The 67,918-nt window shown below is 40.1% G+C and overlaps 2 protein-coding genes across 2 annotated transcripts; both read left to right on the forward strand.

The window, feature by feature from the left end:
• The first annotated feature begins 18,752 nt into the window (after positions 1 to 18,752).
• LOC146639292 (adhesion G protein-coupled receptor G2-like) lies at positions 18,753 to 31,415 on the forward strand. Its single transcript, XM_085351160.1, has 14 exons — positions 18,753 to 18,891; positions 22,040 to 22,115; positions 22,310 to 22,451; positions 22,722 to 22,841; positions 23,555 to 23,596; positions 24,167 to 24,250; positions 24,372 to 24,417; positions 24,728 to 24,822; positions 27,039 to 27,157; positions 27,499 to 27,767; positions 27,844 to 27,940; positions 28,218 to 28,344; positions 28,516 to 28,672; positions 31,321 to 31,415. The coding sequence occupies exons 1-14, from the start codon at positions 18,753 to 18,755 to the stop codon at positions 31,413 to 31,415; spliced, it is 1,608 nt and encodes a 535-aa protein (XP_085207286.1).
• A 2,786-nt stretch (positions 31,416 to 34,201) lies between these two features.
• LOC146639293 (adhesion G protein-coupled receptor G5-like) lies at positions 34,202 to 56,211 on the forward strand. The gene is made up of 13 exons (XM_085351161.1): positions 34,202 to 34,327; positions 37,951 to 38,000; positions 49,482 to 49,626; positions 49,808 to 49,924; positions 51,959 to 52,084; positions 52,237 to 52,282; positions 52,452 to 52,546; positions 53,396 to 53,511; positions 53,820 to 54,088; positions 54,169 to 54,265; positions 54,522 to 54,651; positions 55,836 to 55,992; positions 56,117 to 56,211. The coding sequence occupies exons 1-13, from the start codon at positions 34,202 to 34,204 to the stop codon at positions 56,209 to 56,211; spliced, it is 1,569 nt and encodes a 522-aa protein (XP_085207287.1).
• The last annotated feature ends 11,707 nt before the right edge of the window (positions 56,212 to 67,918 follow it).

Consider the following 67,918-nt stretch of genomic DNA (forward strand, 5'->3'; position numbering starts at 1 on the left):
TGAGTTCTAGGGTTATTAATAGTTTGCCTTGAGTTTTAGTCTAGGTTATGTTTCACCTAGGTCTTCTTTGTTAGTCTGTCATGTATTTCTTGTATAAGCTAAATGCTGAGCTTATATTATATCTGTGTGACAAATACCTTAACAGCGGCCTCCCATGGACGAACATGACAGAGCCTGCCTGAAACTAGGAGAAAAATTGAAACGGTAGTGGCATTCAGGGAGGGAAACGTGGGTGTACGGGGCACGGGAGCCAACCCTGATGCGCGGCCTGTGAAATGCTACCCAGGGGTACTCTGGGACCCCCGGGGTCCGGAGCTGCCCCGACGGGGAGCACGAGGGTTAATACCTTACTCTTGCCTTAATCTATAAAAATGAGAACAAGGCTTCAATGTTCATGTTGTGCATTTTCCATTGTTATACCCCTCCGACCTGTCTTCCCCATGTGATGTTTGTGTAATGTATGTATGGTCGGAAGGGTAAGATGGCGCTGGCACGGCTGGCTGCCTTAACCCAATTTCCCTCGGGATGAATAAAGTATTATCAATCAATCAATCAATAGAACACAATGAGATAGTTCAATCACTGAGAGGAACATTTACTATATTCGTCTGTGAAGGTTCTCAGTCATCCAGGTCATCGTAGTCAAAGGAGCTTGCAAAGAAAAGCGTCTGGACTTCTTTAAGTTGCTTGAAGACGTTTCACCTCTGAGAAGCTTCTTCAGTTCTAAGGTCAAATGGTGGAGAGTCCCAGATATAAACCTAGTGGGAGTAACCCCCCAAAGAGGGACAAAAGGACCCCCTGATGATCCTCTAATCGCCTGAGCCAAGGTGTGAAACTGGGCGTGGGTCCCAATCAGCCAGAGTTTCGGGTGTGTTCATTGTGATGCCATACCCTGCATCTATGGACTTCCTAAGATCCACAAGGAAGCTGTCCCACTCAGACCCATAGTCAGTAGCATAAACTCAGCCACTTACAACATTGCTAAACACCTTGCTACCATCCTTGCGCCTCTCGTGGGGAACACCCCACACCACATCAAGAACTCCACCGACTTCACCGACAAGGTCCAGAAACTTACCCTGGATCCAGATGAAACCATGGTGTCCTTTGATGTAGTCTCTCTCTTCACTTGCATACCCACCACGGAGGCCGTGGAGACTGTCAGAAAACGACTACAAGAAGACAGCTCCTTGGAGGACAGGACCAACTTCACACCCGATCAGATCTGCACACTGTTAGACCTCTGCCTCACCACTACATATTTCAAGTACAACGAAGGCTTTTACAGACAAAAACATGGCTGTGCCATGGGCTCCCCCGTGTCACCTATTGTAGCCAACCTTTACATTTTAAGCAGGCTGCCACCTATAACAACACCACTGACCTCCAGGAGTACGCAGAGACTGTTACTGCCTACATCAACAAGTGTATTGAGGATGTAACAGTCACGAAAACCATAACTGTCCGGGCAAATCAAAAACCATGGATGACAGGAGAGGTCTACAGGCTGCTGAAAGCTCGGAATGTTGCCTTCAGAGATGGAGACGAGGCGAGCCTGAGGACAGCAAGGGCCAACCTTTCCCGTGGCATCAGAGAGGCTAAGAGACAGTACTCCAGGAAAATATCTCATCACTTCAAAGACAGCAGAGACTCACGGAGCCTGTGGCGGGGCATTCAGACCATCACAGATTACAAGCCCCCACCACAGACCTGTGATAGCACTATCCCCCTGCTGAACGAGCTGAATACTTTCTTTGCTCGCTTTGAAGTCCAAAACAGCACCACTGCACAGAAGACCCCACCCCCTCCTGGTGACCAGGTGATGACTCTGTCCCCGGACAGCGTGAGGAGATCCCTCAGCAGGATCAATGCACGTAAAGCTCCGGGTCCTGACAACATTCCTGGTCGTGTACTGAGAGACTGTGCAGTGGAACTCACTGATGTCTTCACAGACATCTTCAACATATCACTCATCCAGGCTGTCGTCCCCACATGTTTTAAAGCCACCACAATCATTCCGGTTCCAAAAAAGTCATCTCCCTCCTGCTTTAATGACTACCGTCCTGTTGCACTTACTCCCATCCTGATGAAGTGCTTCGAACGACTAGTCATGAAACACATCAAGACTGTCCTGCCCCCCTCCCTGGATCCCTTCCAGTTTGCGTATCGGCCCAACCGCTCAACCGATGATGCCATCTCCACTGCACTCCACTCAGCACTCACACACCTGGACAAAAAAGACTCATATGTTCGAATGCTGTTCATAGATTTCAGTTCAGCATTCAACACTATAATCCCCCAACAGCTCACTCAAAAACTGGTCCAGCTGGGGCTCAACACCTCACTGTGCAACTGGCTGTTGGATTTCCTCACCGGAAGACCTCAAGCAGTACGGGTCGGCAGTAATACATCCAGCACCATCATTTTAAACACGGGGGCCCCGCAGGGATGTGTGCTGAGCCCCCTCCTCTTCACTCTGCTGACCCATGACTGCACTCCATCATATAGCTCCAACCTCTTCATCAAGTTTGCGGATGACACAACGGTGGTGGGTCTCATTAGCAACAGGGATGAGACCGACTACAGAAGTGAGGTGAGACGCCTGGCCACGTGGTGTGTTGACAACAATCTCTCTCTGAATGTGGAGAAGACGAAGGAGATTGTTGTGGACTTCAGGAGAATGCACACCCAACATGCTCCTCTGACCATTGACGGAGCGTCTGTGGAGAGAGTGAGCAGCACCAAGTTCTTGGGTGTGCACATCACAGAGGATCTCTCCTGGACGTACAACACCACAGCACTGGCCAAGAAATCACAGCAGCGTCTCTTCTTTCTCCGCAAACTAAGAAGAGCAGGAGCACCAGCCCCCATCATGTACACTTTCTATATCGAGAGCATCCTGTCGAGCTGCATCACTGTGTGGTTTGGAGCCTGCAATGCGTCCTGTCATAGAACCCTCCAACGCATAGTGAGAGGTGCAGAGAGGATCATTGGTGTCTCTCTCCCCTCCCTCCAGGACATTTACAGCACCCGTCTCACTAAAAAATCCCTTTGCATAGCGGCTGATCCCACGCACCCAATGCAAAGCTTCTTCAAGCTGCTGCCGTCAGGGAGGAGACTGCGGAGTCTCCAGGCCAGGACCAGCAGACTGAAGGACAGCTTCATCCATCAGGCTGTCAGGAAGCTTAACTCCCTCCCGATTCTGCCCCCTCTCCCCTCTTCTCCTCCATGGTCTCACTGAACTCTGTCACATACACACACACACACTCTCTGACTCACTCACTGGCCTGCACCAGTTACCAGTCACTTTGTGGAGCATTGGACTGCCATTACCTCATAAGACTTTGTTGTTATACTATCTCTTACCATATATTACTAAATCTCCATTTGCACTATTTGCGTATTTGCACTACTCTGCCTGGTGTACACTCAATGTCATTTACCCTTACCTGAATATTGTATATTGTATATTGCATAGCTTTTTTGTTAAATTGTATTGTATTTATTTAAATTTTTACTTTTTAATTATTTTATTTGCATTTTTTAATCACTCTTATATTTAAATGTTCATTTGCTATTTCATCTAGGGTTTGAGAGTAACGAAATTTCTATTCTCTGTATGTCCTGTACATGTGGCAGAATTGACAAATAAAGTTGACTTTGACTTTGACTACATGGAGGAAGTGGAAAGGAAGGCTCTTGGCTCTTTCAAAGGAAGAGTACCCAGCCACTGGTACAGATATATGGACGACACCTGCGTCAAAATCAAGACACAAGAAGTGGAATCCTTCACTGCGCACATTAACGCTGTGGATAAAAACATCAAGTTCACCAGGGAAGACACAAAGGACAACTGTCTGCCTTTCCTGGACTGCGCTGTGCACATTGAAGAGAACGGCAAACTCAACATCGAAGTTTACCGGAAGCCCACACACACGGACCAGTACCTCCTCTTTGACTCCCATCACCCTTTGGAACACAAACTTGGAGTAATTAGGACCCTACACCACCGGGCAGAACATGTTCCCTCTAAGCCTGAAGGAAAAAAGAAGGAACACACACATGTAAAGGAAGCACTCAAAACGTGCGGCTATCCTAAATGGGCGTTCTTAAAGTCAGCAAAGAGGCACAGAAAAGAAGACCAGACACCAGCGAGGGAGGATAAGAAGGACAGACGCAACAACATTGTCATCCCCTATGTAGCCGGTGTATCAGAGAAACTCAGGAAAGTTTTCTCCAAGCATGACACCCGGTGCATTTCAGACCCAGCAACACGCTCAGACAGAAACTGGTTCACCCGAAAGACAAAACGCCAAAACACAAACTTAACAATGTGGTGTATGCTGTACAGTGCAGTGAGGAATGCTCAGACCTCTACATTGGAGAGACCAAACAACCACTTCACAAGCGCATGGCACAACACAGAAGAGCCACCTCCACAGGACACGACTCAGCAGTCCATCTGTATCTTAAGGATAAAGGACACTCTTTCGAGGATGCCAATGTTCACATTTTGGACAGAGAGGACAGATGATTTGAAAGAGGAGTGAAAGAAGCCATCTATGTCCACTGTGAGCGACCATCTTTGAACAGAGGTGGGGGTTTACGACACCAACTCTCTACCATCTATAATCCAGTTTTGAGATCCCTTCCCAAACGCCTTAACCCCCACTCACATCCTGGGCCATCTGACCTCAGGAATTCGCATGATAAGGTGGGGCCAGGTTTCACAATGAACACACCCGAAACTCTGGCTGATTGGGACCCACGCCCAGTTTCACACCTTGGCTCAGGCGATTAGAGGATCATCAGGGGGTCCTTTTGTCCCTCTGTGGGGGGTTACTCCCACTAGGTTTATATCTGGGACTCTCCACCATTTGACCTTAGAACTGAAGAAGCTTCTCGGATGAGAGGTGAAACATCTTCAAGCAACTTAAAGAAGTCCAGACGCTTTTCTTTGCAAGCTCCTTTGATTTACTATATTCATGCAATTAATTGTTTTTAAAAAATTGTGTGAATTTTTGTATTGATGTATTTTTCTTAACTTCATCTGTAAAGGTGTTCCACTTGGGGCTGGGGATCAATTTTGATTCCTATAATCGATTTGATTCCGATTCACAAGGTCCCGATTAAATTCAATTCACTTTTGACTCAGACAGTCAGAAATATTATAATTCTAATCATTTATCAGTACATGTTCATATTTTTATATCTACGGTATGTATAAAAACAAAGCTGACACTTGTGAAACCTCGTCAGCCGTGTAAGCGTCACAGCAGATCCCTTTGTGTCAAAGTAACTGAGGATAAAACACAGAAAAACATGAAGGAGACCTCGCCTGGCTTTTTATAGATGCCAGTCAGGCTTGAAAAACACCATTTTCAAGCCTGACTGGCATCGTGTTCAGTAGCATGGATTGAATCCATCGCCATCTAAGTATATTTGGTAAGGACAACAATTTAAGGATGATAATACACTAAATGTGGTTAATGTATACTAACTGATAAACTAACTTTAAGGGATGGTTGGCTCAATAGAGCTCTGACTTTTTGTCAGCCTGGCTATAGTGCTGAAGACAAACCTGGGGTTGTTCTTATTTTCTTCAATCAGTGATGAGTCCTGGCTTTGCGGAGGGCTTTCTTATAAAGCAACCCTTTGTGCGGGTGTCCGCTCCCCAGGCTCCGAAAGCCTTGCCAGCCCTTGTGATCGGGTGGCACCGCCCACCAGGCAGGGAGTGGACACCCGCACAAAGGGTGTCTCTAGTCAAAATGCCCGGGCCGATTTTTTGTCCCAGTCCAGCCCTGGGCTATGGAACGCCAGGACTGCCATAATGAATTAATCTGAGAGGGTGCATTAAAAAATAAATGGCCACGCCAGCGGTGCACATCGCAAATCAGCTCACATAGACACATTAATTGTGCTGCTTCTTAATGACGGTATCTTAGCTAACAAACCTAACAATCAGATTCAACTTGTAATTGGGTTAAAATAACTTAGCCTACTGGTGAGAGGGACGTTGTTAGCTTTCTACATTCCGACACTTCAAAAGCTTCAGGAGCTTTCCGCTCAGCACAGCATCAGCACCGCGGAAATACACGGATACATCCGTAGACTCGAGACAGAATTCACACAGAATTTTTGGGACTTTCAGGTGTTTGGACCAATGTTTTATTTTCTGATCAAACCAGAAATCTTTAATGAGCAGCTGGATTTGTCTTGCATTAACTGGCTGAGTTAATGTCAGTTAATGCGACATCAAAGCAGCTGGAATCCACTGCTGTGCGTATTCATGGAGCTGCCTTTTCACCTGTGCTTCACAAACAGGGAACAGTCTGTCTATTCTCTCCATCTGTCAGCTGCTGCTGACTCTTCCTCCTCCTCTTCCTCACACACTGCTGAGTTTGTCCTGGTGGATCATCAGGGGTGCAAAGCCTCACAGATGATGTGCAGCAGTGGGTCCCTCAGTCTGTCCTCACTTTGGACACTTGCAGTTGTCACACATGGAAATCAAATGTGTGATAAGCTGCAGGATTCAAACACAAGTGTAACTTATAAATACATGTTCATACTTTTATTCCACAATCAGAGAGAAAGAAACAGAGAGAGAGAGCAGGACAGACAGACAGGTGACAGTCTCAGGTGTACACACTGCTACAAAACAGCACAAGAGAAGGAGGATTTAGTGTTTGTGTTATTACGAGTGCTAAACAAGAAGAGTTCCCAGATGGTACAGTGGACACATGTGTGACTGCTGTGATTAAAGCATCTTTCTTTCAGCTTAACGAGTGAACCGTCAGCTCATTCAAACACACGTTAAAGTCCGTTTGGCTGGACACCACCGAACAGAGGCAGCAATATAACATAGCTAACATTAACAGTGCAGTGAATCCTGCTTGTGCCGTGATATTCAGGACTGCAAACCGAGCAGCATCACTGACTTTCAGCTTGTTGTGTTTGTGGATATATGGCTGACTTTAATTATCCATAAAATCATCACATTCTCTGTAAGATTAAGGTCAACTATTGAACGGGGTATATTTAAAAGTAAAGGCTTTAAAACCAAGTTAGTTGTACACCACTAATGTCACATAACTCTGCTGACATGTGGCCAACAGTCATGTTTTAATGTTCTTCATTATTAAACATTCGCACATAAATAAGTGACATCATATTCAGTAAACTTACTTTTGAAAGTTTACTCTTCGGCTGCTCCGCTTCTGCCCTCTGCCGTATTTTTCAGCAAAATTATCCACAACCCCCACCGCGCTATGAATTGTGGGATATATGGGACCACGAAGTGTACAGCGGACCACACTTCAAATTTGGGGAAATCGATGGCGCATTTGGAGTACACTTCAAATTGGGACAGCCGTCGTCACGTCGCTGTGACATAATAGGTTTCAAAATGCGTACTCAGGAGCGTGCGGTCGCTGGATTGGGACACAGCCAAGGTCTGTAGCTGTGTCAGAGCAAGCTTGTGTGAGCCAGCGGTGATATCTGTACACGCAGTACCTTTAAAATACTCGTGTGTCATTCTCCTGCTAGCAGTGGAGGAGACTTTCCTGCTGAGGAAGAGGCCCTGCTGTCCTGCCGTCTTACTGGTGCCATTGAGGGATCGGCGGCTTCTATATATTCTTCTCGACCTCGAGTATTTGGACTGAAGGACTCACAGACACGTTTTATATTTAGCTCTATACATTTTAAAAAGATTTTTTAAAAATATTTTCTTATTCACAAAGGCTGTATGGAGACATTTTGGTTATTGCCACAGACGCTTTCTCTTACTATGGATGTAGGATGTTGCGGTTTTACAACCCATGGACTGAGAAAGGACTCAATAAGTAATATGTTCACATATTCCAGTGTTAAGGCAAGGCAAGGCAAGGCAAGGCAAGGCAAGTTTATTTGTATAGCACAATTCAACAACAAGGTGATTCAAAGTGCTTTACAGAGACATTAGAAACAAGAACAAATAAAAAGCATGATTTAAAATTGATTAAAACAAGCAAATAAACTAACTAACTAATTAACAAACAAACAAACAAACAAACAAACAAACAAACAAACAAACAAACAACAGTATATAAAATCAAAACAGATAAAATCAGAACAGTAGATAAAATCAGTAGTTAAATGTAAGTTTTGAAATTTAAGCTTAAAGTGTGGATTTGGTGCTTTATTCAAATGCAGCTGAGAACAGGTGAGTCTTCAACCTGGATTTAAATAAACTGAGTGTTTCAGCTGATCTGAGGCTTTCTGGGAGTTTGTTCCAGATATAAGGAGCATAAAAGCTGAATGCAGCTTCTCCGTGTCTGGTTCTGACTCTGGGAACTGATAAAAGACCGGATCCAGATGACCTGAGGGATCTGGATGGTTCATACTGGGTCAGGAGGTCATTGATGTATTTTGGTCCTAAACCATTCAGAGCTTTATAGGCCAGCATCAGAACTTTAAAGTCTATCCTCTGACGGACAGGCAGCCAGTGTAAGGACCTCAGAGCTGGACTGATGTGGTCCACTTTTTTGGTCTTAGTGAGGACTCGAGCAGCAGAGTTCTGAATGAGCTGTAGTTGTCTGACTGATTTTTTAGGTAGACCTGTAAAGATGCTGTTACAGTAATCAAGCCTACTAAAGATGAATGCATGGACTAGTTTTTCCAGGTCCTGTTGAGACATCAGATCTTTTATCCTTGATATATTCTTGAGGTGATAGTAAGCTGACTTTGTTATTGTCTTAATGTGTTTTTCTAAGTTTAGGTCTGCATCCATCACTACACCCAAATTTCTCGCCTGGTTTGTGGTTTTTAGATGTATAGATTGAAGTTCTCTGGTGACCTGTAATCGTTTTTCTTTGGCGCCAAAGACTATTACCTCAGTTTTGTTTTTGTTTAGCTGGAGAAAATTGTGGCACAACCAGTCATTGATTTCCTCAATGCATTTACCAAGAGCCTGTACAGGGCCTCGGTCTCCTGGTGACATTGTGATATATATTTGTGTGTCATCTGCATAGCTGTGATAGTTTATTTTGTTGTTGTTTATAATCTGTGCCAGTGGGAGCATGTAGATGTTAAACAGAAGGGGTCCCAAGATGGAACCTTGGGGAACTCCACATGTGATACTTGTCTGCTCAGATGTGAAGTTACCTATTGATACAAAGTATTTCCTGTTTTCTACGTATGTTTTGAACCAGTTTAGTACAGTTCCTGAAAGACCTGTCCAGTTCTCCAGTCGTTTGAGTAATATGTTGTGGTCAACTGTATCAAATGCTGCACTGAGATCCAGTAAAACTAGGACTGACATTTTTCCACTGTCTGTATTCAGACATATGTCATTAAACACTTTGGTCAGAGCGGTTTCAGTGCTGTGGTTCTGTCTAAAACCTGACTGGAAGGCATCGTAGCAATTATTCTGTTTTAAGAAGTAAGTGAGCTGTTGAGAAACTGCTTTTTCAATGATCTTACTTAAAAACGGGAGATTTGAGATCGGCCTGTAGTTGTTCATTTGTGTCTTGTCAAGATTGTCCTTTTTCAGTATAGGTTTGATTACAGCAGTTTTTAGTGATTCTGGAAACACACCTGATAATAAAGAAAAGTTGACGATCTGTAACAGGTCTGACTCTAAAGTCTTTGAGACCTTTTTGAAAAAACTTGTTGGCAGGACATCTAAACAGCAGGAGGAGGAGTTCAGTTGACCTAAGATGTCCTCCAGGTCTTTGCTGTTAATAGGTTGAAACTGTTTCATGGTGTTTAAACAGTTTTTTGGTGGACACAGTACATATCCTGGATCTGCTGTTGATGTACCAATTGCTTGTCTAATTTTTTGGATTTTTTCAGTGAAGAATTTGGCAAAGTCATTGCAGGCCATGGTCGAATGAAGTTCAGCTGCCACTGACACAGGAGGGTTTGTTAGCCTGTCAACTGTAGAAAATAAGACCCGAGCATTATGGCTGTTTTTAGTGATGATGTCAGAGAAGTAGGACCTCCTTGCATTCCTCAGTTGTAAATTATAATTGTGAAGTTTCTCTTTATAAATGTCATAATGAACCTGGAGGTTTGTTTTTCTCCATCTGCGCTCAGCTTTCCTACACTCTCTTTTTTCATTTTTCACCAGTGTGGAGTTTCTCCATGGAGACTTTTTCCTTCCAGAGATAACCTTCACCTTAATGGGAGCAATAGTGTCCATTACATTTAACATGTTAGCATTGAAGCTATTGACGAGCTCATTGACTGACCCTCTGGGCAGGTCAGGTGTTAATGGGAAGACCTGGTTAAAAATTACACTACTGTGTTCAGTTATACACCGTTTTGTGATCACTGTTGTTGATATATTTGTGTGGGCTGAGATTTTACTTTCAAAGAAAACACAGTAATGATCAGACAGGCCCACATCAGACACAGTAACCTTTGAAATGCTCAGGCCTTTGGAGATCAGTAGGTCAAGAGTGTGTCCTCTATTATGTGTGGCCTCTGTTACATGCTGAGTCAGCCCAAAGTTGCCCAGAGTGTTACTCAGGTCTTTAGTCCCTTTGTCCTGAGGGTTGTCCACATGAATGTTAAAATCCCCAGCAATAATTACACAGTCAAAATCAACACAGATCACAGACAGCAGTTCACTGAGGTCATTAAAAAAGTCTGTGCAGTATTTGGGAGGCCTGTAAACATTAAGAAACACAACTTTGGATGGGGCCTTCAGCTGTAAAGCCACATATTCAAAAGACTGAAAACTTCCAGGAGATAGCTGCTTACATTGAAATGATTCATTAAATAAGACAGCAACCCCTCCTCCTCTCCTGCTCGCCCTGACCTCACTGATAAAACTGTAGTTAGGAGGGGTCGTCTCGATGAGAACAGCTCCACTGTTACTTTGGTCCAACCAAGTTTCAGTTAAAAACATAAAATCAAGGCTGTGCTCAGTGATTAAATCATTAATTAAAAATGTTTTCCCAGCTAGAGATCTAATGTTTAATAAAGCCAACTTAAGTGTTTTAGAGGTATTACTTGTCCCCTCGTGTTTGGGAGCAGTCTGTGGCACACAAGGTATGTTTACTATGTTTAAAGATCTTTTAGAGTGCAGCTCTCTGTGTTTTGACCAGGCCACATGTCTCCTGTCACCTAAAAGTACAGAAATTTTAAAACCTTCTAGTAAACAGGGTCCCAGCTTCTCCTGGGAAAAGTCATCACTGCCATAATCCTCACAGCCCGGACCCTTCACACATCACGCATCAGACTGCGGAGACAGGGCATGAAGAGGAACTAAGGGGGGCGAGGCTGGGCAATGTGACTTCGATTGCTCTGTTGAGGGTGGGGCTCGATGGCGAACCTTTGGCCGCTCTGGTGGGGGGTTTATGGGGGACAAAAAGGGATTGGGACGGGGGGTAGATCTGAGCCCAGCATTGACCCGCTCCATCATCTCCTCAGTGAATTTCAGGTGTGGGGAGGAGGGAGAAAGGGAGGGGGAGGAGGGTGATGGCCTGTCAGGGGTTTGGGGGACTGGGGAAGGTCGTGGTCCCTTGTCCTGGTCGTTGGTGTTGTTGAGAGAGTTGGAGGCAAATAGGGACCCCTCTTCTTGCCTTAGATGTCTCTCCTTTCTGAGGCTCTTCCTCAGATGCCATGGATGTCTCTCCTTTCTGAGGCTCTTCCCGGGTGGGGGCAAATGGAGCTCCTCCTCAAGGTTTCTGCTGGGCTTTGTCTGTTCTTGGAGTACTGTTTGTTCCTCTTTATGAGATAACTCCTCGTTTATCTCAGCCTTGGCACCAAGCACGGATGGATGACGTATGGAATAAAACAAGTTGGAGGTGAACAGTTTCACCCCTGACTTGTTAAAATTAAATCCATTTGCTTTGAACAGATGCCTGCGTTCCCAAAAAATATTAAAGTTGTCGATAAAGTGCACTGAGTGGTCAGCACATGCTGATATAAGCCATTTATTCAGTGTAAACAACCTGCTGAATCTCTCGTCTCCTCCTCTGACCGGCGGTACAGGTCCACTGATGAATACAGCTGCATTCAGAGAGTTTACAGTATTTAATAATCCAGTAAAGTCCCGTTTCAGAACCTCCGACTGTTGTTTGGACACATCGTTTGACCCTGTATGCAGAACAATGTTTGTCACAGTTGGATATTCATCTGCAATTTGAAGAATTCTCTCCTTCAGGTTGTTGACCATATCGTTAGGAAAGCAGAGGACTTTAGTGTTCTTACCGCACATCCTTTGTACATCCTTTACGGCAGAGTCACCCACAATCAGAGTTTCAGGCCTAGCCTTTAGCTTTCCCTGTGGCCTTTCACTTTTCAACAGATTTTCAGACCTTATTTCGCTGCATTTAGATGGATGGTTGACCGATATAGATCCAGGGTCCTTTGATAGTGCAGCAAATCTGTTCTGCAGTTTCACATTCAGTTGTTTTGGAGGTTTGTTGTTAACCTTCCTATTCACGGTTGTCCAGTCCTGTTTCCTCCCGTATACAGGGGTAGAAGAGCTTCTCTGTCTCGTAGGAAGTGAAGGCCAGTCGGTTTCAGAGATTTCAGCTCGCTGTGCCCTGCCTGTGATACGTCCTCCCCCTTCCAGGAGACATGATTTATGTCTTGGTTTTGCAGCAAGACAGTCTAAGGGGGGATTATCACTTGAGGATTTATAATAATGCACAGAGTCTACTTTCTTGGTCATGTTATCTGTGCTCCTTAGCTGTGTACTAGCTTGCTCATCGCCATTGTTTTGAATCAAAGGCAAGGTTGTTTCATTTCCACACAGTCCATTTACCTCCACGTTTACTTCTAAGCGATGAATTTTTGTCTCCAGTACTGCAATCTTCTGCAGGAGGCTGTGGTAGTCATCTGTGGAGAGGGAAGGCATCTTGTTGCTAGTTAGCCTAGCGGTTAGCACCTTTCCAGGCTATTGAGGCTGCTCGGTGCCCAGACGCTGTAATCAGGCTTCAGCTGTGTCTAGGCCACAGACACACGGAGCGCTGAGGACAAGGTAACCATAAAATGTTGCTGTTTCTGTTAAGAACACTCTAGTCCTAATGATCTACAAGTGTCCAGAAGTTATCGCAGGTAAGCTCACACGGAAAAAAGGGAAAAAATCAGCATAAAAATCAATAAAAATCAATATAAGAAGCAAAGCATTCAAGAGCAAAGAGATGAAGCGTCCACACTCACAAAGGGGAGGAGCAAAGTGAGTCTCAAACACAAGTGAGTCTCAATTGAGTGAAGTGTTGGTAACTGATGCCAATATTTTTCTTCTTTCTCCCTGTTTAAATCCCATTCATATAAGGGACCCTAATTTTATCCTGCTACAGACATATTCACCCAGTGTTATTTAAGTTTCCTGTAAACTACACATGTAAAGCGGATGTGAGAGAGGCTGTGATGAAGTCCTGGAGTTTTTAACGATGTACGTGCTCCAGTCCAGAAATTTGTATTATATGTTGGACACAGGTGGTAAAGTGCTGTCACACCCTGAATAAATTGCCCTCTGTTCTTTGGTAAGCTGACATATTTGTTACATAATCATATGGTTTATCAGAGGGGAAGTGCGAGTTTTAGAATACTGGAGCCTAAGGTTAGGTGCAATAATATTCAACCGTAATATTAACTTTTAACTAGGTCTTGTCAGTTAGCTGGTGTGGTGTCAAAAAATCTGCCATAAACAAATTTTCGGTATTTGTCAAAAACCAGTTGATCATATTTAACCCTCCTGTTATGTTGGTTTCCAGGAACACCAATTATGCTTCTGGGTTAAGATGACCCGGGGCAAATTTACTCATCCAAAAGTGTCAGAAACACTGGCATTGATTATTTTACAATTTTCTTTTATAATTTAGATTTTTTTCGTTTTCGGTATTGATGCAGATGACATGTGACATCTCTTCTGTTCTGGGTCAATCTGACCCGCAACATAATAGGAGGGATAAACTGCTATAGACAACTTTTTGGTCTATAATATGTGAAACATGTCATATGTATCCCTCATGAGTGATATTGAGTCATCTTGTGCCACAAACAACATTCCTGTCACAAGGTGGAAGCTGCAATCACTTTTTGGCAGTGATTTTTACTTCGTATTTATTCATTTGACATTAAAATTACTTTTTTAAAGAGTAATCTGGCCAAGAGGACAGCAGGAATTGCAACAAATATAATAATAGTTCTCTAAACATATTTTAAGTGTCCCAAAAGGACTGGGTTGGTTTTAATATAGTTATAATAACACAGAGTTATAAATATACTTGAAAAAATGGGTCGTTATTAAACTTGATATATACCCTTTTGTAAATCATGTTCACTAAAGTCTATTTACCAATATAAGTAAAGACATTGGAAATCAGTTTTTGTCAGACGATCACTTTTTGGCACAATACCAGAGGTAAAACAGGTATGAGCCTTCATATCTGGAGTGTGAAGGTGCCGACATAAATTCAGATATCTCTGGGATGTTTAAGAGTTTAGAATTTCTCTCGTTCATTAGCTTTATTAAGATAATTCAGTAATCACTCAAGGTTAGTTCACTAGTACTCCTGAATTCGAAGAAATAGTCAGGGTATTCGGCGCTGTGCTTTCCCACAGGCGAACTCAGGTGAAATGAAAGAAGTATTGGATGCCCTCCTCCTCTGGCACAATGATAACTCACAAAAGCTCCTTGGAGTAAGGAGATCAGGTTCAGAAGTGGTTCTTTCTAAGAACGTATATCTGTATTTATAAATGACATATTAAGGATGAGTAATGCTTAAATAATGAGGAAATTAAGCAGTGACCAATGACACATTTAACAATGTGTCATTTTTATCCACTATTCTATGTTTATTTATGAGTACAAGATCCTTTTTTTCCTATCAAATAACCTAAAAAATGACTGACTGCACCTTTAAAAATACTAACTTAAATAAACCAAGATAACCCAGCAGTCCATAGGAAATAATGTATGCACTATGTGGAGCAAGTATATTTGGCACATGCTGATTGCATTCTAATTCTAACCAGAACAGGAGCCGAGAGAAGAGAACAAGAGTGCAGCAGTTTAGTGAAAGGAACAGGAAAGGTGAAGAAGAGGCGAGCATCCAAAAGACGAGCAAGAGGACAGTTTCAAAAGAGAAATCATGGCACAATAAAAGCACAAGCTGTAAGAGCAGAGATTCATTCATGTTTTTACTATTTTTTTCTTTAGGTTTTACTCCTGCTGCTTACAATAAATCAAATATATAGTACAAACAAGAAAAACTCAAATTGCATTGTTGTTCAGTGTAATTGAGTGAACAGCCGAGTTTAGGACTCGGGGTAAAGGGATCAATTAAAATTTATATTTTATAGTTTGATGATTTAAAGTCTCACACACAACCCGTCGAAAGGGGAGGGATGTGTCATTGGATAATGGCAGGTCATCCTGAGACAATCAGAATCAGAATACTTTATTAATCCCAAAGGAAATTAGGTGGGTTACAGTTGCTCCTAGAAGAAATGGTAAAAATAGTAACAGTAATAGACTAAACTACAAACAATACATTATGTTACAGATTTTAATATTAATTAGTCATTGTTAATTATTGATGTGTCCTCTTCTCACTGTATGACAAATTATGATGGCTGTTTGGTAGACGTTTGCATACTATGCATACTCTCTCTTCATATGTGTGTGTCTGTCTTTTCTCTGGTGAAATTCAGTATGGTTGTGCCAGAGGGAGTGTTCGCCCAGGGCGCCAAACAGGCTAGGACCGCCACTGGATGAATGTATGGATCAGAGTCTCTGGGTGGCATCTAGACAAGATGAGCTTAATTTTTTAGAGCCACGTCAACTGAAAGAAAGAGGACTTGACTACAGTATTCCTTAAAGCTTTACTGTGACTCTTTGGGCACATGCATTTGAGACTAATGTGGGATAAGTCTGGGTTTGCCCTGCCCATACAGCTTTAGAGTTCATCCCACCCACTTTAGGCCTGCGCAGCCATTTTTGATAAAACATATTTATTAAATAGGAAATGGTCACCACCTTGTTGCTGCATTTTCTTTTAATCAGTCTCCAACAGCAAAATAATTTGATACAATTACCAGAAAACCATTTATTTTTCCTAGTCACAAGGACATGTCATCCTATTTTAACTCAAAATAGATGAACCAACACAAACACACACAGTCATTAAATGCAGATAAACCTCAGATAGTATCAGGTTCCATCGCCTTACAACATCACTTTGTTGTTCATGATTTGCAATGCAAATCAAGGGTTTTTTTTATGCAAATGCAAAACTTTAACACCAAGCTGTAAGATTAGAAATACAGTGGGGCAAAAAAGTATTTAGTCAGCCACCGATTGTGCAAGTTCCCCCACTTAAAATGAAGACAGAGGTCAGTAATTTGCACCAGAGGTACACTTCAACTGTGAGAGACAGAATGTGAAAAAAAAATCCATGAATTCACATGGTAGGATTTGTAAAGAATTTATTCGTAAATTAGGGTGGAAAATAAGTATTTGGTCACCTCAAACAAGGAAAATCTCTGGCTCTCACAGACCTGTAACGTCTTCTGTAAGAAGCTTTTCTGTCCCCCACTCGTTACCTGTATGAATGGCACCTGTTTGAACTCATCATCTGTATAAAAGAGACCTGTCCACAGCCTCAAACAGTCAGACTCCAAACTCCGCCATGGCCAAGACCAAAGAGCTTTTGAAGGACACCAGGAAAAGTATTGTAGACCTGCACCAGACTGGGAAGAGTGAATCTACAATAGGCAAGCAGCTTGGTGTGAAAAAATCAACTGTGGGAGCAATCATCAGAAAATGGAAGACATACAAGACCACTGATAATCTCCCTCGATCTGGGGCTCCACGCAAGATCTCATCCCGTGGGCTCAAAATGATCATGAGAACGGTGAGCAAAGATCCCAGAACCACACGGGGGGACCTGGTGAATGACCTGCAGAGAGCTGGGACCAAAGTAACAAAGGTCACCATCAGTAACACACTACAACGGCAGGGAATCAAATCCCGCAGTGCCAGACGTGTTCCGCTGCTGAAGCCAGTGCATGTCCAGGCCCGTCTGAAGTTTGCCAGAGAGCACATGGATGATACAGCAGAGGATTGGGAGAATGTCATGTGGTCAGATGAAACCAAAGTAGAACTTTTTGGTATAAACTCAACTCGTCGTGTTTGGAGGAAGAAGAATACGGAGTTGCATCCCAAGAACACCATACCTACTGTGAAGCATGGGGGTGGAAACATCATGCTATGGGGCTGTTTTTCTGCCAAGGGGACAGGACGACTGATCCGTGTTAAGGACAGAATGAATGGGGCCATGTATCGTGAGATTTTGAGCCAAAACCTCCTTCCATCAGTGAGAACTTTGAAGATGAAACGAGGCTGGGTCTTCCAACATGACAATGATCCAAAACACACCGCCCGGGCAACAAAGGAGTGGCTCCGTAAGAAGCATTTGAAAGTCCTGGAGTGGCCTAGCCAGTCTCCAGACCTCAACCCCATAGAAAATCTGTGGCGGGAGTTAAAGTCGGTGTTGCTCGGCGACAGCCCCAAAACATCACTGCTCTCGAGAAGATCTGCATGGAGGAATGGGCCAAAATACCAGCTACTGTGTGTGCAAACCTGGTAAAGACCTATAGTAAACGTTTGACCTCTGTTATTGCCAACAAAGGTTATGTTACAAAGTATTGAGTTGTATTTTTGTTATTGACCAAATACTTATTTTCCACCCTGATTTACGAATAAATTCTTTACAAATCCTACCATGTGGATTCATGGATTTCTTTTTTCACATTCTGTCTCTCACAGTTGAAGTGTACCTCTGGTGCAAATTATTGACCTCTGTCATCATTTTAGGTGGGGGAACTTGCACAATCGGTGGCTGACTAAATACTTTTTTGCCCCACTGTAGCTGTTTTCCCATGGGCTTTAACTTTTGACTTGTAACAACTGGAGGAAAATCACACTGTGCATAAACTGGAAATTTGTGTTCATCTTAATTTTGTTTCTCAAAATCAGAATCAGTTTTATTTTCAATTGTATACACACAAAACTTAATGTAATACTGTGTTCTGCTGTTCATAGTCATAATACAATTTTCTTGATATTGATCAATGACTTGCTTTGAGGGGAAAAAAAGTAGCTTTAGTAGTAGTTTTATTGCTGAACATGTGAACAGGGTAAAGTATAATATTTCAATGACGTCATCCTGTATTTGATGCATACTGAGTAGTGACAAGGAAGATAAGAAATGTATTTTTTGTCAGTTGATACTTCCTCTTTTTTACTCAAATTCAACCAACCCCCCCCCCCCCCCCCCCGCTGTCACTTCTGTTTTGCTCTGTGTCCTCTATTAACTTAGTTCCACAGCAACATGGAAAGGTAGGGTATGCTTTGGTTCACTTTAAAATACATTTTACTTTCTGTGTTGATGCTAATAACAAGGGTTGTTAGTGTTATTAGGGTCATTCGACTTTATACTTTTTTTAATTTGTGATTTTGTTTCAATGTATTTCTTAGGATTACTGGTAGTAGAAATAGGAGGAGTAGAAGTTGAATTCGTTTTATTTCTATACCTGTGTTTTTTATAACTTGGTACAGTCTCTAAAACTCAAAATCTTTATGTAGAAAACATATTTTGCATTGTTCTGATGATGAGTCTTCAGGGTGATGATGATCTACCTTCAGCATAATAGCAACAAAATAAATTTTGTGCTAATCTAAAAAAATTAAGACATTTTAATCAGAAAAGAACTTTGACTGAAAAGCATTGCCTTTTTTTCCATTCTAAATGAGAGAGTCTCTTTACAGGAAGAAGAGCTGGATATTCTGGTGGTTGATGCCTTTTATGTCTTATTACATGCTTTATCAGAATTGTCTGTCGGAACAGTATTTCTGTAGGACTGCATGCAATATATCAGCTACAATAAGTAAGTTGTTATATTAACTACTGTAACAAAAGAATGACTTTATTACTGGAACAGCCAGACAATTTAGATTCTAACCTAAGAAACAAGGCTTATTCACTTTTTCTTTTTGCCTTTTATGAGTTTGAATAAAGTAAACTCAGCTTGTTTTCTGTCAATTTTAGCTACATGTGTTTCTTTCTTTTATACTATATAAAAAGTCTGTACACACTATATTCTACCACAGCCCTAAAATGTCACGTCCCTTTAAATTACATTAAATTACGTTACTACACTTTAGAAGAACACATCCTATCCTCAGTGTACTGTCTGCAGCTACTGTAGACACTACGTCATCCTTTAAATTTGAAAAACATTATTACTGAAAGACTCATGTGAAGTCACATGAGCAAATATTTTATTTACCACAGAACATAAATAACATAAAAGATGCTTAAACTGAGACATTTGTCACAGGCTGGGTCTCTGACCCAGCGCTCTGAGTTCATGTTTGTATTTGTCTCATTTTGTTATGTGATTTAGTTTGTGTTATTTCCTATCTGCCTTTAGTTTAGGCAGTTATTGTTCCTGGGTTTTCTATGTTTTGGGGTTTTGTATTTATTCATCACGTATTAGGTCTGTTAAGTTGTGTTGTCATGTTTAGTTTTAGTATTTCCTGTTTTATTTTGACAATGTCATGTGTTCTTTGTTCATTGTATTTAGCTTTCCTCTCCCGGTCCTGTCATTAGGTTTATGTCTGTCAGCTGTTCCCCCATGTGTCCCCACTTCCCCTGATCACCTCATGTCTGTATTTAAGCCTTTTGTTTTCTTCATGCCATTGTTGGTTCGTCTGTTTACCGCAGCCATAGTTCTAGTTTTCGTCTGTTAGTTCCACGTTAGTCTTAGTCTGTTTATCTCACCAGAGTTACAGTTATAGTCTTAGTCTTTGCCTGTTATTTTCCACCTCAGTTATAGTTATAGTTTTTGGTCTTAGTACCTTTAGTGTTTTGTTTCTTAGTGTTTTGCCAGTTTAGTGTTTTGTTTCTTAGTGTTTTGCCAGTTTGTTTTGGTTTCCTGGTTTAACCCTGCCGTCATTTAAATAAAGCCTCACCTTTCTGTTAAACCTTACTACTCCTCATCGTCATCTGCTTTTGGGTCCTGTTTCCACACACACCGGCGCACCCCGCCGTGACAACATTTTACAATTTTAAGCACAAAATTAGCTCATTTTAAAATTGATGTTTGCTACAGGTGCATGTTTACCTTGGTCTTCTTTTCAAAGCAGTTTGAAGACCTCTGGGAATGGAGGTTCTGAGTTTTTGTAGTTTTGGTGTTTGAATTTGGTCTCCTGTTTGCCTGCTGAAGAGTTTGTAGTCATCTTTGACATTGTTTTCATTTAATGAGGCAGCAAATGTTCTGTATAAGTGAAAGATCTGGACTGCAGGAGAGGCCATTCAGTACCCGGAGTCTTCTCTGACAAAGCCGTGCTGTTGTAGCATTATGCAGTTTTGCAATGTCCTGCTTTTTATTAGGATTTTTTTCATATACAGAAAATGGAACATTGCAGATGACAGTTCAGATTAGAAGTCCATTGACAATGGTAATACAATTTCTGGTGATGCCCTTCACTCCCGCCACCCAATGAAAACAGACAGCCAGTGGCCACAGCCCCGTCCTCCAGGGCATGAAGCAGGTATGGAGGAGATCCTGTGGTGTTCGATACTGCAGACCATAATATCCTATTAGAGCATTTACAGCATGCTCTAGGTATTACAGGTACTGCTTTGCATTGCTTTTTGTATCACGTCTATTTAATAGACTCCAATTTGTTCATGTAAATGGAGAGTCCTCTTCACACAATGAGGTTAATTATGGAGTTCCACAGGGTTCAGTGCTAGGACCAATTCTGTTTACATTGTACATGCTTCCCTTAGGCAGTATCATCAGAAGACATAGCATACATTTTCACTGCTATGCAGATGACACTCAACTTTGTCTATGATCCATGAAGCCAAAGAACACACACCAATTAGTTAAACTTTTTGTGTCTTAAACACAAAAAGATCTGGGTGGCAGCTAACTTTCTGCTTCTAAATTCGGATAACACTGAGGTTATTGTAGTCTGCCTTGAAAATATAGTATCTAACCAATATGTACACAGCAAAATCTCCAGTGTTAAATTAACACTAGAGAGAAAATAACTCAAAATGTTAGAAATATTCCAGTGTTAGAAAATCAGCACTGCTCAGTGTTAGCCATTGTTAATCTTCAAAACTAACTAGGTTACTTTTAAACATATAACACTGTCAAAAGTGTTAATTTAACACTCAACAGTGTTGTATTTAACACTCAGAGGTGTGCACCCATATAGACACACTCTAGTGTTAATTTAACACTGGAGATTTTGCTGTGTGGAAACATTCCTTGGCCCATTAAGTAATGCCAGTGACACAATCATGCCAGTGAGTGATTAATAAACATTTTCAGCCTCGTCCTTTATGCACAAAGACATCTTCAGTTTCTCTGAATCTTTTGATTATGTTATGCACTGAAGATGATGAGAGTTGCAAACCCTTTGCAATTTGATGTTGAGGAACATTTGAAGTATTGTACGATATTTTTACACACTCTTCCATAGATTAGAGAGCTTCAGCCCATTTTTACTTCTGAGAGACTGCCTCTCTAAGACATCTCTTTTATAGCTAATTATATTAAAGACCTGATATCAGTCAACTTAATTACTTGCTAAATGTTCTCTCAGATGAAACCTTTTCATCTTTCTTGCTTTTTCAGCCATTTGCTGCATCATGACATTTTTTGCTGAACTGTAGCAAACATCAGGTTTGATTTCATTTGAAAGTCTTTTGGTTTTCTTTTCTTTTCATTTTTTTCTTTTTTTACCAAATTTAACAAACATTCCAACTCTTCTGGAATTCAGGTTTTATATATTACAACTTGTTTTAAACAGTCATTATTCTAACATGGTAAAATAGCATTTAAAAATGAACCTCTAATGCCTTCCTCTCACATCTCCATTTCCCAATAAATGTCTTCATAAAGAAATGTGAAATTGGTGTTTTGAGATTAAACCTTCATATATTCTGTGGACATGAGGGGTGCTTTAATTAAACTGTACAAGGGTTCAATGTGTGTTCTTACATTTTGTCTACAGGTCGTAATCAGGCCGAGTGTTGTATGAATTATACAGATAATGTTTTGAACGGGGGAAACCTCAATGACACTTTGAGGTAAACATTTGAATTATTTATAATACATTGTGTGTGTGTGTGTGTGTGTGTGTGTGTGTGTGTGTGTGTGTGTGTGTGTGTGTGTGTGTGTGTGTGTGTGGGGGGGGGAATTTAACACTTGACTGTTTTCTACATTAATAAAAGGATGTAAATTGTTAATATTGTGTTAATATTTTTGCATTCTACTCCCCAAGAGCCATTTGGACTCTAGAGAAGGTTCTAGAGGGAACAGAGGTGAATGGGAGCATGCAATTGTATGTAAAGACTTTTGTCGCTCTTCTGCACAAACCCAGTGGTCCCTTCGGAGGCCTTGAAATTTATGCCAATGACACAAAGGTAAAAAAATTAAAAATATTCACACAATCTTATTGAACAGTAGTTTGTAGTCAGACTCCACATGTAGTCAGAAATACCTTCCAAGTAGTGATGTACAGAGCTGATATTTAGATCCAATGTTGAGCGTGAGTCAGGTATTGATAACGACCGGCTTATTTAAGGTCTCTGATCCACTGTATTCAATCTAATGTTGTTCTGTTCGAGGTAATTTTAGTGAACGTAATCTAAACTAAATCTTTTTCTATTCTTGGCATGTTGATGCTGATACAGGTAACACCAGATGTGCCTCTTCTCAACAGTAAAGTCATTGTCCAGCTGCCAAGAGAACTGGGTGCTGGACCGAATAACACGTTTGTGTTCTGCATGTTTAAATGGCTTCAAACAAATAAGGTCATAAACTACACTTCTTATTTAAAAACATGTAGAAAAAGGATGTGGTGAGCTATAGAATAATACGATCTTTGTATTTACACATTAAATTTAAACTACTGCTCATGGAGCTTGTGGGTTTTGCTTGTTTCAGTCTAATAAAATAACATTTGGATTTTTTTCTTTTTCTTTGTCAGGTTATATATTTCTTTTGTTTACCACTTGTTAGGAAATGTACTCCTGTTTATTTTCACATCATTATAAAGTTGTTTTAATCAAATTTACATGTCCTTAACAAAGGAGGGGTGTATACACATGGCATACAAAAAAAAACAATCAGATTTTAAAATCCCAGCTTAACAAGCCTATCAAGCTTACTTTCACCAGCTACACCTAACAGCCAATAAAATTAAACCCTGAATTTGAAGCTTCTGAATTTGCTGGATGCTTGAATTATTTGTCCAGCGGGGAATTTGTATTCTTTAGCATAGTGACATTATTTTATTAACACGTGAAATGTAAAATTAGTACACATATTTTTGAAGGAAGTTGAGTACATCAGGAAAGAATCATCACCTTTTTTTCTAACAAAATGTAAATGAGTTGCATATCAAACAGTGTAAGTAGATCACTTAGTAGTGTTTTTCCATTTAACACAGAAGATTCAGAAAATAATATTAAAATTGTCTTTGCAAAATTGTTAAACCAGCTGACAAATTTGCATTTTATTGTAGAGCGTTTTTGAAAGCCCACATGAAGTATATGATCAAAGACTGGTTGTGTCATGAATCGCTGTGTGGCAGGCAGGAGGAGGACCCAAAATGCAGGACTCACAGGCACGAGGGAATGAACTCAAAAAGGCAGCTTTATTGCTGAAGAGGCAGGACATAGGAAATACAAAACTAAACTGGGAAAAGTAAACTAACACTCGGAGAGAGAAACACAGGGAAATCCACGCAGCATGAGGGACGACGTCACACTGAACAGAGGGAGACGCAGACAGAAATACACAGAGGGTTAACGAGGGAAGTGGGAACACACGGGGAACACAGGTGACACTGATAATCATAACGAGACAGGGCGGGGTGAACTGAACACTGACGGGAGAGGTGAAACAGGAAGTACAGGAGGAGAGAGAGCACGAGTAGAACACCAACGTAACAGGCAGGGGAGACATGGAATAAACACGAAAGGGGACGAGGGCTCATAAATACATAGAGGGCACACAGGGGGAAGAGAGAGCACGGGGAGAACTTAGACATAATGGGCAGGGGAAGCATGGAATAAAATACAAACATACAAGGAAACTAAGAACACTGGGCCAACATGGCCCAGGACCATGACAGGTTGGTCTGAGTGTGCAGGGCAAGAAGATATCAGGACTGCAGGAGCGCATCAACATCACGATGGAGTTTACCAAGAAAATCGACGTAACTATGCTTTTTTGAACATTTATTTCAGTCTTACCTCCTGTAATTTAATTGCACAATTAGTTGACACATATAATATTCTGTACATTTTGTACAAACATGAAATATGTTTGTGTCATAGGAAACTCAAAAACCCTCGTGTCAGTTCTTTAATTATTCAACATACAGTAAGTATCACATCTGTCATGAACAGTAATGTACACTGCTCAAACATTAAATAACGGAACACCTTTTAATCAGAGTACAGCAACAAGTCAGTTAATCTTATGGGACACATTACCCATTCCACTTGATTATAGATATCCATCACGATTTATTCCCCCCTGAAAATCGAATCTTTTTTGAGCAGTATAGCGTAACAATATTTTCATAAGTTAGACTCATTGTGGTTTGTGTTTTCACTCATGGCCACTTAACTTAGCTGATGTTCAGAAATGTGATCTTTTGCGTAATGGATCTGTTTCGTTTGCTTACCAGCTTTTAGTGAGGATGGCTGCGTCACACACTGGACACATCGTCAGAATAACATCACCTGTTCCTGCAACCACCTCACATACTTTGGTATCCTCATAGTAAGACTGGGCTCATTTATTATTTAAAGAGGCCATTGTTTGTCCTTTGTTCTTCACTTCTATCAACAAACACTTATCAGCAAACACTTATCTGAATTGCCTCAAACTTTGCAGCTTCACAAGGACATGCCAGACCATTACTCACTTTACCTTAATTCTGCCTTCAAACAGGCTTTTCAAGTGGTGTTAGGAAAGAGACCGCAAGCTAAAAATACACTGCAAAGTTTAGTCATACTAATGGGTTTAAAAGTCACACAGCTTCTCAGAAAGATAACTTTTTACAATATCTTATTTAGATCTTCAGTATCCTTTAACCTTTAAAGGTTGAGACCACAAACCACAAAATTGTACAGCTACATTTGGTAGCCGTGCACGCTACCACACACACACACACACACACACACACACACACACACACACACACACACACACACACACACACACATGTGCGGACACAGAGCAACTGACTGCTTGCATGTGAGGTCTTTAGAAGTAATAGTTATAGTAACTAATACACAGGTTACTTTGCATTCATTGAATTAGTACAACTAAAGAAGGAAAAAAGAAAAAGCATCTTTTATATGTTAACAAATCTCTTTCAAATCTCTTTTCTAAAAAAACGTCTAAATAGAGACATTCACTTAATTTCAACATTTTCCCTTTCTTTATAGTTCAAGAAGATCATTTCTTTATAACTCTTTTTGAACTGTTTTATCTTTGGTTATTGCTTTAATTCCATATTCAAACTGTTCTACAGTTTCACTCCATGCACAGAAACAAAAAGCTTTTTCTTGCAGTACATACCTTCCCTATATTGAAGTTACAAAAACCCCTTAAATTATAACTTCTTTCCAAAAAAACATACTCTGAATATTATTGCAAAAATAGTGAGTTTGTATGATCCCCATAAGCTGCATTGTGGATGATTCGAACTACTTTTTTTTGAAGAGTACAAAGTGAATGTAATGTTTTTTAAGTTTTTCATCCATTATTTTCCCCAGTAATCAATTTTCACTGACTCTTTCAATATCAACACCAGTACTATTTCCAAATAACATAATTTTAGTTTTATTCAAATTTAATGATAATTTGTTTTTATCCAGCCAGAACTTTACTTTACTTATTTCATTAGTCATATGATCCAATAAATTCTGCTTCCATAGTGTTTCTTTTTTTTTATTTTGTTTTTTAAGTGCTTGACGCGCTCCGATGGCACATGCATGTGGGTTTGGTATACAGCTTTTTGAATCTTTCTCCTTTCATAAAATCACATTTGATTCCTCAGTAATCTGCAGTTTAATGTATTTTTAATTTTTCTGGAGGGAGTAGTGAATATCTATGTATCTATCAGAATCATTTATCATTTAGAATCATTTATTTGGCCAAGTTTGTGCGCGCAAACAAGGACGGTTCACTTTGCTCTCTGCATGCAAAGGAAAAACAACATTTTTGCCATGTTACGGCTCTTCTATATAATAAACACACCGCCTAACCTACACATTCACTGAGTGTCAAAATTATGCATACAAATAAAATAACAAATATAATTTGTTATAATTGTAGATACATTTGTTGTGCATTTTCTTCTTTTCCTTCTTTTCAGTTTGGTGTCATTCTTGATGGTGCCACTAGAAGACACCAAAATAAAAAGATTTCTTGTACAGAATTCTACCTTCACCTGCTCTGCTCAACTTGTTTTCATTCAAATTACTATCCTGCCATCCTTGAAAACAGTGCCAAACTGTAACAGTGCTGTCGGTTATTGTATGCCTTTCCTGTATTGCAGCTATGTTGTATTGGTTGCTCGTGCTTGATTACCTACACTTTGCCTACCTTAATTCTGTGTATTTCATTGCATGTTATTGTCTGTTGTTATGTTATGCTTGTTATGATTGTATAAAGCATATTTAGTTAATGCTTTATTTTATTTTTCAGATTTATTCAGCTGTTCTTTTAACTTTCTTTTTAGCCCTGCCCCCATTTTCTTCAAGGGACTTGTACCATCAGAAATAAGAAAGCATACTTAATAACTTAGCAGGTTAAATAAAGTTACATTTGCAGTGTAAAAAAATAATAAGTAAGACAAGTATTTGCTTCCAACATGTTGTACCTGTTGGTCTGTTGACCTGTCATCGAGCAGAAGGTGAAAAGGCTTCTGACTAATTGTTATAATACAAATAGTACAAGATGATATAAACATGTGTTTTTCTCAACAGATACCTGATCCTTCCATCACAAAGAAAGACCAAGAGATTTTAACACACATTACTGTGATTGGCTGTAGTATTTCCCTTTTTACTTTGGTCATAGCCATTTTGCTCTTTATTACAAACAGGTAATAAATTCATTTTTTCATATTCTTCCCATCTTCATCAGTCCTTCCTCTTTCACACTTTTAGTACCTCCTGTAATCTGATTTGCCTCTGCTGTTGTCCCCTTTTCTCAAACATCCTCATACCTTTGACATATGAGTAGCCTGTTTTTATCTTTCAGTTGCCTTAAAACATACTGAAATCTTCCTCCATTCACTGGCATTCACTGATCTTCTTACATCAAATGCTATTCTTACTCTATAAATAACTCTTCATCATTTCTTTCTTCTCTTGTTATGGTCTACCATTCCTCCAGTTGTGATACAGTATGTTACTTAACACAGATCAATTCTCTGTGTGACAGAAAACTCAGACAAGATGTCTCTATGAAGGTCCACATCAACCTTGTAATTGCCCTGATGCTCCTCAACCTGCACTTCCTGCCCAGTCAGGCAGTGGCAGCAGGGTCTTCCTCTGGACTTTGCTTATACATGGCTCTTTTACTTCATTATTCTCTGCTAGCCACTTTCAGCTGGATGGCCTTGGAAGGTTTCCACTTATATCTTCTCTTAGTCAAAGTCTTCAACATCTATGTCAAGAAATACCTGCTCAAACTCGGCGTGGTGGGATGGGGTGAGTGGAATCAATTAGGGAGGGAGCTGTCATTATCAATGTGGATGTAGATATTAATTAATTAATTTTGATCAAGGTGTCCCTGCCATGATTGTGTCAGTGGTGGTGATCATAGACAGAACGTTTTATGGCCTTACCCCTCTGGACGCATCTAACTCCTCCAGTACTGCAATGTAAGATTTGCCAGCATGTAAAATCAAGAATAATGATTCACATTTTCACATTTACTTATTAACTGTTTTGCCAATCAGAGTTTCTGTAAACATGCATGTTGGAGAAGCAGAAAGCTCCTTTTCACCAAGCATCTAATTTGCTAAAATTGAAACATTAATTCCTTTTTAGCTCTGGTGATGCTTTTACTGCACTACCTGCATTAATGTTTCTTTTACAGAACGCATCATTGATTTTTCAATTTTGGAGGTTAAAACATGATCTGTTCTTTCTTTTTAGATGTTATATAACCAATGACAAGGTAAAGTGGACTACAGCGGGATTGTTCAGCTTGGTGTTCCTCTTTAATGTAATCATGTTTGGGGTGACAGTCAGACAAGTTTTTATTCTCCACCACACCAGAGAGGTAATTATCTAGTCTTAAAAATAATATATGAGTAGTAATCCATCAGTGTATTCATTGGAAACTATAAACTAGCAATGAAGTGTTTGTTGTTTTTTTAAATGACAATTTAAGGTCTCAAGTCAAATTTAAAACTGTCTGTAACCTGCTTCTATTCTATATTTGGCAAATCAGTTTGGGCAGAATAACCTTGACAAATTCAAGAAAGACATTTGCTCCCTGGCTGGAGTCATGACTCTGCTCGGTATTACCTGGGGCCTGGTCCTTTTTTCATTCGGTCCCCTGACCACTCCTGCCCTCTACCTCTTCTGCATCTTGAACTCCCTGCAAGGTCTGTAAACTCTCTCTCTCACACACACACACACACACACACACACACACACACACACACACACACACACACACACACACACACACACACAGTTGAGTATGTGGGTTCTGGCCGAGACTCAATATCTCATGTCAATATCTCTGTTCCTTGACACGGATGAAACTGATGACAAGGCTTGCTTTTCTAGTAAGGGAGCTGCTGCCTCACAGCATCACACTGATTCCACCAAACGTTGTCACCCATGGTGCAGCAATCAGCACATCATGCTCTGTGTTTGCTCCACACCATGCCTTAGGCAGAATCAGGAGACATTGCTGAACATAATGTTCAGGATCCATTGCAGATGTTGCTGACTCCAGCTTAAACAGGCCTGACTGTGAAGTTCAGTCATGTTAAGCCCTGTGAGACTGGAGATTAACTGTTTGCAGCCTATTCAGGATTGCCTGGGTAGAGTTTTGTCAGCCATATTGTCCTGCAAACCTTGACTTCAAATCTGTGGAAGGCAGTGTTGGGTAAGTTACTTTAAATTAGTAACTTAGTTACATTACTAGTTACTTCTATCAAAAGTAACTCAGTTACTTCAAGTTACTCGTTACTTTCAGAGTAACTAGTTACTAGGGAAAGTAACTTTGGTTTTACTCAGAATTCTCTTGTTAATGTGTTGCTTCCGTAACTGGATACCCAGCAAGATTGCCAGTCTTCTAGCTTGCTTACTTGACACAAGTGCACTGTGCCACCTACCAACAGAAAGGAAAACAATAATGTGCACATTTCCACGAGAGAAATCCCACGCCTGATTCTATCCTAGCCTGCTTTTTACATCCAACACAAAAACCGCAGTTGTGGTGCTTTCGATTGTACTCAGAACTCGGAAATGCTGCCTTCTGAATAGGAAGATGTAGGTAACACCAGACTGCAGATGAGCTGCATACAGGGCTGGACTGGGACAAAAAAATCATCCCGGGCATTTTGACTAGAGACCGGCCCACCATTATAGGAAAAATCATAAAGCCTTTGAATGAAAACAAACACTGTTGTGACAGTGATGTACACTGTTCTGATGGTATATATGTATCAATTTATCAATCGTTTGTTGTAAGATTCAGATAATTATTTTTTAAAAGCGAGACATTTTAAATGGGAATAAGAAAGAAAAGTATTTCTTTGTGCCCCCCTTTCCCTTTTAATGCCCTACATGGACCCCTGGCAACACTTTGCTAGACCTGCCCCTGCACAGTTACCAGCTGTCAGCTACTTAGAAAAGGATCCTGGTGTTATTTGTCTCTCAGAAACAGTTCATAACTTCCCTTCAACTCATTCATGTCACCTAAAAGGTAAACCTGTTTCTCCATCACAGCTCTGATGATTCAGTAAGGACATCTCCTGGTTTCATCTTCATGTTTCCCTCTCACCACATAACCAAACCGATATCATGACCAGCAGGTTTACAGCTGAGGCTCCAGCAAACATCAACTGATACTAGAAATTAATATTAAATAAATTCTAACAACAGCTGATCAAGCTTAAACGTGCTGCTGTTGTTTAGCGCGAAATCCGCTGGTTTCCTCTTTCTGCGCAAAGTGGGCGATAAACAAACGAGAGAAAAGCCGATCAGCTGACCATTGATCAGTTTCATGACTGAAGTAGGGGAGGGTGAGAGGATGAGAGAAGAAGAGGCAGCTGTGCAGCGTAAACACAGAATAACTCCAGCTTTGTGTCTTTTTCATTGTAGCTGAAGTCCGGGACAAACTGTGTTTCTTTTCACCTCAATACGAAACGCATGATATTTTCTTTGAATACGAGACGATTCTGTTTTTTACTGGACGGTTGGCAACTCTAATAATTAACCTTATGAACAAAATAAAGTTCAACATCAGTAACATAGCACCACCCAGCTGTATAGAAACTCTGTCATGCTAGCTAGCACGCAGTACGAAAAAGTCAGCATAACGAAAATAAACTCCACATAAACTTGGTTCATATCTGACCCAGAGAGACTGCAGGTTATAACTTCTTACCTGAAGTTCAGTTCACCTGATACTCTCGGACCAGCGGCCGAGAGTATCAGGTGTCTCTCCTCTTGCCTCCCTTTTCTTTCATCCACCTGCTGGCCTCCACCACTTGCTAATGTTATTGAATCTGTGGAAGCTCCGCGATAGCCACCACACGAAGTAACGAATAACGAGCCTATCTAAATCCCAGTAACGAGTAACGCGTTCCCGGTTTTGGCATAATAACTAGTTACTCGCTCGTTACCACAATAATAACGTAGTTACTGTAACGCGTTACTTAATAACGAGTTAGTCCCAACACTGGTGGAAGGCTGCCTGCGGGTCCCAAGTGCTGACAGGGACAGGAAACAGTCCTTTTGTGGTGTCCTCTTCTTTGGATGCCCACTTTGTTTGGTGTTTTTTTATGGGTGGACACACATACTCAACTCTGCTGCTTAATACAAAAATCCATTTTCATTATAGTTACCATTTAAGAGGAAACAGTAGTATAAGATTTTTTTATTACATTTTACATAACATTAAAAAGGAAATCTCACTAGAGTTAAATTTGACACAGATGCATGATTTCATGAACTCATCCATTTACCATCTGAACCTGTACATCTCTCTCTCTCTCTCTCTCCTTTGTGACTGCAGGTTTCTTCATCTTCCTTTGGTTTGTGATGTCACTGAGAAAGGCTAAAACCTCGACTACTAAGATGAGCAGTGAAACACGCAGCACTAACGGCTAGTTTAAACACTAGTAGCAACAACTTAATAAGAGTCTGTGTGTGTCGGTATAATTCATATTGTAATACAGTGACAACATGATTATGTCCTCTTTAAATCATGATGTTTATTTATACAACACCACATACAACAGTTTATTTATACAAGGCAGGTGAGCGAGAGTGAATATTAATGTTATGTTTGAAACTTTATTGATGAAATACCTAAAATCTTTGTGGTGAGGAATTAATCTCTCCTAAGAGCAACTTAGAGGATGTGTTCCCTTTGCATTGTAAGCTTTTCTATATAGCTTATAACTATATGGTTTATAATTTATGTCTCCCATATTTCCAACAACCATATCCATAGTCACATTCTGTGTATGCTACCATTGTATATAGTGTATTATCTTACTCATTTTATATTTTTTTATATTTTATTTGTATTTTTTATATTTTCCTTCAGCTATCTGTACCTGATAAAGCAAAAATTTTGCCACCGTGGGATCAATAAAGTCTTATCTTATATATATATATGTACATTATAAGTTTGTATCCGAACATATATTCTTGTATACCTGTGTTCCCAATATTAAAAGCATAATGCTTGTTTTGCTGTTAGGAAAACTATTCTGTTTTACTGAGTTTATTACTAAAACAGAAGTAACATTAAATCTATCAGATCTAAAAACAGTTCCAACTTGATTCCTTAAAATCAGCTGATTTTTATTTATTTGTAGAATACGTTTGTAATGTAATGTAGCCAGACAGAATTTTCCTTTCATAAACTAGTAAAATTTAGAGTTGTAGCCATCTAAAGCCAAAATCTTGTTTCATTCCCTCACATCCTTTTTGTCTAAACAACTTTGAGCATCAACATGGGATGTATCACAGTTTTAGTATAAAAACTGCACCATTTTAATGCCTGTAATACCATTAGTTAATATAAACAAACAAATATGTACGCTATTTGAACTTTAAGATAATTTATTGGAGAACCCTTCAAAAGGTACATTTTGGGTGCAGTCCCAAGAGTCACATCACCAATATCGTGACCGAAATTAATTATGACATTTTTTTATTTTTTTACCTACTTTTGATATCATGCCAATATTTTCATTCTCTCTGTATCTAAACAGTTTTCTAATATACTTTTATATGTGAGTCCGTAGTGGCTCTCCAGCCTTCTGATACTGCCATTTCTTGATGAATTTTAAACAAATGGCAGAATTTTTTTTTTTTGAAAAAAAAAAGAGAGAAAGAAAAGAGAGAAAGAAAAACACCTCGCTCCCTAACCTTTCTGTATTATTAGCTAACAATTCACAGTGTATTGATTCGACTAATTATCCACATCTGAGACATTCTGTTCAGACTCACTTGGCCCAGAAAAATTGTCCCCCTGACTTAATAACCAATTATGATGTGTAAGCATGTTTTCAAATTCCTCTGCCCCCAACATGTCAGTCTCAATAATTCAATTCAATCATAGTGCTGAATTGATGCTTTTGACCCTTTTTACATAAAGTGCCACTCTTTAATGAGCACAATTGAAAAGTGTACGTAAAAAAATAAAATAAAAAATAAAGACTTTTATTTAATCATTTTGTTCCTAACAATGTATACATCCTGGACAGGGAGGAGTGCTGGTTGGGAGGAAGGTGCCTTCATTTTGCTTCTTACAGTCCTGTGAACTATCTGTGAATGGCAGACAGAGGAGGAAAAAGGCTTATAGTGGGTTGTATGTGAGGCTGGACACTGGTCACAGACAGAGTGATTAAGCTGGAGAAGATGTACAGCAGATTAAGGTCGTTAAGGATAGAGATGGAAATATTTTAATGAACGAAAGAAGTGGAAATGTGGAAGAGAGCCCGGAGAGGTGGAATTATTCCTTGGAGACAGGAGGTATGCTCAGAGGTGGGAAGAGGAATATCAGTAGAAGAAAGATTAATTATTATACTGCACCGTTGTTATTATTAGGGATATATTAGAACTTAAGTAGCAAATCTGTGTTTAAAAATTCAATAGTCAAGATCACTGAATATAAATATTTTGGGATTTGATTAGATAATCATTCATCCTTCTCCTCTCCACTAACCTTTGCACCTTTATCAAAGGTCACCACTGTAAATAAAAATATATTCTCAATGTCTGGTTAAATGAATAAGATATACTTATGTAATAAATAAGTATATAAAGGGTATAGAAAATTTGTATTTGTAGTTTTTAAAGATTACAGTTAGTAATGAAAAACAAACCATAAATTAGAACCTGTGGGTTTTAAACTAATGTAACACCATTGTGAAGATTTATTCACCCTTTATATAGGACACAATTTCGATTCGAAATATATAAACATCTCAGATAAGTATGGCATGACAATATAAGTGCTACAAGTCATTGTGAATGTGTATTTTCTCTACAGGTGAGTGCTTCCCTCTCAGAAAACGACCTGAAGATATTAACAGACATTACTCTGATTGGCTGCAGTCTTTCGCTTTTTGCTCTGGCTGTCACCCTTTTGCTCTTCATTACAAATAGGTAAATTACTCGTCTTTCAATGATTTATTTCCAAGATAAATACTGTCCACTTACCATGTTGTCCTTGCTCCCAACAACTCTTCAGACTTTTTTACTGCTCTTTTCTAATGCCTTTGTCTTTCTCTCCTTCAATTCATTACTAAAAGGCAATGCAGGAGTGCTCTTCTGCTATTTTCCTCTTCTTTTTGCAGAAAATATAATGCCTTCATCTTTAATACTGTCATCTAGGCTTTCTTTCCTTACTTGATGATTGGCCTAATGTTCTTCAAACAATGACATCACCTGACAGGAAACTCAGACAAGATGTTTCTGTGAAAGTCCACATCAACCTTTTAATTGCTCTGGTGCTCCTCAACCTGCACTTCCTGCCTAATCAGGCAGGAAGAATGTTCAAGAATGTAGGTAAATATGTGTGATTTGACATTTTAATAAAAAACAAAAATCCATTTGTTTTACAGCTTTTTTGTGAAACAGTAAGAAAATTAATGGATAGTAATTATAATTATAAGTTTTACTATTTTTTCTGAATTTTTGTAAAAATGGTAAATTAGAACATTCAACAATAATTTAATTTTAACATTAAAAATATTATTTTGATTAAAGAAATAGTGGTGGCTGTAGCTCAGGAGGTAAAACAGGTCAGTCTTCAAATCAGAAGGTTGGTGGTTGGTGGCTGCTCAAGTCTGGATGTCAAAAATCCTTGGGCAAGATACTGAACCCCAAGTTGCTCTGCAATGCATCCATCAGAGTGTGAATGTGTGTGGATGTTGGGTAGAAAGCATTTAGCATACAAAAAAAGTGCCTGCATGAATGAGTGTGAATGAACGAGGAATGTTGTATAAAGCACTTTGAGTACTCGGATAGAGTAGAAACAACAATAATTATATCATAGCATTAAAATATAGCTTCAATCAAAAAGCTTGCATCCACCTGGCTTAATAGTGGATTAAACACTATAGAAATAAAAAAAAAGATTTTGGTAATTACCAGTTCTGTTAATTTAGACCAGCTGTAGCATAAACCCTGCACTGGGTGTGGTCTGAATATGTTAAACACTGTTAAACAAACCAAATAAGAAATGTGATTTCCCTCATTTGGCAAGAATGTTGTCTCTGAATTTAAAATCACTTTTCAAAGTCTCCTTCTACCAGTTTCAGATGTTCTGTAATCTCCTGTGTCACTGTATATTTGATAAATCAGTTTGGACAGGTCGACCTTGACAGAGCCAGAAAAGACCTGTGTACCCTGCTGGGAGTCATCACTTTGCTCTGCCTTGCCTGGGGGGCCTGGTCTTCTTCTCTTTTGGCTATCTGACTACTCCTGGCCTCTACCTCTTCTGCATCCTGAACTCCCTCTGCAATGTCTGCAAAACCTGCTTCTTTGTTCAATTGGTGTTCTGATAGTAACTGAAATGACTGATGATGAGTCCACCTAATGGGACATGAGGGTACTGCAGATGCATAATGAATGCTTATTCACAATTAATCAAAAAACATTTTGTCTTCACATTTTTTGCTCATTTTAAAAAGGGAAAATGTTAAAATTTTCGTTTGCCATAAAAAAAGAACAACAACTACAAAACCAAAAATCTATTTCACTCCAATGTGTTGATCAGAGATACAACCCATATATAAAAGATATATATAAATCTTATAAAGTTTGTATCTGTCTTGTGTGAAACTTGTATGAAAAGCATACAATAGAGAAAACAGATATAAGATCCCTTGAAAAATTATGTAATGAAACTTGTATGTTTTGGATACTTACTCAAACAATATATGAAAGTGGCCACTTTCATGAGTAAATCATGTAGGTTTTTACTATTTCTTTTCCATATGGGAAGGTTTTGGTGTAAATCAAAAATAAAAATAAAATAACTGTTTTTGCCAGAGTATTTAAAAGTTGTAACTACTGAGGTATACTAATGTCTGCACTTCACCTATTGTGTATAGTGACATTAATGAATGAAGTTCATGAGTGTTGCTTGTAAATAAACAACCTACCTTCCTAGGTGGGAAATTAATCCTCTCCTTGTCACAGTGGAATTTATCCAAATTGTATGTTGTGTGTAGAAGGCAGTTAGGGTACTATTGTCCTTTGTTCTTACCCACATAGCAAGGAGGTCTGGCCCAGATCTGGTATCAAGCCGACACTGCTGGTTGACTTCTGGCATGATAAGACTTTTACCTTCTTGCTTTTTCTTTGCCCCCCAAAAAAGGAATGTACAAAACGAAGGAGAACAATGCCGGTCCGTACAAAGACAGACTTGATGAAAAGTCAAAGAAAAGATGCGAGGAAAAAATCAAAGGAGTGAAAGGGTTAGACCCTTACGAGCACACAGAGTGGACAAAAGACATTAGCGTGCTGCCCAACTTTCACCACGCTCATATTTATAATTATATGGTTCTTGGAGTGAGTGCATGCATTCATGAAGTTTTTAGTAACTTCAGGTCACAGCAACAAGCCCAGATACAGTTTACTGACGGATGGGTACAGGACCTCGAAATGCATCTAGTACAACAAAAGACCATCGTACGAACAAAGGTAAGTTTACCAGTCTCACAAATCGTCTTCATAAATACACATTCGTTAACCGTTTATTAATAGGACCTTTGAGCTCAACGGTAATTAATTAGTAGTGGAAATAATTTCTGGTATGCGTTACAGAAATGTAGCAGTGACAATAATATTGTATGCTGTAATCATACTGGGCAATTAGTGATACAAAAAAACTATTTTATCCTGTGAATAAAAGTATATGTTTTTGTCAATGTACCATGGTAATAACAGAATCGAAACGCAATATTCTGTCAGGACAATTCACTATTTATGCACAATAAACAAAGGAGCATAGCGCGACAATTTCTGTTCAGCGCCAGACAGAGCCGCGGACCTTCAGTAATAGTAATAAATCACATTCATGTAGTTGTAAAAAGCATGAAAATATATTAAGTAATCCAAAGTATTCAGAATACGTTACTCTCATTGAGTAATGTAACAGAACACGTTACAAAATACATTTTGGGGCATGTATTCTGTAATCTGTAGTGGAATACATTTTAAAAGTAACCTTCCCACTTCCCACTGTTTGTACTTGCTCCTACTACTGTATATCAACTCTTATCTCCACTCCTCACTCATGTGTCCACTCTTATCTTCCTTTCTTGCTTGAATTTTTTCGCTGCATATTCCTGATTGATTTGTGGATTTATGCATTTAGTAATTTTTTTATTTTATTTCAATGCTTTAACTCTTTCTTCATTTTCTCATTTTTACTTCTTATCAAAAATGTAAAACTTCTTCCCAAGAACGATATGACCCTCGACAACAACCCAGAACTTGTCACTTGCCAAAGACAGCTTCTGCCCATTCTGAGTGGACACACAGAGAAGATATACCCGTGAAGATTGACATCAATTTTGTAATCACCCTGACCTTGCTTAACCTGCATCTCCTGTTCAGGCACACAGTGGCAGCACTGTCCTCCAATTGGGCTTTTTGTTTTGCAAGGCTCTTGGCTGTCACTGCTCCCTGCTGGCCAATTTAAGTTGGATGGCCTTGTAGGGGTTCCACCTCTGCCTTCTCTTTATTAAAGTGTTCAACAAGTTTGTCAAACGATTCCGGCTCAAACTTAGAGTGGTGGTATGAGGTGAGTGGAACAATTTCGGCAGGACGGTGTTTGTAAACATCTGAATGACTGCTCAGTTCTTGTGTTTCAGCTGTCTCTACAGTCATTGCATCAGTTTCAGTGACTGATAGTGAGGTTTTTATGGCTCTGTACAGTTCTATAAAAACAAAGCAATGCAAGGAATACATTTGCAAGCATGTAAAATCTTATACCTGTTTGCTGTTTTGCATTTACATCAGAGTTTCTGGATCTTTGCATGTTTAAATAAGGATGGTGCATGCACGCATGCATGAGTCACATGCATAATTAACATTTTCTATTAAGAATTCATTTTTCATTGTTTCAGTGTGAGGGATTATATCATCAGTCATCATTCCCTCTATTTCTTTGTAGATGCTAGATGCCTGTCATGAGGCTCAGATGGTGACTAAGGTAGTGTTCAGGTGGGTTGTTCTAGGTTGTTCTCTGTTTTGTGATCATCCTTGAGATGACACTTACATGGTACATGCTAATGTTGTCATCTTTATGTATTGAAAAGTATAGTTATATGTAACATTTTCTCCATCAGTATACCCCTTTTTGCTCATTTTTATTATTGACCACATCTTCCAGGATACACACACTTGATGATAGGTTGTCGAATCTGTCAAAACAAAAAGTACCAAGAGCATCAAGCAGCAAGTTAAAAAGAACCGCTAAAAAATGTGACACTATTGATGTATTGTGATGTGCAGACAACAATATTTTCCTTGAATGGCAGTTTTAGCAGTCACTCTTGAAACACAATTTAATGTCTGTTAGTTTCATGTTGTAATCTGCTGTGGCATTTTCTGTTTGACAAATCAGTTTTTGTATGGAGCCAAGAAAGACATTTTTACCCCACTGGGGGTAGGGATGGGTATCGAAACCCGGTTCTTGTTGAGAACCGGTTCCCACTGTTTCAATTCCTTGGAATTGTTTGCTATTTTTGCAAACGATTCCCTTATCGATTCCAGTCGCCCCGAATGATGTCACCACATTGCGGAGCGTCGCTTACCTGGCAGGAAACATGGCTCAAATGCTCAAAAGTTTGGCTATACTTTACGAGAACGGATGACAACAGGGCAACTTGCAATACTTGCAAAGTAGATATTTCATTTATCTATCTATTTCATATTTCCACGAATATGCAAAAGTATTTGCTCACAAAACACACGATGACCTTAAATGAATGTCGTGTTTTTAATTCCGCTCCGGATTCGTGAATCTCAACCCAGCAGCAGCGCCAACGTTTGCACGTGCTCTCCCGTTAATGCGGCAGGTAAATAATCAACTAACAGTGCATATTATGTTAGCGCGATCTGCCTTATTACAAAATCTGCCATTACTGTGCATTTAGGTGACCATGATGAGAGAGACAGACAGAGTCTGGCTCAGATGCTGGCAGTTCTCGCTGCAGTCTACCGGTAGCGTCTCCTTTCAGGCCAGGATAGACGAATGTCACCGAGCAGTGACTAAGTTTGTGGTCAAAGATTTGGACCTATTTGCCACAGCAGATGCCCCCGATTTTCAGTAAGTGAATGTGTTTAATTGTAGGCAGGGACATTACTGGATATTCTTGTGTAGTTGCTACTGAATAATTTATGTTATACTTTGTTATTGCTACAGAAGAATATTTATTTTATTATTTTACATTTACAATTTTTTTCCCGGGGACCCTGTGACACCCCATTGAAGAGCCGTAGGCTGGATCTCTTAAGATCTCACTGCTGGGTTTGTAAGGCCATGTTACTCCTAAATTTCTATCTTGTTCAAAGAGAAGACATAAAACAAAGTTCTAAGCTATTCGACCTTAGTGTTCTCCTTTTTTAAAAATAAGAATTGATAAGAGAATCGATAAAGAATTGAATCGTTAAACAAAATCGAAAATGGAATTGGAATCGTGAAAATCTTATCAATACCCATCCCTAACTGGGGGTCATCACTCTGCTTGGCATTACCTGGGGTCTGATCGTCTTCGCTTTTGGCTACCTGACAGCTCCTGACCGATAAATCTTCAGCATCCTGAACTCTTTGCAAGGTCTGAAAAATGTTTGTCTTAGTGTTCAGCTCAGTTGTATGTAAATAATATTGCAAACTAAGCAAGTGCTGTGTGTGTGTGTGTGTGTGTGTGTGTGTGTGTGTGTGTGTGTGTATATATATATATATATATATATATATATATATATATATATATATCTGAATCCATCCTGTGGATGTGAATATATTGCAGATATATGATATATTGCAAACATAATTCAGAATAGATGAATGAGAGAAAAACATGTCATGAAAAAACTACATCATATATAACATAAGAATGGGAAAAAATTCAGACATTCATAATTTGTGAATGTTTACTGTTTATAGTTCATTACAAGCAATGCTTGTCAAGTAAAAAGTATAAGAAATTTATCAGGAACTTTTAGAATTGCAAAACATGTGTATGCAGTGGAATTTTGCTAAAAGCAGGCTCCTCTGTCTACAGAGTATGGAAATCATTCTATGAGGAAAGAACATGACAGAGGCTAATGCGCAATATTATAATGGATGGTTCCACATGCAGATTTTGTTTTGTTTAGGGATAAACAGAAAACTGCCACTGTTGTTGTATCAGTTTGTAGCAACTACCTCTAATAATAATGGTTTTCACTTAAAAATAAAATAGCAAGATGGAGACAGAAAACCTTTGTGGCAGCAACTTTACTCTTCCCACACTCAGCACCTCCACTTACAACACTTTGTTCTGACCTCTCATGTGACTAAATTGAGAATGTAGAATATGGAAAAGAATACGGAAATCTGAAAAACATGCAAACACCAAATGCAAATGCAAATGTGCAAATCGTTAGCTCTGTAAACACTGCAAAGACACGGCAGTTTCAGTGTTATTCTGTAGCTAATGCGGGAGACCTCAGTTCCCAAGTCGCCACCTCGGCTAACCAGACGCCGCTGGACCGGCCTGTGCGTCCACAGACAGGAGGGTTGCCACAACATGAACAAAATTAATTTCCACAGGTCCACTAGGTGTCAACCTTTGATCCTAAAATGTGTCTTCGCTCTAGTGCCCTTCAATTCACACATTAACCGTCACTGTCACCATGTTCCTATTTCACACAATGAAACACACAGAGAGCGCGTCTCACACGCAGAAACACACACAGAAACCTCTGAGCTCAACTTACAGTTTCTTGCCACAAAAGCCAGTCATAGACAAAGTTAAATGTGGAAGGTAACGTGGGCTGCAACTCTAGTCTCAACGTAGAATGTTTTTAGTATCTTGCTAGAGCCAGTTCGTATGACACTGGAATTCAGCCTCAACTTATGATGTTAGTATCTCGTGCCGAAAACCAGACACCGACAATTTAATGTGAAAATACGTGTAACTCAGCGAACAGATTAATTTAGAATTTCCAATATGCACATTTGGTATTTTTGATACAACAGGCTGTGCTTACCTTTTTATATTTGGACCGGTCCTCTGCTCGCCTCGCCTCACGATCTCACCACAGGCCAAATCGGCCTTCCTCAGCACACCAAAGATCCGGGTCGCGCAGCACCAAATTGTTAAAACCTCCCAATTGTTTTGATCTTTGGGCTGAAGGAAGGACAATACTGTATATAAATGGTGTATAAATGCTCAATCAACAATCTTTTATTCCATACTCAACACTTTATGAGCATAAACCATCCGGAGGAGAGATGAGCACGGGAGGGTGTCCGCCTGATCCCGAAGTGTCTCAGCGTTCCTCAGATTCTTATAGCTTCCGCCTCCCCTCCACCTAGTCATAAAACCTAAACATCTACATTCTTTCTCTCTCTCAGTGAGCCTGAGTTATGACCTTGGCTCCCTGTTTTTCTGCTTCCAACAAAGGTGGGGGTGAAGCTCCTGTGGAATGTGTTCTGTGCTCTCTGCACACAATATTCTCTTCTTAACTCAGCAGTATGAAATGTCATGAAACAGTGTAACTCATTCACAGTAAATCAACAGTATAGGATAATACAAACCTATCTAATAAATCTAATGATTTTCACATTCTTTTTAATTCAGAAATATAATGCAAACTATACTACATACTGATTATACTCTCTATAATAAGAAGTATAATGCGTCTTACAGCAATATAATGATTCACTGTTTGATACTTGAGACGGGCGATTGTGGCTCAAGAGTTGGGAGGTTGCCTTGTAATCGGAAGGTTGCCGGTTTGAGCCCCGGCTTGGACAGTCTCAGAGGGCCCGTGGCGCCAGTGTCCGGCAGCCTCGCCTCTGTCAGTGCGCCCCAGGGTGGCTGTGGCTACAATGTAGCTTGCTGTGTGTGTGAATGGGTGGATGACTGGTTGTGTAAAGCGCTTTGGGGTCCTTAGGGACTAGTAAAGCGCTATACAAATACAGGCCAATTAACCATACTTGGTGTTTTCGCTGCATTATTGTAGATTCTTAACCTTACAATATAAAGCATGTCTAAACATAACATATACAAATAAGGTTGGAGAAACCTGAGTGGTGAAACGTTTCTTTCTCCCACTGAAAACACTGTGTCTAGAAGAACAGAATCAACCTTTTGGGATATACATATTATATGACATATATAAATAAAACTGAATTTAAATAATGACCATTTTCATTCATCCATCCTTCCTGTTGTTATACAGTGAGAGGCAGGGACGGGTCTGCTACAGGGATAACATATAGGTAGAAAAATATTCATGCCCATACTCACATATATGTTCAAATTAAAATTGCCACTTAACCTTCATGCATGAAGCCACAGGACGCACAGAGACAGCTGGAGACCCATGGTCCTAAGTGCATATGAGAGCATGAGGGTGGGGATGGATGTTTGTGTCTGTAAAATAAATTCATAATTATAATAAAGGTCAATCAAATGGACCAATATGGCAAGGCCATGATGATCCACTTGGTAAAATAAATTCGCTTGGCATCTTTCTTGGCCTTAAGACAACAATTCTGATGGCTAAAGATCCAAACGGGACACAAAAAAAAAAAGAACTGCTTTGAAATTCATATGAGCTGTTCGCACTAAAGTAAAAATCACCATCACTTCATACGGATACCCTTTGGGCACCAGCTGCGGTCGCAAGGCTGGAGCCAAACAAAAACACCCTGATACCAACTGTGTTTAGTCTGTTCCTTCCCATTCCATGCAAGGCCACCTGGGTTGGCTGGAAGACTGTTTACTTAGCCTGGCAGGGCGAAGGACACTGTCTCAGCTGAACTCTGGACACGCACACACATACATATACACTGATATGCACACACTCCTCCCCCCTCCCTTTCCAAACGCCTTCGACGCTTATTCCCTTCCGATGCTGACGGAGACCAGCGCACGCAGGCCCGGATGTACTGTCTAATTAGGCTGTCTCTCACCCTTTACCCACCCCTGTTGCTTGTCATGTGTTTCTTTGGTGTATTAAGAGTTTTTTTTTTTCATGTGCTATGTGCAGATGTGTTTTTTTCTGCCTGGGGTTAGCTTCTGTTTCTGGGGATGAGAGTTGGGCATTCCCCCTTACCTTCTCAAGGTAAGCTATGTTAGCCTCCCATAAACCTTAAAGTGCACTTGAAAAGCTCGCACAAGCTTTTCAAGTGCACTTTAAGGTTTATGAGATTTTTTTCCCTTTAGAAATGTCCTGCATAATTTGTCTCTTTCCACTACAAGACACTTGCTTTATCTAAAACATAATCATATTCAAAGTAATCCAAAATTGGACTCTGGCGATTTCTCCCAACTTTTACTGACATGATTCTACGTGGGACGGAGCAGCAACACAGACGACTCGACTAACGTACTTGCCACCTGCTGGCATAATGAGACACAGCATAAAAAAAACCTGGAAACTACACTTCATTTTCACCCTAGACACACACACATCAATGAAAACTAAAATGGTAAATGGCCTGTATTTGTATAGCGCTTTACTTAGTCCCTAAAGACCCCAAAGCGCTTTACACTACATTCAGTCATTCACACACTGGTGATGGCAAGCTACATTGTACCCACAGCTGCCCTGGGGCGCACTGACAGAGGCGAGGCTACCAGACACTGGCGCCACGGGCCCTCCAACCACCACCAGTAGGCAACGGGTGAAGTGTCTTGCCCAAGGACACAACGACTGAGACTGTTGGAGCCGGGGCTCGAACCGGCAACCTTCCAATTACAAAACAAACTGCCAACTCTTGAGCCATGATTGCCCCAAACTAAACACATTTTCGCTCTAAATTCCGTTAAATTTAGTTAGTTTTGTTAACACTCATTACAGTTTTAGTTAGTTTTCCTTTTTTTGCAAAGTCTTGTTTTTATTTTTATTTCCGTTAACGAAAAAAAAATTCACTTCTAGTTTTCGTTATTTCGTTAGTTTTCATTAACGATAATAACCTTGTGCATTTCTACAAGATGTTTGATATCATCTCTGTCAGGTTGATTCTGGCATTTTATAGATGTAGAAAGCCAAGCCAGTGTGCAAACTGAGGGCCCTTTTCCCTCAATCAAACTTGGATTAAGATACTGATGTTTTGCAGAGAACTTGTTTCAGCTTCTTTTTCTTCCAGATTGAATATATCTTTATTTAACTTGTTCTCTTATTGGCTTATTTCAACAACTGTACAAAAACATATGACCAGTGAATTGCTTTCAAAATTGAGATAAACTAACTTCTAAAAAACATAACCTGTTGCTGAATGTGTGGGAACAGAATTTACAGCATATGCAGTTTCCAGTTTGCTTCAGTTATTTGACATCAGCCTGTATTTAGTTTAGGATCAGTGCCAACAGAGGGAATATTTTACTCTCCTGTCTGTTAACACTTCCTCTTTCTCTCTCAGACAGTAATTTACATCTTATTTCATTTCCCATTACCCTGCTCACTTTCAGCATGTTTAACTCATTTGCTTTTTTCCTACCATCATATCACCTGTGTTCTCTATTCATTTCAGAAGTATAAATAATATTATTTAAGAGACCCAGCAACATGCAAAGGTAGGATATGGTTTGGTACTCTTTGCATAAAAAGATGTTTAGCTTCATTATCAATATTGGGACTGCAAAATATATATTAGCTATTTAACTAAGCACACAAAATTGTTTTGTGCGAACACATAAAGCTGTAGATGAGTGTTTGCTCTTTGCTGTGTCTCTTTTAAAGACTTAGATTCACCATTGCTAAAATATATCTGTCTATCACTAATGTTCCGCATGAAATGGAATGAGATAGATTAATAACACCATGTGGTTTTGTCAGATTGTTTTATGCACTGCTATGTAATAAGACCTCATCTGCAGCCACTGGCTTTTGGTTGAAAAAAGGAAACCCATAGTTGTCATTTGTTATCATAATTACAATAATAAACGTCCACTTAAGTATATGGGGTCACCTTATATGAAAGCTATAAACACTGTCTGCTTGAAATGAGAGACAACACAATCTCTTGTCTTGTCTTCATCCTAGACCTCCTTTTGGCTTGTAAATTGCTTTCATGACAAACATCCTTTTTTTGTTAAGCAGAGACTTTTTTTAAAAATAGATTAATTTTCTCAATTTCACAGGATTAAGTGGGGGATACTTTGGTGGCTGGTGTCTTGTGTGTCTCATGACATGGTCTCTGTAAACTGTGCATCAGAAACGTCTATCTGTGGAAACTCTAGTTCTTTTTGTGATCCACATAAAAACATTACCATGAGTAAGTATTTCCATGTATTTATTGAAATTCCTATTGCTAACAGTATAGGAACATCCCCTTACTTTAATACTGTTGTTTTTTGGCATAAAGCAGGTCTAAATGCTAGCCTATAAATTCTCTGAAACTGTCAAACTGCTGCAATACATGTAAACTCACCATTAAAACATCTTAAAATATGAAAGACCTCCTCACAGATGAAAAGGAAGTACAGGCAAAAACATACCATACACTTCTTGTGACTAGCATAAATAATCAAAACACAATGAATCTCATGGTCTGTAAATTCTAACCAGCATACTAATGGAGCTAAACAGGAAACAATACAAAATCAAGAAATAATGAGAAAAAAACTGAAGTGGAAGAAAATAACTAACAATCTAAACAAAAACCAGATAATCACAAAATGCAAAAATCAAAGCAATTAACAGTTTCACCTCCAAGCAAAATATGCGAGATGCTCAGCTATTGTCTGAAAGACTGAAAACAAGAGGCCTTATACACTGTAAACATAGGAACTGATGATACAGTTACTTATATGTCCCACCAGGCCTCCTCTCGGTGGGACATGCCTCCACCTCAGCAGGAGGCATCCTTGTCAGATGCCCGCAGCACCTCAACTGGCTCCTTTCGATGTGGTGGAGCAGCGGCTGTACTCGGATGACTTCTCGCCCTAAGGGAGAGGCCAGCCACCCTTCAGTGGAAGCCCATTTCCACCGCTTGTATTCGCAGTCTCGTTCTTTTGGTCACTACCATGACCATAGGTGAGGGTAGGGTTGTAGATCGACTGGTAAATTGAGAGCTTCGCTTTTACACTCAGCTCCCTGATTGCAGACTGCATCACTGCAGCCGCAGCACCAATCTGTCTGTCAATCTCCTGCTCTCTTCTCCAATCACTCGTGAACAAGACCCCGAGATACTTAAACTCTTCCACTTGGGGCAGGAACTCGTCCCAAACCCAGAGTGGGCTCTGCACCCTTTTCCGCCCACTCCGGGTCAGGGACGAGCTCCTGCCCCAAGTGGGGCATAATTATAGAGCTAATGTGAATTCGGCTAAGGTATGCTGAATCTTTAAGCTGGATGATTGTTTGCTTTTCTCCGACCTTTTGTGCTCACATTCTAATACATTTTTATAATTCTACATTGTCGATTTCTACATTCTAATATAACCCAAGTACAGCCGGATTCCTAGTAATGTCTTTTTTTTTAAAAAATTTGACAGGCAATAGAAAGAGTATATGATAACAATTCAAATACCACACAATAACGACATTAACCCTTTAACTAACTGTTGAGATCACCATTCTTCATCATCATCATCATAATCGTTTATTTGTATAGCACTTTAAGAACACACCAGGCAGACCAAAGTGCTGAACAACACAGATCAAAACAACTACCAAATTAAAAATACCATAGAATCATTAAAAAATAGACGCTTGTCTAATATGGAGGGGAAGGTTATTCCAGAGCATTGGAGCCGCGATTGAAAACGCTCGGTCTCCTCTGCATTTCAGCCATGACTTAGGGCCCGACAGCAACAGCCACTCAGCTGAATGGAGCGAGCGAGGAAGAACGTGCTTCAGCAAATCAGATAAGTAGACAGGAGCCAAACCATTTAAAGATTTAAAAACCAATAAAAGGACTTTAAAACGAACCCTAAATTCAATGGGAGGCCAATGCAAGGAGGCCAGAACCGGAGTGATGTGATCGAATTTCCTACTACCGGATAAAAATCGTGCCGCCGCATTTTGCACTAACTGCAGGCGTGACAAGGTGTCCGACCCAACCCCTATTAAAAGGGAATTACAATAGTCTAGACGTGAGGTGATAAAAGCATGAATAAGAGTTTCCAAATTTGTCACGGTTTGCCGGGGCAAGCCGTGTGGAGTAGTAGAAAGGACCCAAAAGGCGGCAGCTCTGGTGCAGGTGAATATTTATTTACAAGGGTGGGTACAAACAGCAATGGTGGGAAAACATGAAACCGGAAACCTAAACTGGGTAAACTAACAACACAAACCAGAAATGAAGATGCAGGGAGGTCCGGGGAAATACATACGGAGAGACGTAGGGAGACCGAGGGGAAACAACACAGACGAACCAGCAACTACCATGACAGAAGACACAACTTAAATACACTCAGAGAACACAGGGAGATTACACACAGGTGGGGAACACAGCTGGGAGTGATTACGTGACGAGACTAGGGAGGCAAACTGAAAACACTCACATAAGACGCAGACCTTCACAATAAAACAGGAAACACATACACACAATGACACAACACACCAACTTAACACAGACTGGGGGACACAGAACATAGGAACATGAACCACGAAACAGAAGAGTACAAACACCCAAGGCAACCAAAACCACAGAATACTAATAAACTAAACATAAACACGGAGTCGCAGACTCCAGACCATGACAAAATTGGGTTTGGAAAGGAAAAGCTTAACCTTTGATAGGCGTCTGAGGTGATAAAAAGCTGATTTTACCACCCCATTTACATGACCTTCAAAAGTAAGCGCAGACTCAAGTTTACCACCAAGATTAGTGATTGAACTTTTCAGATGGGAGGTCAAATCACCAAAATCAACATCTGGAGAATCAGTAGAACGATGCAGGCCATATAAAATTGCTTCCGTTTTGCGATCATTAAAATTCAGAAAATTATTTGTCATCCATAATTTAATATCGCTAAGACAGTCAAGCAGTGATTGACATGGGGAGGTATCCAAATGACTAAAAGGCAAATAAAGCTGACAGTCATCGGCATACAAATGAAATGACACTCGAAAAATCGCACCAAGAGGGAGTAAATACTGCGAGAAAAATAATGGCTCAAAGATAGATCCCTGGGGCACACCCCAAAGCAGAGGGGCAACAGAGGAAGTGGGCAGCCCCAGCTTAACACAAAAACTCCTTTTGGAAAGATGTGATTTTATCCATGACAATGCCAAATCAGAAATTCCCACACAGTGGTGTAAGCGGGAAATCAGCAGGTCGAGGTCCACTGTGTCAAATGTAGCTGTTATGTCCAATAACACAAGCACAGCATATTTACCACGATCAGTAGCAAAAAGAATGTCAGTCATAACTTTAACAAGAGCTGTCTCCGCACTGTGAAAGGGCTTAAAACCAGATTGGAAGATTTCAGACAGTTGCGAGTCATTCAAGTAATCCAACAGCTGGGTATGTACAATCCTCTCCAAGATCTTGCTTAAAAAGGGAAGCTTGGAGATAGGTCTAAAATTTGACATAACAGAACTACCAAGGCCAGGTTTCTTAAGTAAGGGGTGTATGACTGCATGTTTAAATCCACTAGGAACTTGACTGGTTAACAGACTAGTATTGATAATTTTCAGGATATAAGTCTGCACTTTAAGGTTTATGGGATTCATAAACCTTAAAGTGCACATCCATACAACTGACAAAAGTCAGTTGTATGGATGTGATGTAATGAAATGAGTGTCTACCGCTCACATGGACTGTTTCTGTCTGTTACTCTCTGAACTCTTTGTAAATGCAAGGTAAACAGCAGTATGCTGTTGAATATAAAGCTACAGATGCATATACAGTCTAGAACAGAAGTGAAAACACCACAGACTGTACATTAGCTACAACACTAAAAAGTCTGTTTCAAAAACAAAGAAAAAAAACCCTGAATCAAGTGCCCTTGAACTCTGTTGGAGTGGCTATAGCTCAGGAGGTAGAGCAGATCATGTGCTAGTTGGAAGGTTGGTAGTTTAATTCCTGCCTCCATGTTGCTGGGCCAGATGCTAATCCTGATTTGCTTTCCGATGAATTGATTGGCATATGAAGTGTGTGACTGTTATATAGAAAGCACTTAAGCATAGAAAAGGAACTCTAAAAAGTACTCTCATATATATGAGGGTATATGATATGTATCCTTTTTTTCCTTAACAGCTGAATTCTGTTTGATGAATACATGCAACTTTTCAAGGGGCCCTGAGGACACCATCACGTAAACATTTACATTTTTATGATTAATTTTTTGTCTGTGTTCCTTTCTGTTTTTGAGTTTAAAAAAAACCTCTTAGATCTAACATTTATATGAGAGTAAAGTATAAAGAATTAGTAGAGTTGAGATTTAAATCATATTCAAGAACAACACATTCTATGACATGAAATCACTGAATAGTTATAAATCAAAATGATTCATATTATCTTTTCCGTTTTTCTCTAAGGTCCTTAAAAAACATGGAAGAGGTTCTTAAGAAAACAGGCTTAAATGGAAAAACATTGATCGCAAATCCTTTCTGCAATTTAGTGGTCCTCGTGTTCCAGCCAGAGGCCAGTAAACGCATTGAAATGTATGCCAATGACACGGAGGTACAAAAAAAGAAAGAAAATATTCTTAGTGGCAAACATGAAGTCAAACTACATCCCCCGCTGGCATTTTTTTCATTTTTCTGTCTTGACTGAAATTCACTACATTACCAAAAGTATTTGCATCACTCAAGTGATGCAAAATATTTACATACAGTGTTTCTCTCTGTTTCTGATGATATAGGCGGACGTGACTCATCTCCCCAACAGCACAGTGAGTGTTCAACTACCAGCAGAACTGGATGCTGGACCAAACAACAAGATTGTGTTTTCCATGTTTACATTTCCTGAAACTAACAGGGTAAGACATTACACTTGGTTATATAAATGTATAGAAAAGGATGTGAATAGCTGTTGTTTAAGATGTGTTAAAATGGGGTGGCTGTAGCTCAGGTCAACTACTGATTGGAAGGTCGGTGGTTCGATGAATGTGTGTTAGTAAGTACTTAGAAGCATAGAAGACCTATGTTGTGTGAATGGGGTGAATGTGGCATGTTGTATAGAGGGCTTTGAATACTCCGGGAGATTATAAAAGCACTATATAAGAATCATTCCATTCCATTTTAAGGGCATCTATACCAGGGGTTGGCAACCCTTAACCCTTTTACGCAAGATAAAGATGACTTTGTAGTGGAAAGCACAGTTCTTCATTTCCTACCATAGAAGAAAGTGGTCAGTCAGAAACTCCACATCCTTTGCAGAGGTCATTTTCATACCTTCAGGGACCTTAATTAAAGGTGTCGACCAGCTCTCTCCCCGTGACTTGGGCCCAAAACATGACTCCATCACCTCCTTGCTGACGTTGCAGCCTTGTTGGGACATGGTAGCCGTCCACCAACCATCCACCTGGACCATCCAGGGTTGCATGCATCAGTGAACAAGACTATTTAAAGATTAGTCTTTATATACTTCTGGGTCCACTGCAGCTGTTTCTACTTGTGAACATTGGTTAGGGGTGGCCAAATAGAAGGTTTATGCACAACTGCAAGTTTCTGGAGGATCCTACACCTTGACGTACGTGGGGTTCCAGAGACACGAGTGGCTTCAAATATCTGTTTGCTGCTTTGTAATGGCCTTTCCGCAGGTGCTGTCTTAATCTGATGTATTTGTCTGGTAGAAACCTTCCTCGTTGTGCCTATATCTGCACAAACCTGTGTGTGCTCTGACTCAGCTACAAATCTCCTAACATTATGGTGATCACGCTTTAGTTTCCATGAATTATTTAAGGTTTTCATTACATGTCCAAGGCATTTAACTATTTCACGCTTATCAGCAGCAGACAGATCCTTTTTCTTTCCCATATTGCTTGAAAATGGTGATCTGTTTAATAATGTGGAATATCCTTCTTTTGTAGTTTTTCCTTTAATTGGGCTCACCTAGCAAACAAAGTCACTTTCATCAACGCAGGACTGTAAGCTGTCATCTGTAAGGCATGAGCGGTGTTTGGTTTTAACATAGCTCATAGTGGAAAATAGCAGTTCACATACATATGTGTATCCGAAGATCGTCATGAATCTGAATGCATATTTCTTCATGTTTATGTGTCGAGGATGGCATTCCATGTTTCAAACACAAGTTAATAATTTTATTTTAATATTTCAAGATCACACTAATCTTCCAATTTAGAACTACAATTTTAAAAAAAGAACTAATGCAAATAAATTTAACTTTAATTAAATTATTATAATTTATTTTGTAAAGTCATGCGGAGCCACAGTATAAGGACGAAAAAGGCTGTGGAGCCGTGGGTTGCCGACCACTGATCTATACTAATTCTGTCTATTGTTTACACTGTATTATTTAACTACCATGGTTGGTTAGTTTTGTTTGTTGTATCCCAAAGAGATTAAAGAAATATTGCCTCTAAATAGCACTTTGGCTTGAAATCAGTTTGTCGCTGCCATTAATTCCATTATTCACATTAATACCAGGCCTCAGTTTTGTATGTCTGTGCAGTTCTGCCAATAACCACAAATACACATAAGCTTTGAATAAAAGACACTAGAAACACATACATATATTTTTTATTGTTTTAGAAAAACAAAAATTGGTCACTATACTCTTTGGTCCTTCACGCCAATATGCTAGAGGAATATGCCAGATGTGCAAAGTGAATGCTCTTCTGCAGTTACTGTTTACAACAATACACCAAATGTAAATCAATATAAATTTAAATTAACTTGTAGGAATTTAAGTACACCGGTAAGAAATAACCATCACTGGGGGTCTTTTTCCTTTGGATACTGTAAAAGCCCTTCAGAATAGTGAAAAAATCTTACATGATGCATGTTTTAAACAAACCTTCCCATTAATATCAATGTGTCTTGTATTTTAGAAAATGTCTGAAGTGGCACGTGACCTATATAATCTAAAACTAGTTGGCCTGTTGGTACAAAATAAACCTATATCAGGACTAAGTGAACGTGTCAACATAACCATGGAGGTTACCAAAAATATAAATGTAAGTGCAACTTCATTTCATCATTTATTCCATTCATACTTTACATATTATAGTATTAAATAACATGGAATGCATTGTGTATGTGACTAAATATATAGCATATATATATGCATGTTATGCATAACATAACATGCAGTATAATTGTGTTACAGGAAAACCAGAATCTCTCCTGTCAATTCTTAAATTTGTCAACAGGAAGTGAGTAACCAGTAATCACATTTGTGATGAATAGTAACATGTGACACAAATATGTTATTTTATGAATAGGAATGATTGAGGTTCATGGTTTCAATAGGGACCTAAAAGTTGAACTGTAATTCATTGGTGGCATCTTAACTATAATGGATCTCTTTGTTTTGCTTACCAGGTTATAGTGAGGATGGCTGTGAAACACTTTGGACACGTAACCAGAGTAATGTCACCTGTTCCTGTAACCATCTCACGTACTTTGGTGTACTCCTGGTAAGACTGGACTTGTGCATTATATAAAGAGGAATTCAGGATATACAAAAACAAATATTAATACAAGAGCCATTCATTTATAGCAAAACAAACAATCATTTAAAAAAAAAAAACATCTACTATCTACTAGAGATGGACCGATCTGATATTACGTATCGGTCCGATACTGACCTAAATTTCTGGATCGGACATCGGAGAGAAATAAAAAATGTAATCCGATCCATTAAATATCACGAAAGCACTCCTCAAAACGTACGACATGGCGTAACTCTGCTCATAACCATAGCACGTCGGAGCAGTATGCGTCACGTGATAGAGCAGCTGTGGCGTGCGAGACCTGTCGGTGGTCTGGTTGAGCATTTGGAGCCTCGCTACCAAACCGGCATTTCATCTCCTAGAAAGTTATCCCAGAGAGAAGTAAAGCAAGTGTGTAAGTTCATCTCTGAATGTTTGTAAAGCATTCCCACCTTAAGCTTAACAACCGATATATGGAGCGACTGCCTCTCTCTCTCCCTCCCTCTCCTGTTGCTGCTTCAATCATGAAACTGATCAATGATCGGCTGATCGGCTTTTCTGTCGCGAGTCCGTCTCTCTTGTTTGTTTTTGGCCCACTTTGCACGAGAAAGAGGAAACCAGCGGCTGAACAACAGCAGCATGTTTACGCTTGATAAGCTGTTGTTAGAATTTATTTAATATTACTTTCTACACCAGGATACTTTTCTACGTAGCTGACGGCTGGTAACTGTGCAGGGGCGGATCTAGCAAAGTTTAGCCAGGGGGGCAGGTAAGAAAGGGGGTAAATCAACAAAAACATTGATAACTTTATGTAAATATGTATTTTCTCCACAGGTTTCTCCACATGTGTCAGAAAAGGACACAATAATATTGACGTATATTTCCCAAATTGGTTGTAGTGTCTCTCTTTTTGCCCTTTCCGTTGCAGTTTTGCTGTTCATCACAAATAGGTAACTTTTTTGATGATATTCTTTCAACATTCGTCAGTCATCTCCCGTCTCACATATTTAGTATCAGGCTCTTCTCACCAAACCTCTGCTCATTTCTTTCTGTCTTGTTTGTTGTTTGTTTTTGTGAATTTACATATTTATTCATTACTTTAATAAAAGGAAATACATTCTTTTCGCAACAAATGCAATTCTTTCTGGTTTATTATGTTAGTAATTCTGTCAACCATCCCATCCTTCTTCTTGATATGGCTTTCTTCAATGACATGACCACTAAATTTGCCACTTACTCTGTCTCCATTGTCTAACAGAACACTCAGACTAGATGTTTCTATGAAGGTCCACATCAATCTTGCAATTTCTCTCATCATCCTCAACCTGCACTTCCTGCTAAGTTCCACAGTGGCAGCAGTGCCCCCCACTGGGGTCTGTTTATACATGGCTCTTGTCCTTCACTACTCCCTGCTGACCACTTTTAGCTGGATGGCTGTGGAAGGATTCCACCTCTACCTTCTCTTAGTCAAAGTCTTCAACATCTATATCAAGAGATACCTGCTCAAACTCAGTGTGGTGGGATGGGGTGAGTGGAGCCATTTAAGCAGGAAGCTGTTATTATCAGTCACATAACATTTAAGTGACTGCTCGGTTCTTGTGTTTCAGGAGTTCCTGCGATCATTGTGTCAGTGGTGGTGATCATAGACAGAGGTTTTTATGGTCCTGCTGTTGTGGACAACTATAACTCCAACAGCACTGCAATGTAAGGAACAAATGTGATTGCATGTAACACCTCAACATAATTAAACTGTTTTGTATGTGCATTGGAGTTTCTGATAATACAATACAATAAAAGCTTAAAAAGGGAAAGGCATACAATCCTATTTAACCTAACATGTAATCTCACAATTTGACTCTGAATCTCAGTAGTTCCACCTACATGCACTCTTACTATGTGACTCTAAATCACCTGGGCAGGTGAGAGATTAAAATATGAACTGTAATCACTTTCTTTGTAGATGTTATATAACTAATGACACGGTGAAGGTGTTGACTACAGTTGTGCTGTTCGGCTTGGTGTTCCTCTTTAACGTGATCCTATTTGTGACAACTCTCTGGCATATTTTGATTCTCCGCCGTGTCAAAGAGGTATGGGTTAATCTTTAAATCTTTATAATGCATCTTGAAAAGTTTATGAATCTCCACATTTTTCTCATCGGCAATCCCTTTGAAAAGGCCACAAGGAACACGTGTTAAACATTCAGTAGCATCTTTATTTTAAAGGTAAATAAAGTGAAAGTGGGTTACCAGTCATTTAGTTTTTCTGATAAACATTTATCCATCTTCTAGTACATTTCTAAATTGTGTAATGGGTTAGGTATAAACTATTCCTGAGTGTAAATGCTCATCCTTGTGTATTCCTATCGATTTTCTGTCCTTAGTAATATTGCCTGATTACTGTAACCTGTGTTTAATGTGTCAGCTAATCACACATGTTGTTTTCCTAGTGTTTAGTGTTGATTTTCCCATGTTTGACTTTTTTGGAACAGTTTGGAATATGTTTTTTCCCTGCTTCTCACTGAGAATATTTGCCTCAAAGGATACCTTCCAGTGTAATGGCCACTGCCTATCTTGTGCCTAAATTAGTTTTTTACTCCTTAGCCATAAAAGGCTGATGGGGTACTGACATCACCCTGTTGGGCACATAGCCAGAGAGGTGGATGGCATGGACACCCAAGTTTGTGAATGCCAAAATTCAATAATGGGGTGACATTGGGTTTTGAAATTGGCACTGTAGGTGTAGCTACTAAAAATCTTGGACAAGTTCAAACCCTGGTGACACTGACCTCAATGTCAGAGCTCAGCCTTTCTAAAAATCACTTAGGATTTACAACTTTATACCATAGGTGTATCTACCAGGAGGCTGATGGGTAGCACTGGAATCGTATAGTATTTGTATAATTTTACTGTTTTTTACTTACTACCGCTGTGTGCGAGATACCTCTTCCTTGTGTCAAAGTGCTTGCTTGTATGTTATCAACTTCCATTTAGCATGCTGTATGAGCGAATGAAAGAGTCTAAAGATAATACACAAACTGAAAGAGATGTGATCTCATTCACTAGACAGGAGGCAGTTTTAGTGGTTACTGTTCAAACACATTTAAAAGTCATGTTAGCTTCAAGAGCACAATTTTACATAAGCTGAATAAGAGACATGCTTTCCCTGATGAGATAAGAATAGTGACAACGAGTTATAAAACAGATTTCAAGTTCTCATGCTGCTTGTCAGATGTTCTATAATGGGATGTTTCATTTTATGCTTGGCAAATCAGTTTGGACAGCGCAACCGTGACCGTGCCAAGAAAGATATTTGTACCCTGCTGGGAGTCATCACTCTGCTCGGCATTACCTGGGGCCTGGTCTTCTTCTCTTTTGGCCATCTGACCACTCCTGGCCTCTACCTCTTCTGCATCCTGAACTCATTGCAAGGTCTGCATAACCTGCTGAAAGATGAAATACTTGCTTTCAATTTTGCCATGAATGTTTGTAAAGTGTATGAACGAACTGTAACCAGGCACAGTCTTTACTACTTTCTCTCCTTTGTGTGATGCAGGTTTCTTTATATTCCTGTGGTTTGCGATGTCACTGAGAAAGACTAAAAATCCCCGTGCTATGCCAACCAGTGAAATGGCTACAACAAGCAAGTAGTTTGAACAACTACCAACTCATCAAGAAGCTCCCATGTTTGTGTAGTTTATAGGTAATACTGTAAGATGTTCCTACTAACATGTGCTTTCATTATTAATAATATGTCATGAAAAGAAGTGTAGCAAATCCAAATGCAGACTCCAGAAGCAGACGTAATGAAACGAAAAACAAGCCTTATGTGGCTGATTTAAAGCCAAAAGAATGAATCAAAACACTCAGGTCAACAATGAACATCATGCTGTTGTAAGAAAGTTGTAAAGTTTTTGCCTTGCAGGACGAATATAAGCTTACATAAGTGATATTAATCAAGGTTCTATATAATGTGATTTACATTAGTAATACTGTTAATAGGCTACATGTATAAATATACATCAGTGTAGGGTTTCTTTTCTCAGCTGTCACAAATTGGAAGATTCAGGAATTTATTTTACACTAACTGATTCCATATGTTCCTTAGTAATGAAGTGATGATTTTTACTGGTTGTTCTCATTCATATGACTTGCACGAATTACCACAACAAGAGCATTCTGGAGTAAACCAATATATCCCATATGGAAAAGAAATAGTAAAAACTTATATGATTTACTCATGAAAGTGGCCACTTTCTCATTACTTTCATATATTGTTTTAGTAAGTATCCAAAACATACAAGTTTCATTATATAATTTTTCAAGGGATCTTATATCTGTTTTCACTCTTGTATGCTTTTCATACAAGTTTCACACAAGACAGATACAAACTTTATAAGATTTATATATATCTTTTCCAAGGAGTCTAGAATAAGTGTCGCCAGATGTATCAATTTTCTTCTCCTAATTATTATTATAAACCTTTCCTTGATATGATGACGTTTTCCACTGAGGTCAAGAAAAATACACCTTCTGCATTGCCTACTGATGTGATTTGGTTTTGGAAAGTACCTCACCTGGTGCTGGTTTAGTCCTTTGTAGTGTCCTTTGTACATCTGAACGAGCATTGTTAATTCACTAAATGCTGTGACATTAATATCAACAATAAAAGAAAATTAAAATTGTTTATGTAACATGTTTGTCAAGGGTGTAAGTGTGTGGCAGGCAGAGGTGTGGATCCAAAACACATGACTCTGCAACACAGAACAATGGCTTTAAAGCTGGTGAAAAGGGCAACAAAAACAAAAGGCAAAAATACCAAAGTAAACTGTACCAGACGTAAAATAAACTCACTCACTATAAGCTGAACTGAAGGGAAACAATGAGGATCTTCAAGGTTCAAAACACTCAGTAAACTACAAAATCTGAAGTTTTGTTTCATTTCATTCCAGTTTCAACAGGTGGCGTACCTGCTGCTTCTAGGCACTCCGAGGTGTCAGGAAATCTATTTTTGTTAACCAGAGTAAATTGTAATTAATGAATTAATGTTTTATTGACATTACCACTTCTATATATTTAACCTTTATTTATACAGGTTGTCCCAATAACATTCACGATTTACAAGAGGGCTCTGTTTCAGACATACAGATTGTAATTACACCCATGTGTAAAAGAAAACAGTACCCTATATCTCATTATTTTTGCTGCAGATTGTGAAGCCCAATACAACACTGGAATCAAAAGTGTAATCAAGTAAATATGATATAGAAATTTGAATAGTATTTAAATACATTATTCAAATGATTAGAAGCATATAGATGAAAGAAAGAGAGATACTGCTGGGTGAGCTCCATTCACTCACATCATCAGAGAGTGTTATTTATGTATTACTCACATTATTTATTGTATATTGCCTTGGTGCCACTGGGTTTTAGCATGTCTCAATGTCTCACACATTGATGCCATTGAACAGCCGGATTATTTTATCTCAGGAAGTTGGGGGGAAGCAGACAATTCAACAGGAACAGTCTTTTGTCTCTTCAACCACTGTAAGAGGTAGCAAGGAAGTGTGAACTTTTCTTTGGGAGAAGACCAAAGGTGTAAAAACTGCCTTTTGTTTATCTCAGGATGGCTAAAACATACCCTCTTAGATGAACCTTGGCTAGATGTAGAACAAGCACTTTGCAATAATCTAGAGATCTCAGACCTACCATTTATCAGCTCAAACATCCAACGACATGAATGCTTTAAAAGCATCAACATCAGCTCTTCTCTGACAGCATGGTGGGAGTTTCTAAAATTGACGGCGTCTTCATTAATCCCATGCAAACGTACACCTATCTGGAACAACCCTGACATATTACAAAACAATAATATGATAAACTTTTCAGATTGGAGTGGTAAAGGAATCAAATATTTAGAACATATACTAAAAGGAACAGAATTTATTTCATTTGACGGACTAGTTGCACAATATGGGATCAACAAGAAAAGATTTTTAGAATATCAACAAATTAAATCCATAGTAAAAAAGAAATTTAAACCGGGTCAAGTTGAACTACAAACACCACCAAGTGTGGTTCAATTTCTTACTCTTAAAACCCCCAAATTACTATCCAAAATATACAGAATGCTTTCTAAAACAGATGAATCAATATCACTTCCTATTGCAAAATGGGAAGCGGATTTATCAGTTAACTTAGACCAAAACTTCTGGTCTCAGATTTGCTTAAAAACCTTTCATCTAATTAGAAATCCCAGTCTTCAATTAATTCAATACAAAATATTACATAGAGTGCACTATACAGGTCATCGGATGTTCAAGATGGGCTTTACGTCTACCAGCAACTGCTCACACTGCCAAACCAATTCACCGGACAATTATATCCACGCTCTTTGGTTCTGTCCACCAGTTCAGAAGTTTTGGCGTGAGATATGTGAAGACTTATCGAAGTGTCTGAAATGTAACATTCCAACTTCCCCCTTAGTGTGTTTGTTGGGCAGCTTAGATAATGTCACTTCAGAAAAGAATATCGCCCATATGGTTTTCACTGCCCTATGCATAGCCAAGAAAACAGTCCTCATGAACTGGAAAAATAAAAATAATCTTAATTCTAACCAATATAGAAATTATCTATTAGATTACATTAGTCTTGATACAGCCTCTGCCACCACATCAGATCAATTGCTCTGGGCTCCTTTGATCAGCTCCATCACCTAGAGGGGGTGGGGGGTCATAGTTTGGTCCCGCCTTCACTGTTGTGATTGGTGTGGGGGTAGGGACAGGCTTAGGGCATCGGGGGGGTCCCCGGAGGCATCTTCCGTGGGGGGCTCAACCCGGGGTAGCGGTCATGTCCGGTTAGGGGCTCTGTTGGCTCTCAGGTGACTGTTTCCTCGCGGCTGCGTGCAGCAGGGCTAGGGGAGGGTCTGTGCTGACGGACGTGGGTTACTGACCTGGTAGCCTGGCTGCCCCTGGGTGGGTCCGGGATGGGCGTGAGGTTCTGGGGGTGCTCCGTCTCTGGGCTGGGGCCCGGGCCTCGGGGGCTTGGGTCCTGGTTGGTGTGTTGCCGGGGTTGTGGGCGGGTGGGTGCATGGGGGCCCAGCCCTGGAGCAGGGTGCCGCCGGTGCATCGAGCCACCTGGGGGGCTCTTCAACTGGTGGGGAAGATTGTCACATCTTGCAGGAGCTTTCCTCTCCTCAGGGGCTCTCTCTGCAGGAGGGGGAGATACAGGAGAGGTGGAGGAAGATCTCAGCCTGGGTGTTTATTGTCTTATGTAGTCTGGAAGATGAGTGGATGGTGGGGTGGGTGCAGTTTTCTCTGCGGTGGGGTTGGGTGGACTGTCCCGGGCTCTGTGGGGCCGGGAGGCACTGCTGCGCTGGGCCCCGGTCTGGATGGGCCTGGGCCCCCTTTCCCTGGTGGGTCATGGAGTATGGGGGTGCCTACTGGGGTCAGCGGGGGAGCTGGCCCCAGGGAGGGGTCACTTGCCCCTCCCTTCCTTCCCTCCCCATCTCCAGCTGCCTCCCTCTTCCCGCTCCACCACAACCACCCACACATGCAGGACCTTGGAGTAGGGGTATGTCACCAGGGTGCAGAGGAGGCTAACCCCCCCCCCCCCCTCTGTCCCCTTCTGGCTGCCTCTGCCTCAATTTTATCCCACAACTTAGACATTCACATTACTCACACTCTCATTACACATACATATAGGATCTTGGGGGTGGGCACGATACACGGAATCCAAAGTACCATCAGGGTGTACACCCCACCCCTGGCGTCGTTGCCCACCTCTCAAGGTTAAATACACGTAGACATTGAGGGCTAGCAGGAGGGACCATGCGCTTACCTGCTGCTCTCTGGCAGGTAGCTCCATGCCCTCCTGGGTTTTAAATGCACCTTAGAACACACATGCATCAACACTACAATGAGCGGGTGGAGGGAGGTTTGGAGTCTTCTCTCACCCCCATTCTCTGCGACCTGCTGGAGCGGGGGGGCTAGGAGGAGGAGTTGGCCGTCCGACTGCGGTCTGGAGTGTGGGGCCTCCCTGCTGCTGCGGAGTCGGGGCGGTCTGCCTCCCCCCACCGCAGGGAAAAGGGAAACACCACCTGGGTCTGGGTGCAGTTCCCCCCTCCAGGGGCAAGGGTACCTAGACCCGGTTTGTAGAGTATGCTTGGGGAGTGTGATCGTGTGTACAGCGTCTCTTTATGTCTGTCTCCACGTTGGTTGAGTGTGGAGTAAGTGCATATGAGAGCATGAGGGTGGGAATGGATGTTTGTGTCTGTGTGTGCCTGTATTTCTGTGTCTATATGTCAGGTTGGGTGTCAGGCGCCACCTCTCTGGGGACATCTCAGGCCCTCCAAGGTTTGGAGGCCTATCTCCCCCTACCACCACTTCCCCTGCCAGTGGCGGACTCCCTCAGACATCGGTGCGTTGGTGGTTCTTTGTGTCCGGGGGTGGGCGTCCAGGTACACACCGGCTCACTCCTTGGCGGCCGCTTATCGGGGCCTGGAGCCTGGGGCTCGCTCGGGCCACTTCGGAGGTGGGGTGCCCCCAGCCTCTCGGCCTGGGGCTCGGTCACTCAGGCACGGCTGGCTGCCGGCGGAGCTCACGGGCGCGTCACTGCAACTCCCCCTGGCTTCTGCTCCGAGGCTGCTGAGTGAGCCCTCATCTGGGACTCTCCTCAGCTCTTTCTGGGTCAGTGGCGCGGCTGCCCCTCTGTTGGTCTTCCTTGGTCTCTTGTGTTCTGGGGGCCTCTGGATGTCTGGAGTTTTGATCTCCTCCATACCTGCTTCATGCCCTGGAGGACGGGGCTGTGGCCCCCCCACACCCTCTAGCAGATCATTACATGAAGGAACCTTTAAAAAAAAAAAAACAAGCGCGTCCATGCTCACAGGTGTACACACGGGTGATCACACCCACAAACTACACCCTTTTTGGCTCCTACCTCAAAGCACACTGTGTTCTGTTGATCTTATGTGCTGCACAATAATGTTTAATATTTAGTATTTACTGTCATATTCCCATATATCATTGTGATGTTGTTTATTCTATTACTCTTGTTCTCTTCTGCTTGTTTTCTTTTTTCTTTCTCAGCAGGTGATCCAGGTGATTGATATATGCATTTTTTTTTCTGCTCATTCTGTTGGTTTATGTCTTTTGCCCTTCTCCCCGTCCCTCTTCTCAGCTGTTTCTCTTTCCCTCTTTCTTTCTCCCCTTCTTTCCCCCAGTCAAGTCTGTCCTGTATTCAGTAAGTGAAAATAAAATAAACAATAAAAGGTGAATCAAATGGACCATTACGGCAAGGCTGGGATGGTCAGTTTGGTAAAGTAAATCCGTTGGGCATCTTTCTTTGCCTTTAGACAACAATTCTGATGGCAAAAGAGCCAAACGGGACAGGCAAAAAAACCCCAAAAAAACTGCCTTTTGTTTCTGTAGAAGGTATTTAAACCCAGGGCTGTGCCGGGTTCAGCAGAGACTTTGCCAGTTGTTTGCCCCGCGATGCCTTCTCTCACCGATCTTGGGTTTTTGTTCTTTTTTGATAAAAGGATGTTAGCTACGCTCACCATTTGTCTGCAAGCATTATTGAATGGAAAACTTCCACAACAGGATGGCATCACAAACAGGATGGTCCATGTGGTTGGTGAACAACGGTTCCCGGGACGGGCTCATCACCCCTGAGGGAAAAGGTACCTTTGTCCTCCCGCCTGTTGAAGTGAGGAAATGGAGGAGCCTCTAGACTGTGTGTTTTAGCCAACACTGAGACATTCGACTCTGAGGGGACTCCTGCAGATGGGTGAGCTGTAGCTAACTTATGTACAGTCCTGGAGACTTTTTGTCTGGCCGCGGTGGAGTACCTGCAGACTCCGGAGTTCGAGTCTCTGTAGGAAAAATCCTCGGGTTCGAGTCCCCAGGCCTGTGTTTGGTTCTGGGCCATCACACGAATGGTGGTTCGAGTCCACTGTTGATAATCATTTCCGCATACCGCAATGGGTTAAGTGACGGTATTTTAGCACTTTTCTGCCGGGAATGGAAGAAAGCCATTGCAGAGGATGCTCTGAATGTAAAGGGAAGCTTGATCCAGCGGGCGTTCCAGGGACAAAGCTCAATATCTGACTATGTCAAGAAATGTGGGTAAAAGTATGTTGTGTTAGATGGCAGAGAAGGGTTTTGTGGGAAAGGGTTCAGCATGAACCAGTTGAAAGTTAGAAAAGCAGTTGGAGAGAAAGAAAAAGAGATGTTTGAGAAGTGAGTTAATAGGTTGATGTGTGGGTGAAAATTTTTAAAAACAATGGTGTAAAAACAATGAAAAATAGGAAATAAAGCAATGAAAACTAAAGAAAAAGAAAGAAAAGGAGAGGAGACAGTGTGGAAGTGTGTGAGAGGGGAATTGTCTCCAACTAGTGGGAGAAGGTGGTACTGCAGTCACCAGCTACCCTTGGTGCACACAAAAGAAACAAAATAGGAGTGTTATAATATTATGAAGAGCAATGTTCCCTCTAATTTTTCATGTGTCTGAGCGAATGCACAAACTCCCTGAGCGGTCCCTTGGACCACTGTGAGCAACAGCAGATGTGTGCACTGTGGTCACGCCAGCATCGAATCCATCCAAGTTACATGGTTTATTAAAATAATCAAATTACAACATTTACATTTATGTGAGACTACCTGTGTGGTTATAACAATAAACACAGCATCCTTTTCTCTTTATGTTTAACTTTATGAATTGATTTATTGTGAGCAACACGAATGTTTGCAGTAAAACAGGAACTAACACACAGAGAGAGACTCAGACACGTGGGCTTGATTCTGAGACCAGAGAGAAACAACATGAAAGCATGACAGACCAGAGAAACAAAGGAACGGAACACAGAGAAGACACTCAGACAACTTGGTATTAGTATCTTTCCCAAGGATATTTGGTATGCAGACTGGAGGAGACAGGGATCAAACCATCAATCTTCAGATTAGTAGGTGACCTATTTTACTTCCTGAACCACAGCCACCCCCGAATAACTGTATCCGGTATATATTGTAAGTGGAATCATGTGTGAAGAGATTTCACCTCCACAAACAGCAAATGCATGGTTTGTGACACAGGAGAATTGCACTGTTAGGTGATTTAGTTAATTAATCTGACCTTAGCACTGCTGTTATGTTGCAGGTCAAATTGATCCACTTTAAAAGTTAAATAAAAGTGCAGGTTTAAGGGTTCAGATGTGTCAAAAGCTAATGTGAGACATATTTCACCACAAACAAACAAACACACACTCCCTATTGACCTCTTGCAAAAATAGGGTTGTTTTGACTTTTGATGGGACCCTTTTCCCCTTGTGTGGGCAAACTCCACCTACACTTAGTGGAAACTCACCAGGAAAGGAGCAAACCATATAGAGTTTTACAAAATGAGCAGCAGATGTAAACAGCTGACAGCCATGGAGGCTTTGATCACAGAAGAGGAGGATGTGTCTAAAGATAAAGACCATGTTGAGGTTGCTGCTATTCAGGTAGTCTTGTTTGTTAAATTGGAAGGAGCTGGATAAAATGCATTTACATGTGTTCTAGGGGTGTGTGTGTGGGGACTGGTAACAAATGGGTCCAAAACAGAAGGATAGGAAAACAGAGGTGTTTAGTAAATAAAATAGTTTTTATTATAGATAATCTTAACTAGAAGAGCCGGCAAGGCCGTTCTTCCAATTACACTAGAAAAAGAAAGAAGGTCGCAACAACAAAGAACACAACCAAACAAAAAACTCGACATCACGAGGAGGAACTTCCAGGGGCCCACAGGCCCATCATGTCACTACCAGCAGCTAGCTTTACTGCGGCTGAGGCCCACAAGCTCACACTACTCACATGAAGCAGCTACACTCCCCACTACTCCCCACTGCTCCCACTACTCCACACCATAGGCTCTCTTCTGACACAATCTGGAGACACCAGAGAATACCACCCTGCCTCATCCAGTTCATCCCCAACTTCTATGACCTCAGAGAGGTGATTGCTGACTGGGCCCAGGTGGTAAACAAGCCCAATGAACAGCAGCTGTGTCCTGGGAAGAGAGAAGAGTGAGAGAGAGACAGAGGGGTGGCGCAAGAGAGGAGGCGGCAGAGAGAACACCACACTCACACAAGAGTAGTTTCAGGAGGCCCGTAACACATGGATATACATGAATATATCCTCGCTCGGGTCTGTAGGTCAAAGGATACATCAACTTTCAGTCTGTGGGATAATGGTGTGCAGATAAATACTGGAATATCGATTCCTCCGATACCAGATATTTATTCTCTAGAATTGATTCTCATTTTAAAATATTCACATTTTAATAATTTAGGGTACATTTATACTTTAACATTAACGGAAAAACAGTGAAAAGTAGTTATATTATCGGGTTCATCGGAATGATTGACAGAAGCTACTTGACAAACCTGTCACGGTGATATGTAAAATACAGCTGTATAAATGCGTCACAGCTCACGTGTGCTTCCAGGTGCAGCGGGAGAAAACGTGGAGCTGGAAGCACGCGTGTAGCTGAATTTGGAAAGTGTTGACGTTCTGTTGACATTTAAACAACAGGGACTTCCTCGTATGATAAATATTACAGAATCCCATTTGTTCAAATTTACATTCACAAATATGGTTATGAAATTAGTAATTAGTAAATAAATACATGCTACAGTACATAGCTGTATTAGTTTACCTTGGGGGTCATATGTGTGTCCCTGCCATCACATGGATTCAGTTGGACTAGATTTAGTCAGGTAAAGATGTAGCGTAGAGCATTTAAAGAGCATTACGTAGGTTGGGTATCATTAAAATATATGCAGTAGCTGTAAGCTACAACTCATAATATTTCATACATAAGATAGATCAATATAACCTGTATTGATAAAATGTTTCTCAGTTGTTTTATGATTTTCAATCAGTCACACTCATTTTTCATTTGAAAATTTAGGTACTTACTTTTCATGTTTTTTTATTTCTTGTATAATAATTCTTTCTAATTAATAAGAACAAGAAGTCTGATGTCTTTTATTCATTACAAAAGGTATACATTATAGTATACTGTATCATCGATGCCATCCTGAATTTTACTTGCTATCAGATCGGAATAGAAATCAGTATTGCACGTCACTGGCAGCCAGAGAGCAGCAGGCGATAGAGATGCTTTGGGTTTGTTTAGGGGAGCTGTTAGGTGTCCATGTTTTTCAACTGGTATTTCTTTCTATATTTTTTTTTCTGTTTTGCAACACAGATTCTCTTTGGGGTTGCATAAGGAAGGTTGTCTGGTGTTTAAAAAACTCTAACAGCTCAAACACAGCTGGCGAATGACAAGGGACAAGCCATAAATGGTTTGTCCAACCTGAAAAGAGAAGAGAGTAGTAGAGATAGATATATGTTGATAGTTCCGCCTCTTGTTTCAGATAGTTTACATGTCATTTTATGAACTTGGCAGGAATCTTTCCAAGCGGAGCAGGTTTACTCATTTGCATTTTTCCTGCTGTCACATCAGGTGTGTTCTGGATTGTTTTCAGGTGAAATCATTTCTACAATGAGATCCAAAAAGGGTAGGCTATCATGTTGTTGTCCTTATATTAGAGAGCTCTTTTAGCTTTGTGTATTGTCCTTTAGTGTATTGAATTAGAGTATTTCGTCGTATGTGTTTTTATGTGTCCAGTACTAGTTTATGTGTAACTGCGGTTTACTTATTGATGCCTTTTTTAGTGAGGAAGTGGACAGTGCATCCTCGGTTTTTTAACATAAAACTCATTGTTGCATCCCAAATATGATCTCCTTAGACTAATTTTTAGTTTTAGTATCCTTATTTTCCTCTGACTTGTCTCTTCTGTGTCTAGGTTCTAGATCTAACATAATGTAATGGAAGTTTGTTAGGCACAACCACCACAAGACACAATACTGAAAGACAATGGCACTACACATATTCCTTAAAAAGTAAACTTTTAGCACTTACTTCAGATATCCTGCTATCAATCGGCAACTGAATGAAGTCAAGCTTGCTGTGATAATTCACTGAAAATTACGTCTACAGCCGAAATTCTCATTTAACGTAACTTATATCAATGTGACATTTAATTATTAGATGTCCATTCAACATCCTTCCTGTTCTAAAGGATTACAACCACAATACAAATGCCATACAAATACACCTGGCTGCAGGAATACAGATTGAAATCTGTCTGGAGATTCTCTCTAAATTACAAAGAAGTTACTTGCAAACTTCCAGCAATCTCTCTGAGAGGGACTGCAATCAGTCCAGGTCAGACTGTCACTCTTTGCAGAATGGTGGCTATCAGGCGGTCTGTGCAATTGCAGTGTGATCAAAAGTGGTCATGAGTGTTCAAGAGCCTCAAGTTCTGGGCATCCACCAGTTATAATCTGCTGGAGAATGTGAAAACATTAAAAAGAGCCACCAGGCTGCCACTGATTCGTTTTCATTTGTTGTTGTTAATTCAAGGAGGTTGCAATCCTATTTGTATTTGTGTGATTGTTTGATTCTCCATATTCAAAGTGCGTTTAGTGTTGGACAAGTTTGTTCAGCTAACGTTATCACTGGATGGTGGTGCAGGGGATGAGCCCTCTTGATGTTTAGTATTCTGAGTAGGGCTGCAGATTAATTATTATGGTAATCTATCAATTATTTCATCGATTCATCGAGAAATTAGATAAGAAATGCTTTTGGCTTATCAATGAGCAATAATAAATATTCAAATGAGAACAAACACAGGTCTTAAGTTGAACTACATTCAACATCTGTCCAAAAACAACAACTAAATCATTTGATTTTATGTCCGTGCCATATTGAAATTTAATTTTTAAAATAAACTGTTTCTATGTCAAGCATCATATGTATAATTGTCTACTTTACAATATAAAAGGGCCATTGGTGCTGTACAAATAAAATTGAATTGAACTGAAAGAAAGCATTTCTTAAATGCAAAAAGTATCTAAATAATCAGAAGTACAATCAAAGGTCAAAGTCACATAAAATACGGTATATATGGAATCTAAGAAATTTACCTTTACTATGTGTTCTTGGAAACCTTTCTGACATTAATAGGAGGCAAGTTTTTGTGTAGCTGAAAACAGACATTATAATGTCTCAGGTCATTTACACGTCATTTTTTATAAATTTACAGAAAACATTGTCAAAGACAGCAGTTTACTCATTTTCTTTTTTTTCCAATTGTTACATAATTCGTGTTCCATTAACTTTTCAGGGGAAATGAATTCTACAAGGGCATCTAGCATCATGCAAGGGTATGCTTCATTTTTGTTCTCTTTATGTTAGAGATGCTTTCTTTATTAAGTATTTAATCTGTTTAATGCTAGTTTAAGAACACAAAA

Source organism: Diplotaxodon limnothrissa, linkage group LG1 (genome assembly GCF_057381915.1).
Source record: "Diplotaxodon limnothrissa isolate DT_005_m linkage group LG1, D_limnothrissa_male_GT1.1, whole genome shotgun sequence".
Lineage (NCBI taxonomy): Eukaryota > Metazoa > Chordata > Actinopteri > Cichliformes > Cichlidae > Diplotaxodon > Diplotaxodon limnothrissa.

Bases quoted from the DNA above. Each gene is read 5' to 3' on its own strand.
- LOC146639292 (XM_085351160.1), top strand. From the start codon at position 18,753: ATGAGAGAGTCTCTTTACAGGAAGAAGAGCTGGATATTCTGGTGGTTG. The intron at 18,892-22,039 runs GTAAGTTGTTAT...TTTTGTCTACAG, and splicing joins CAATATATCAGCTACAATAA to GTCGTAATCAGGCCGAGTGT. The intron at 24,251-24,371 runs GTAACTATGCTT...TTTGTGTCATAG, and splicing joins AGTTTACCAAGAAAATCGAC to GAAACTCAAAAACCCTCGTG.
- LOC146639293 (XM_085351161.1), top strand. From the start codon at position 34,202: ATGACATCACCTGACAGGAAACTCAGACAAGATGTTTCTGTGAAAGTC. The intron at 34,328-37,950 runs GTAGGTAAATAT...ATTTCTTTGTAG, and splicing joins CAGGAAGAATGTTCAAGAAT to ATGCTAGATGCCTGTCATGA. The intron at 49,627-49,807 runs GTACAAAAAAAG...CTGATGATATAG, and splicing joins TGTATGCCAATGACACGGAG to GCGGACGTGACTCATCTCCC.